Raw genomic sequence first — 72,089 nt, forward strand, 5'->3', positions numbered from 1 at the left:
GTTGCCATAGCCTCCAGGGCTACAGTTCAAGCACTGAAAAATGGGAATTGTGTAGTCAGATCTGTGTTGACTGGCATGGACACGATGGGCCAAATGGCCTCCTTCTGTGCTGTAGGTGTTAATGAGTCCATGAGTAAAACCCTGGCCATAGCATCTTCCAATGATTGCACAACAGAAGGGGACAATTCAGCCCCGTTGAGTCTGCACTGACGCTCTGCAAGAGAAACAAAACTTGTCTCGCTCCCCGCTCTACCCAGTAACCCTGCAAATTTTTTATCTTCAGGCGCTTATTCAATTTCCTTTTGAAAACCACAATTGAATCTGTCTCTGCCACGTGCTTAGGGCAGGATTTTGCCCATGGCAGGGGTGCTCATGTGGGGCGGACGGGAAGACAACCTCCACCCACGATCGGCTCCGCAGCGCGATTTTACACGGGCGGGACAATTAGGGCCCGCCCAGTGTGGAACGCGAGCGGCAACGCCAAGTGCTACCTGTGCGAGTGGGGGGGAGGAGAGCGAGAGGGCCTAGCGCACAATTCGCGCATGCGCAGGAAAGAGCGCTTCAGCCTCTCTGAGCCACAGAGCTGCCCCAGGGAGATGAACTGCTGTTTTAAAAAAAAAATAAAGGAAATAAGAACGTCATAAAATGTGTCCCCTCATGTGACTCTGACATGTTTTTAATTCAAGTGTTAAACATTTATTTTATTTTTATTTGCTTTAGGAAACCTCATCCTGCACGTGGATGAGGTTTCCTAAAAAATGCAAAGGCCGCTTGGCCTTTTCGCCTGCTCATCAACCGTTAGGTTGAATGGGCAATGAAAAATTCAGCACAATTGTTTCCTTAATGGCCTTAATAGGCCTTTTAATTGTCAGCGGGCGCACTTCCGGCTCCAGCGCTTGCCAGCCAACCTAACTATTGCGAGAGTGCGCGTTGACGTTGGCACGCCCAGCCTACATCAACGCGCTTTATTTTACGCTCTGGCCTGTCCGGCACGTGCCCACATACCAAGCGTAATTTCCTGCCTTTAGTGAATTCCACTCACTGATTTAAAACATTTTTCCTCATGTTGCCTTTGATTCTTTTGCCATTTACCTTAAATCCATGTCCTCTGGTTCACAAACCCTCTGCCAATGGTATTCTCTATCTACTCTGACTAGACCCCTCATGATTTTGAACATCTCTATCAAATTTCTACTTTTCTAAGAAGAACAAGCCCAACTTTTCCAATCTATCTAATTAACTGAAGTCCCTGGTCCCTGGAACCATTCTTATGGACCTTTTCTGCACCTACTCTGACATCTACATATCCTCCCTAAAGTGTCATGGACACAACACTCCAGTGGAGGCCAAACCAGAGATTTTTAAAGGTTCATTATAACTCCCTTGCTTTTGTACTCTTTGACTCTATTGTCATGAAAATATAATAATTCTCATAATATTATTGTAAAGATAGGTTAAAAGTGGGGTTTGGATAGTATGTGTGTGTGTGTGTGTGTGTGTGTGTGTGTATGTGTGTGGGATTTAATTGAATTGGAGACAGTTGGTCTGGAGGCTTTGAGTCATCAACAAGAAGCTCGGTTTGAAATGCTAAATATATAAACATGGCTGAAGTTTTAGAATGTGAGGTGAGGAAAATTTGCATTTTTGAATAAATTAGGTTAGTTTGAATTTCAAAGAGATGGTAAGATGTTACACCTAGCCAGAAGAAGCCGAGCCAAACAACGTGTTTATTTTCCCCATAAGTTACTGATAATGCGAACACCATGAGAAGGTTTACATTATGAGAAAGGTAAAGTTCCAAAGACATGTGGGAACAATGGAATTTATATTAAAAAGGGAGAAACATGTATAAAGGAGATGAGGCTGTGTGTCAGAGGAGAAGGCATTCTAAGATCTAACATGTGTGAAAAGCCTCTGTGCATCAAGTTGCTGTCTACAGGAACTGAAGCTGAGAAAACTGACTTTGAATTCTCCTATCCAGGGGCAGGATCTTTCAGTCGGCTTGTGAGGGCGGAGCCCACACATAGAATGATGTGCAATGATGTTGGGCGTGCGTCCGAACGTCATCGCGTGCAGTCCCGCGATATTTCGTTCGGCGGGCGTGCGCTGATATCCGCTGCTCGCCCACTGCTATATAAATGGCCTATTAAGGACATTAAGGAAGTAATTGTTGTCATTGGCAACACTGCCCGTCCAACTTTACAGTTGGCAGACGGGCAAAAAGGCCAAAGCGGAAGGCATGTTGTTTAGGAAACCTTATCCACGAGCGGGATGAGGTTTCCTAAAGCTTTTATTGAATAAATAAATAAAAATTAATAAAAGTGCATGGTGTAGTGGGTAACATTTTCGGATGGATAGAAGGTTGCCTGGCTGTCAGAAAGCAGACAGCATGCGTACATTGGTCTTTTTCAGATTGGCAGAGTGGTACTCTGCTTTTTTGTTCTTCCTGCCAAAGTGAACAACTTCACATTTTCCCACATTAAACTCCATTTTGCCAGATCTTTGCCCACTCACTCAACCTATCTATATCCATCTGCAGCCTCCTCATGTCCTCTTCACAACACACTTTCCTACCTATCCTTGTGTCACCTGCAAATTTAGCTATCATGACTTCACTCCCCTCATTTAAATCATTGATGTAAATCGTAAAAAATTGAGGCCCCAGTACAGACCCCCTGTGGGACACCACTTGTCATATCCTGCCAATCTGAAAAAGACCCATTTATGCATACTCTCTGCTTTCTGCCAGCCAGCCAATCCTCTATCCATGCTAATATGTTACCCACTACACCATGCACTTCTATTTTCCATAATAATCTTTGATGTGGCACCTTATCAAATGCCTTCTGAAAATCCACGTACAGTACGTCCACAGGTTCCCCTTCATCCACAGCACATGTTACTCCTTCAAAAAAACTCCACTAAATTGGTTAAACATAATTTTCTTTTCACAAAACCATGCTGACTCTTCCCAATTACCTTGAGCTTTTCTAAGTGCCCAGCTATAACCTCCTTAATGATTGATTCTACTAATTTACCCACAACAGACGTCAAGCTAACTGGCCTATAGTTTCCTGTTTTCTGCCTCCCTCCCTTCTTGAATAGAGGGGTTATATTTGATACTTTCCAATCTGATGGAACCTTTCCAGAATCTAGCGAATTTTGGAAAATTAACACCAGCACATCGACTACCTCATTAGCCATCTATTTTAAGGCCCTAGGATGTAGCCAATCAGGACCCGGAGACTTGCTAGCCTGCAGCTCCATCAATTTGCTCAGTACCATTTCCCTAGTGATTTCAGTTTCACCAAGTTCCTTTCCCTCGTTTCCTGTCCTGATTTGCAACTATTACTGGAATGTTTTTTGTATCCTCTATAGTGAACAAAGAAGCAAAACATTTGTTCATTTCTTTCCATCATTTCCTTATTACCTATTATTAACTCCCACTGTCACTCTCGAGAGGACCAACTTTATTTACTTTTTTCCTTTTTAAGTACAAGTAGAATCTCGAGCTATCTGTTTTTACATTTCTAGCTGGCTTCCACTCATACCCTAATTTCTTTCTCCCGATTAACCTTTTAGTCATTCTCTGCAGTTCTTTATATTCTGTCCAGTCACCTGTCCTGCCACTCATCTTTGCGGAGTTGTATGCTTTTTCTTTAAGTTTGATGCTTTCCTTAACATCTCTAGTTAACCACAGATGGTGAGTCCTCTCCTTAGAATTTTTCTTTATAGTAGGAATGTACTTATTCTGATTATGCTGAAATATTCTCTTAAATGTTTGCCACTGCTACTCTATTGATCTATCCTCTAGCCTAGTTTCCCAGTTCACTTCAGCTAGTTCAGCTTTCATTCCCACATAGAGGCCCTTATTTAAGTTTAAGATTCTATTCTTAGACCCACTCTTCTCCCTTTCAAATGCAATCATATTGTGGTCGCTGCAAGGGGTGCCTTTAATCTGAGGTCAGTAATTAATCCTGTCACGTTACACAGTACCAAATCTAATATAACCTGCTCTCTGGTTGGTTCCAGAACATGCTGCTCTAAGGAACTACCTTGAAAGCATTCTAAGAACTCCCCATCCAGGCTGTTATTGCCAATCTGATTTTTCCAGTTTATGTGTAGATTAAAATCACCCATGATTATTGCTGTCCCTTTATCACAAACACACAATATTTCCTCTTGAATACTTTGTCCTACACTGTGGATACTGTTAGGTGGCCTTGTAGACCACTCCCACTTTTTCCCCTACTATTTCTCATCTCCACCCAAACCGATTCTACACCCTGATCTCCTCAACCAAGATCATCTCTAACTATTGCACCAATGCCCTCTTTGATTAACAGTGCTATCCAACCATCTCTACCTAGCTTCCTATTCTTCTTGAATGTCATGTATCCTTCAATACTAAGGACCCAATCATTGTAATCCTGCAGCTATGACTCCATAATTGCTGTCAGATCATATTTATTTACTTCAATGTGGGCCATCAATTCATTTACTTTGTTATGAATGCTACGTGCATTCAGATAGATAGCCTTCAGTTTTGTCTTTTTGTTACCTTTGTAACATCTAGTCTTGACTGTTGATGTATTCTTCGGTTTTTTCTCTCTGACCCTCATTTCTCATATTACTATTTTGCTCTCCTGTCCTGACTCTAAACCTTGAATTGCTACCTCTACCCAAGCTTGATCCCTCACTCTCCTTGTTTAGTTTAAAGTCCTCTCTACTTCCCTAGTTATGTGATTTGTGAGGGCACTTGTCCCAGCACGATGCAGGTGTAAACCGTCCCAATGGTACAGCCCCCACTTTCCCCAGTACTGATGCCAGTGCCCCACAATCTGGAACCCACTTCTCCCACACCAGTCTTTTGAGCCATGCATTCATCTCTCTAACCTTATTTGCCCTATGCCAATTTGTACATGGCTCAGGTAATAATCCAGAGATTAATACCTTTGTGGTTCTGCTTTTTAATTTAGTACCTAGCTCCTCATAATGACTTTGCAGAACCTCTTTTCTAGTTCTACCGATGTCATTGGTACGACAACTGGATCCTTCCCCTCTCACTGCAAGTTCCTCTCCAGCCCTGAGCAGATGTCCTGAACCCTGGCACTAGGCAGGCCACATAGCCGTCTGGACTCTCACTCTTTGCTGCAGAGAATGGTGCCAATCCCCCTCACTATACTATCCTCTACTAACACTACATACCTTTTTGCTCCCCCCGCTTGAATGGCTTCCTAGATCACAGTGCCACAGCCGGCCAGCTCATCCAGACTTTGCTTTCATCCCCACAGGTTGTGAGCATCTCAAACCTGTTTGACAATTGTAAATCCTGAAGCTCCTCCCCTATTGTCTGCTCGGTCCCATTACCTGCGTCACTGATAGTCACATCCTCCTGTCCCTCACTGCTGATCAAAACAGATGTCCTTCTTCTAAGAGCTGTGACTGCCTTCTGGAACAAAGTATCCAGGTATTTCTCCCCCTCCCTTGTGTTGTGCAGTGTCTGCATTTCTGCTTCCAGATCAATAATCCTGATCCGGAATTCCTCAAGCTGCTTACACTTCCTGCAGATTTGTTTGTCATGGATCGCCTTGGTGTCCAAAAGCTCCCACATCTCACAGCTGCAACATAACACCTGTCCTCCCATTCTAACTTACGTTATTTAATTAATTTACTTTAATTACTTTATTCCTATGTAAGCTACAATTTACTGACATGTAAAGGTTATATGCTTCTTATCTACAAGGTATGTGTTTTAAATGTTTGTTTAAATTACTTTATTTTTATTGCTATTTTTATCTTTATTGTTTGATTTTAATTTTAAAAGTTTCCAAATTTTGGTTTCTTATTTTAAAGCTTTAGTTCTTTTTGTTCATAGATCAATCTGAATTTGCCTGTCACTAGTCACTACCTGCCACTCTGTAAAACTTTTCCTATTGTGTTTTTTGTGCCAGAAAGGAATGTATAACTGTTGCAATGCATACATTTGCTCTTTAAATATTAGCCATTGCCTATCCACCATCATGACTTTTAATGAAGTTCCCCAATTTTTCTTAGCCAACTCACACCTCATACCTTTGTAGTTTCCTTTGTTTAGATTTAGGACTCTAGTTTCCGTTCCAACTACTTCACTTTCCATCCTAATGAATAATTCTAGGGAACAGCCTATCCTACATTTGGTATTGTGCAATGAGAAGGGGTTAATTAATAATCTTTATATGTGGAGTCCTTTAGGGAACAGTGACCATAACTTTTTTTTTTTGCTTTGCCCAGTCCACATGTAGATTCAAGTCACCCATGATTACTGTAGTACCCTTGGTACATGCCTCTCTAATTTCTTGTTTAATGCTGTCTCCTACCGTATCACTATTGCTTGGAGGCCTATAGGCAACTTCCATTAATGTTTCCCACCCCTGGTTATTTCTTAGCTGCACCCCGGCTGATTCTACATCTAAATTTTCTGAGCCAATATCTTCTCTTCCTATTGCACTAATTTCATCCTTAACTAACAATGCCAAGCCACCTCCTTTCCCTTTTTGCCTGTCCTTCCTAAATATCAAGTACCCTTGGATATTCCGTTCCCAGCCTTGGCACCCTGCAGCCGTGTCTCCATAATCACAATTGTCTTGTACCCGTTTACATCTACTTGTGCTGTTAATTCATCTACCATATTGCGAATGCTCCGTGCATCCAGATACACTGCCTTTAGACTTGGGGTTTTAACATTTTTACACATTTTTTTTTGTATTATGGCACTATTTGCTGCTAGCCCTTGTTTCCTCTGTCTTCCACTTCTGCTCTCTACTCTTCTGTCTTTCAATCCTATCTTTTTTTTCCCTCTCTTGTGTCTCCCCAATCAGATTCCCTTCCGCCTGTCACATCTGTATAACCCCTCCCCCACAGTACTAGCGAATACACCTGCGGGGATATTAGTCCTAGCCCTGCTAGGGTGCAACTGATCCAGCCTGTACAGGTTAGAATCTCCCAGGCTCTGAGATTTATGAGGACCTGGACATATTGCTGCTTGCTTTGACTCCCACCTCTCTGATTCCCAAACTGAGTTAAAACTGACCATTTAAGACTAGATTTTAATGCACAGGCCCACTCGAAGCAGTGGGACCCAATAGCACGTGGAAATTCAGAAATGTATCCAGCGCATCTGTCAGTGACCTTTTAACACAGCCACTTAATTTACATCTGAGTTCCAGGCTTCCTATCTAATTAATGTCACTGGGTATCATGTTGAACCGAATGATGTGATTAGAACTCCAGTATTTAAAGGGATACTCCAAACATTCAAGCCGAAGTGTTAGAGTTGTCATAGAGAGAGAGAGGGAGAGACAGAGAGAGAGAGAGAGAGAGAGAGAGAGAAGTCTTGGAATGGAATCAAGACAGGCAAAGGCTGAATATACCACTTCACTGATTCTTCCCTGGATATTGGATTAATTGAAACATTGAAGCTGCAGATTTTATTACCCATCCTACAATCAGTGGGACAGTGTCTTACTCACACGGGTCAGGTGAGTGCATCACTTTCTTTAAATCTCCAGCCTCTATCTTCCCATAGTTATGGGGTTGCCTAGGCAACCATTCCCCACTGTACCCTAGCTGATGAGCAAAGGAAGGTATGATTGGTGGTTGTCAAGGAGGTCAGCAGCAGGGGTGTGGTGCCCGGCTCCTATCCAATACAGGAAGGGCTTCAATGATCTAAGCAAGGCAGGAAAGGGAAGGGCAATGGCCATTGCAGTACATTCTGATGAGCATATCACCACCTCACTCTGCCTTAACCTACACCAGCGGATAACTCCTCACCCATCTTACCTCGCAGGCGCAGACATCCTTCTCAATCTATGCACTTCTTCACATCACCAAATATCCATCCGCCACTGACACTCAACCCTCATCTTTATACAATGTCATGCTGCTCCCTCATAGTTGACCATCAACAAATGCTCTCCATCCATTCGTTGTGTGGATGTTATTCCTCTCACTCAAAGGCCTCTTCTTTCACTCCTCGCAAGAGAAGAATTTAGAACACCTTTTGCTTGCTTTAGAATCAGAGAATGACCCTGAGCATCCAAAGATCTGCAAACATTTAAAATGAGGAGATTTCTAATGCAATAAAACTGGTGGATACGTTAACAAGTTTCTTCCAGAACAACAGGCCATAGAATTGTAGATATTCCCAGGTAGTAAAGACAGCTTCCATCCTCTTTGACTTTGTGGTAAACGCCAGTCCAAATTTAGATGATGGGATCATTTTAAATTAAAAGATCAGACACCCAAACCACTAGCAACATGGTCACCTGCTCCCTCTGGAGCTGCTGTACTCCTCAGGACCCAATGTGGAAGGCCTTGTAATGTTGGCAGTCAGTATGTGAAATGTGGCAAATCATACCAGCCTCCACAAGGTCTTTGGTAGGTCTCACTTGCGGGGTTCAGTCCAGGCAAAATAAAATCAAAAATTTTATTTAAAAAATAAAAATAAACTAAGGTCATTTTCCCTTGGGGGGAAGTTTGGAGGTCGATGGAGGGGTGGGGAATAGTTGCCTAGGCAACCCCTTAACTGTGGGAAGATAGAGGCAGGAGTTTCAAACAAAGTGATGCACTCACCTGACCCGTGTGAGTATGATACTGTCCCAGTGATCGCAGGAACTCCAGCATTGGGACGGATAATAAAATCTGCAGCCTCAATGTCCCAATTAATTGAAATTCCATTGCGGTATTTCCAATCATTACCTGTAATTTTTTTATTCCTTCATGGGATATGGACGTTGCTGGCAAGGCTAGCATTTGTTGCCCATCCCCAATTACTGCAGCTGAGTGACTTATTAGGCCATTTCGAAGGGCATTTAAGAGTCGACAACGTTGCAGTGGGTCTGGGGTCACAGGTAGGCCAGACCAGGTAAGGACAGCATATTTCCTTCCCTATAGGGCATCAGTGAACCAATCCTTCCCTATTAGTGAACCAAGTTAGTTTTTATGACAGTCGATGGGAGTTTCATGGTCACCATTACTAAGGCTAGTTTTCTATTCCAGAATTGTTAATTTGTTTTTATTAATTGAATTCAAGTTCCTCCAGGTGCTGTAGTGGAATTTTAACTCATGTCCTCAGAGTATTAACCTGGGGCTCTGGATTACTAGTCCAGTGATATTACCACTATGAATGCATTGAAATGGAAATATTGCAGAATTTTTCATGAAGTGGGCTTTGTGGCTTAATGGGGAATAGTGCACTGATTTTATTTTTTATATTTCCCATTGCAGTTTTTAATCATCTACAGATCTGACTGTCAGGCCCACACATACACACAAAAAAAGAGGCAAAAGAAATGGCATTTTTAACACTACAATGTTCGCTATTCACATGAGTAAACAAGATTTAGATGGGTTTAGAATCTACACCACATGCTTATTAATGTCACAATGAAGCAGATGCAACCCATCAATAAAACATGTAGGCCCCAAATATCCTTGGAGCCTTTGGTGATGTCAGAATGTTGGGAAGGCATGACTACTGGCTGTCAGTGACGTGTGCTGCTAACCCTCTCAGACTTGTGAGGTCAACTGATTAGCATTATTACAGATTTAGTCACTTGATACTTGATCCACTTATCCCTTTATAGCTCTTATGCCCCCATGCCAAAGGAAGCCCTCCAAAACATCCCCTATGGCCCCTCATGCCACCCATGCACCAAGATAAGCCCCCACCAGCCCCCCTCAAGCCCTATGGCACCTCATGCCCCCAGAGGATCTGGATGCAGAAGACAGCTGGGCTGGATTGGATGAACCCCTGGGATCTTAAAGAAATCAGTTCTTTCCGGCAAAGCTGCTGGAACATATATTTAGAAATCCCTTAGCTAAGGTGGAAATGGAGACTGGAAAATGCAATATTCTTAGGGGAGATCTAAGGAACAGTTAGCCTCACAGAAACAAAAATAAGCTGGTGGAACATTTGGGCTGATTGAGCCTAATTGCTCAAAGAAGAGTCAGATCCCGCCATTTCAGATCAATTTTCTAATAAACTACAGCCAGCATCTTTGCACATCTCTGGTGTAGTTTCTCTGAAGCTTCAATATCCTTCCCATTATGTAGACCTCACTATTCCTCACAGTGCTCTAACTGAGGCCTTATTAAGGATATATGTCAGATCATTAATAACCTCTTGGCTTTTATAGTCTATATCACCCGTAATAAAACATTGAATTTCAGTACTTCATTTTTGTTTCTGCTTCTATCATCTGAGGTGCTACCTTTAATGTCTTGTGAACCTTACCCCTTCCCCCCCACCACCCCCGCTCTCCCCGGCTCCCTCACCCCATCCCCCACCAAATCCCTTAGTTTTTTCACATCACAAAGTCTGCTTCCATTCAGGGTACAATTAATATTGGTTTCTTTAGTCGTTTGGTATTACTGACCATACAAGCCCATGCATGCAAAACTCAGAAAATAATGTCTAATTTTAGATGTAATTTTGCAATTGGACAGCACTTGTTGAACAATCCCAAGTGTGCGAAGGATTACAGTAATAACCAATTTAAGATTATCAGTCAGGCTCACAATGTGGCTTGCTTACCCTTGCTAGAAGCTACATTTTTTTCATACACAAGGACCTGACCTCTGCAGGCAAAAGGAACACGCCCAGACATTGCGCATTTATTTGAATTAAACAAAAATGTGGGGCACGATAGGTCCCTGGTGCATTCTCCATGGCAATGCCTCAGGCAATCAGAGTCAACTTGCCAACCAACCAGCACCCTTTTTCTCATGCAGTATAATTCGTTGCTCCCTTTGAAATTTGGTATTCTTGCATCTGTCCTGATGAGCGCATGATGAGCAGCTTTGACAGCTTATCTCTTTCTTCAGCCGTATTGGTTCCTTTAACAAAATGCAAAACCCCACACCGACTGACAATGAGTTTGATCTACCACCTTTTAGCCCATTTTTCTATCTTAACAGCTCTTTGCAACTGAGCAATTCTGGGTTTGTGCCTGACTTGAGTATTGCCCCATTATTAAGATATTAATAGCATAATGGCAACCAAGCAGCCCATTTGATTGGCACTCAACCAGAAGCATTCATTTCCTCCACCACCAACCCATAGTAGCAGCAGTGTGTACCATCTACAAGATGCACTGCAGGAACTCACTGAGGCTCCTTAGACAGCACCTTCCAAACCCATGACCATACCATCTAGAAGGACAAGGGCAGCAGACAGATTGGAACACCACTACTTGGAAGTTCACCTCCAAACCACTCACCATCATGACATGGAAATATATTGCAGTTCCTTCACTGTCGCTGGGTCAAAATCCTGGAACTCACTTCCTAACAGCACTGTGGGTGTACCTACACCTCAAGGACTGCAGCAGCTCAAAAGGCAGATCACCACTGTCTCAAGGGCAATTAGGGATGGGCAATAAATGCTGGCCCAGCCAGTGATGCCCACATCCCATGAATGAATTTTTAAAAATGGAAAGCTAACCTACTGTAAGATCACATGACTTTCATGATTGGATTCTCTCTTGCAGCCTTGTTCAAGGATGCAGTCTCATTCTGGCTGTAGTTATTCTTTGCTATGGGCAAAGTTTTGCTTTTGTTGGGCAGGCTCGGAGGGCAGGGGGCGGTCGGAAGGTGACCCCCGCCCGTGAACGTGGCCGGAAGGCGATTTCATGCTGGGCGGGCCAACTAAGGCCTGCCCAGCGTGAAAGGCAAGCAACAGCGCTCAGCGCTACCTGTGCGGGCGGGAGGAGGAGGGCGAACGGGATGAGTATTAACTTCACACATGTGCACGAGTGTGCGCTTGAGAATCTCCCTATGGCACAGAGCTGCCTCAGGGAGATGAAGACATTTTAAAAAAAAATAAAGAAATGGAAAATGTAATAAAACGTGCCCCCTCATCTGACAATTAAAAGATCTGTTAAGGCCATTAACAAGGCCATCCAGGGGTGGGATGAGGTTTCCTAAAGCAAATAAAGATGAAATGTGACTTTGTCACATGAGCAGGGACATGTTATTAATTCAATTTTATTTGCTGGTTACACCAGCATTTATTGCCCATCCCTAATTTACTTGTTTAAGAGCATTAAAGAGTCAGCCACATTGCTGTTGGCCTGGAGTCACATGTAGGCCAGACCGGGTCAAGATAGCAGATTTCCTTCTCTAAAAGACATTAGTGAACCAGATGGGTTTTTACGACAACCAATTCATGGTCATCATTAGACTTTTAATTCCGGATTTGTATGGATGTCAAATTTCACCATTTGCTGAAGTGAGTTTTGAACCTAGGCCCATGGAGCATTACCCTGGGTCTCTGGGACACCAGCCCAGTGACCATACCCCTAGCACGGAGTCTACTTTACAGAAAAGAAAGAAAAACCCTCAAAGGTCAAAATCCAACATATTGAATATGTTAATGATTCAGAGGTGCTGTTTTTGGTGAGATTAAATGGTCAACAGGAAGTTGTTTGAGTGCTGAAATTCTAGTCGATGGACATTAAACGTGTTTTAAACCGGAGCTGCAGCTTTGGATCTTTCTGACGCTGAACTATGGTTCAGCAAGATCTTCATCAGCCATCAGGTGTGTTGTTCACTTTTAAGTAGAAGAGCTTGTACAGATTTACAATTGATTTAAAGAGCGGAGGAATCGGAAAACAAAGTGCAGCGTAAAGGTTTTAAAGCTGAATTTCCAGAACTGTTCAAAGGGCTTGGGAAGCTGAAAACAGTTTATCACATCCCCTTACGCCCTGAAGCAAAGCCAGTGCGTCTGATTCCACTGAGGAACGTTCCTCACCCAGTTCTGCAGCAGGTAAAGCAATGTTGACTCAGTGTTATGACAAGGAGTAATCTTGTGTGTAACAAGACCTACAAATTGGTGTTCGGGTGTGGTTCCAGACCAAAATCAGATGGATCACTGTGTAGAATAAAGCTGATGAATGGGAAATTCACCCAATATCGTCTGTGGATGAGAGCTTAAAGATGGGAAAGAGTTCGATTTTCACCAAATTAGACGTGAGTGGTGGCTTTTGGCAATTGCCCCTAGAAGAGGAATCCAAATTACTTATAACATTTATTATGCCATTTGGGAGATATTGCTTTAACAGATTACCTTTTTTGTTTCATGTCTGCACCTGAGGTTTTTCAGTGGACGATGACGCGTACCCTGGAAGGATTGGAGGGAGTAATTTGCCACATGGATGACATCCTAATCCATGGTTCCACTGCAGGCCAGCATGATGTCAGAGTGAGAGCTGTGCTACAACATCTGCAAGAAACAAGACTTACCTTAATAACAAATGTGAATTCTTGCAACCAATTATGAACTCCGAGGGTGTATTGTACATGTGCCAGGGTCAGGGCAGACCCTCAGACCCTCGAAATGTCACAGACCTCCAGTGATTTATGGAGATGATGAATCAAGTGGGGAAGGTCGTACCCAATTTAGCAAATGCGAATGAACCATCATGTCAGCTGCTAAGACAGGGTCAGGCTTGGTACTGGGAAGAAGACCAACAGATGTCATTTGAAAGGATCAAGGGAATGTTAATATCACCAGATATATTGGCTTATTATGATCCAGAACTGTTTACGATAGTTGCCCCAGATGCATCATCAACTGGGTTGGGAGCTGTTCTTTTCCATACTCAGAGAGATGGGAAATGTAGGCCAGTGTACTACACATCTTGATGATTGACTGAAACAGAACAAAGGTATGTAGTTATTGAAAAAGAAGCCTTAGCTAATATAGAGTAATGTGATAATGGATATGTTAATGAGACCATGATGATATGAATGATGTAACTGTGACATCAGTAGTCAGATGACCGAGAGGGTCCAAGACAGCTAGACACAGAACAGTCAGTGCCCTAGCTGAATACCTGCAGCCTTTGTAATAGTTCTTAATGAATTGTTTGAAATTAAACATACCAAATATCTCAAAGCTGTCAAAGGGAAGCAAAGCCTTATCAAGGTTCAGTTCCTGAACTGGAACTATATCACCTGACTGGGAAATATATCACCGTTCCTTCACTGTCGCTGGGTCAAAATCCTGGAACTCGCGTCCTAACAGCACTGTGGCTGTTCCTACAACACATGGACTGCACTGGTTCAAGAAAGCGGCTCACCACCACCATCTCAAGGGCAATTAGGGGTGGGCAATAAATGCTGGTCTAGCCAGTGAAGCCGGCATCCCATGAAGAAATAAATAAAAAGATTAGAAAGCATAGTATTAGTGAAACCTCACGGTTGGTCGGCGCCAAAGCAAAACAGCTGCTACCTGACTTGTGAGAAGTTTGCAGGCTATGCCCCTGGTCTTCAATCCACAATTCAGACTGACCACAAACCTCTGGCTACTCTGTTGAAATTGAAGGAATTAACAAAGATGCCATCAAAAGTGCAAAGATTTTGTATGAGGGTCGATGAGATTTGATGCTAAAACTGAGTATGTGCGAGGGAAGAAACAGACTACAGCAGATGTGTCATCACATATTCCTGTAGCAAAGCCAGGACGAGGGGATATAAATTTTGTTGAACATGTGGAGGTTTTTATTTCACTAATGACCAAATAACTCTACAGCATTATGATTAGAGGAGCTCAGGAATACACCAATGTCATACGAAGAATGTGCTCATATCTGTGAGTCCTGCATCCCCCCCCAGTGGATGGCCAGAATATACACCACAATATCTTATTCTGAGGCAATATTTTGAACAAAGAAGACACCTCAGCATTGTGGATGACTTGCTGATTTATGATGAGAGGCTAGTTATACCTAAAGTGCTACAACTTGATATACTACAGAGGTTACACCAAGGTTTCATTGGTATCACAAAGTGTGGTGCCAGAGCGAGAAATTCTGTCTGGAGGTCAGGGCTCTCCAGGTCATTAGAAGAGATGATACCAGTTGCACCGTGTGTGCTCTCCGTCGGTAGGCACCCTCATTTCCATCCAGACCATGGGAATGTCTCAGGATGGATCTTTTTGAGCTCAGAGAGAAAGCTCTTTTGATAGTGGTTGACTACCATTCGAGGTGGATAGAGGTAAAGCGTCCACATGGTCACACGCCCCCGAGGCTGTCGTTGCATCGTGGAAAGAAATTTTTGCCACACACGGGATTCCAAGCCTCATCATTTCAGACAATGGGCCGCAGTTTGCTAATGAATACTTCAGGGAGTTCACTGAGTCTTACTGGTTTGTCCACACAACTAGCTCGCTGAGATACCTGCAAGCTAATGGTGAGGCTGAAAGGGGAGTGCGAGTAGTAAAGGCTTTGTTAAAAAACGAACAATGACATTAACCCGGCACTGTTAAGTTATCGTTCGACCCCACTCCAGAATGGTCTGGCTCCGCACGAGCTTCTCATGGGCAGGAGACTGAGGACTCAACTTCCTGCTCATTCACACACACACACACATGCTGTGTCTGACAGCAGCAGATTGGGTCAAGCAGAGGGACAAGGAGGATGATACCATATAATCACCACAGAGTACACAAACTCCAGACTCTCCAGCCTGGAGAGTCAGTGTGGATCCGTTCTTGAGAAAACACCGCATCTGCGATCCTAACTTGTGAAGACAGAAAACGGCATAATGCGAAGGAACTGGAGTGCACTAGTTTCTACAAAGAGGCGACCTTCTACAAAATTGATCAGTTCTTCAAGAGACCTGGAAGATGGCCCGGACGGTGAACTGGTATCGTCTGAAAATTCTCATTCTGTCCAACAAAGTTCAAGGGAATTCGTGGAGGGTTTGAATTCTCAGCCTCCTCTGAGAGAGCTGAGAACATGTTTGGGTGAAACAGTCACATCAGTTGCCTCTGTGAGTCAAAGACGGGGCAAAATTTTTACCTCGGTGGGCGGGCACGCGCCTGACCCGCATGAGCATAAAATGAAAGGCGTTGACATCGGGCGAGTGTCCTGACGTCAACGCGCGGTTGCACGGTATTTCAGTTGGCGGGTGCGCGCGGGAATCAGCAGCACGCCCACCGGCAATTGAAAGACCTGTAAAGGCCATTGAAGTCTTAGTTAACTCACATTTTTCGCTGTCCATCCAACCTTACAGTTGGCGGGCAGGTGAAAAGGCCAAGCAGCCTTTGCTCGTTTTAGGAAACCTCATCCACGGGCGGGATAAGGTTTCCAAAAGCAAATAAAAAATAAAAATGTTAAAATTTAATTAATAACCTGTCCCTGATCATGTGACAGAGTCACATGAGGGGACATGTTTTATAACATTTTATGAGCCTTTATTTATTTTTCTGAAAACTCTTCATCTCCCTGAAGCAACTCTGTGCCTCAGGGAGATTTGCAAGTGTGCGCTCGCACGCATAAGCAGGGTTCATGCTCGCACTCCCTCCCCACCACCCCTCCACCCTGCCCGCACAGGCAGCACGCTTCACGCTGAGGCTTCCTGACTGCAGTTGCCAAGCCCGCCCGACAAGGGCTAAATTCTGCCCATGAAGCCAGAGACTTGGGGGAGATGTAGTATAAAGGGTTAATGTGAATATGTAAATGAGACTGTTCGCATCACCTTGGGGAAGCGATGTAAGATCACATGACTATCACGGTCGGCTTCTCTCTTGCAGCCCCGTGACAAGGCTGAAGTCTCATTCTAGATGTAGCTATTCTTTGTTATGTTTTGAATAAAATTTGAATAAATCTCAAACCCTACCTCAGAAGGCTCCAACAATAGTCATTGACAACATCTTGGACAGAAGAACCTGCCACCTCAGTTTGTTCATCCAACAACTGTTGAACACCCCAGTGGAGGAATGGCAAAGAAACCCAATGCAAGTGCCCTCCGTGGATCAATTCCAGATTGGAGGATATTGAGTCCAGGTCCTTGCATAATATTTCTGCAGGACCCCTCCCTCTGACCACCCATCAGTTATGAGAAAGAGTCAGGTCAAACAGGAGCACAGAAATATTTCCTGCTACTGAATTAGTTCCTAACACTAAGCCATTGTCTAGTTCTGCTGCAGGTCCAATACCTCCCATCGGGTAGTGAAGATTAAAAGGCCCAATCAGCAACAGTAAGGCTTTTTCTCAGGTCTAGGCCTCTCAGAATGACCTTTGACCCTCGGGCCTTGCTGGTGGCCATTGGTGCACACAAAACCAGGCTCCAATATCAGCAGCCAGGAGCACAACAGCATTGGCAGCCCTGATTTCCTGGGCATGGCCTGGACCAAGATAGGCCGTGTGCATGCCCCTCTGGCCTGACATCTAGTTGAAGACCTATTGAAACTCTCTGGCCTTTTCCAGTCTTGAAATTTCTGGGGTGAAATTTGGCAGTGGAGCAAAATAGAAGTCAATGGAAAATAAAAATGCTCCAGTTGCAAAATGGGCTGTCGATCCAATATCACCTGGCTTAGCACGACTGTCAAAGGGCACTTTGACCTCCCTCTATTTCTTCCTGTCACCCTCAAGTCCTCCCAGAAGAATTAACTGGTAACTGTTGCTGGAGTCTTTTTTTGCTGCAAGGGTTATTGTCGTGACTCTTTCTGTGCACTCAGATGTATTGTTTTCTAGGGCACCACATCAAAAGCTAACTCCTACTTGAAGCAGCTTTAAAAGGCTTGGCTTCAGAAGTTCCCAACGAGATTTCCATGTTAAAGCAAAAGGAAAAAGTGAGAAATAAAATAATAGCTAAGTCACTGAATAATTTAAAAAGTTACAATCGCTTATGGATTAGTTGTTAGTTGGCATGAAAACAAGAATGAGCAAAGAAAAAAAGTGAAACACTTTCCTCAAATAATGTAGAAGACAACAAAACAGGACAAGTACATTTTCTGTGTTTCTATGCTGCTGTGATTTCTGTGAGTTGTTATGACAGAACCCCAGAAATGCAATGCTCAGATCTTCTTATTTATTTCGGAGGGTGCAGACTGTAGGGTTAATGATGTACCTTTAAATGATCCTGAAGGAGAAAAGGTAGACTGTTAAATTTTCCCATTCCTGGTGAAGGTGAGGGGGCGGAGTTCTGATGAAAGGTCGTGACCTGCAATGTTAACCCTGTTCCTGTCTCCACGGGTGCTGCCAGACCTGCTAAGTGTTTCCAGCATTTTCTGTTTTCGTTCTCTGGGCACCATCTTTGTAACTCACGTGCTTTATTCAACAACCTGAGCCGGGGGTCCCGTGTCAATTACATGGAATTGGATAGATACGTGGCACCGAAGCAGTCCATGTGGCCCAACTAGTTGTGGTGGTGTTGATAGGCCACTAAAGTCTACTCCTAGTCTATCTACCTTGCAGTGTGTACCATCTACAAGATGCACTGCAGGAATTCACCAAGGCTCCTTAGACAGCACCTTCCAAATCCATGACCGCTATCATCTAGAAGGACAAGGGCAGCAGATAAATGGGAAAATCACCACCTGGAGGTCCCTCTCCAAGTAACTCACTGTCCTGACTTGGAAATATATCACCGTTCCTTCACTGTCACTGGGTCAAAACCCTGGAACTCTCTTCCTAACTGCAGCGGTTGAAGAAGGCAGCTCACCACCACCTTCTCAAGGGCAACTAGGGATGGACAATAAATGCTGGCCCAGCCAGTGACACCCACATCCCGTGAATGAATTTTTTAAAAAGCCTTTCAGCATATCTTTTTCTTTCTTTTACTGTCAAGTACTCTTCCAGTGTGAGGCCTTGTGGTGCGATGGGTAGTGTCCCTGCCTCTGAGCCAGAAGTGTTGGGTTCTACACCTACCCAGGACCTGGTCTCACTGAGTGCACAATAATACCACCCACTACACTCTCCAATATCCTTTTGAAAGTATCTAAGCTGTTTTCCTCAACCATGTTCTGTGGTCGTGAGTTCCACATACTAGCTGCTTTCTCGAGTCTCCTTATTTCCCTGTTAGACTTGTTCATGACTATCTTGTATTTGTGGCCCCTAGTTATGGATTCTTTGAGAAATATAAATGGTCTTTCCATGTCTACTCTGTCCAGCCTATTTTTCTTTATTCTTTTACTGGATGTGGGCACCGCTAGCTAGGTCTGCATTTACTGCCCATCCCTAATTACCCTTGAGAAGGGCGGTGGGACCGCTGCAGTCCATGTGGTGTAGGGTACACCCACAGTGCTGTTGGGTCTTCAGCTCCCCGAGGCAACTCTCTGCCTTCAGGGAGCTTTTCAGTCAGCTCTGGCCCACGCCCGCATTGACATCATTGTCTGCCCTCTTCCCGCCCCAGCAGCGCTGAACCTTTCAGTGCGCGTTTCACACTGACTGGCTAATTAACGGCCGGCAGTCTGTTTACAGGCCGACCTCTGGCCCGCCAAGCTGAAAATTCAGGCCATGGTCACCATTACTGGGACCAGTTTAATCCTCCAGATTTATTAGTTGCATTTAAATTCCAGCAGCTGTCTTGGTGGAATTTGAACCCATATCCCCAGTGCGTTAACCTGCATGTCTGGATTATTAGTTCAGTGGTATTACCGTACTACACCACCATCTCCCCCAGTTTCCTACTTTCCTAGCCTGGGTGCTGCCTTTAATAATTTATTCACCTCTATCCCTAGTTCCCTTTGCTCCTCTATCCCATTTAATTTCTTATTTTCTAAGTTACGGTGATGTTTCTTATTTTTTCTACCTTAGCACGTCACCTTGCATTTATCTGGGTGAAGTCCATTTGCCTCTTAACTGCCCAGTCTGCAAGTTTTCTCATGGTTTTTTTTGTATGATGTTGCACTTTTTCTCAAAGTTAGCCTTACACCCCTTATAAGGAGTAATCGTGGTCCCAGCACTGATCCGTGTGGAACACTCCTTTCTGCCTTTCTCCAATCTGAACCCTCCAATCATACTCATGCATCCTGCCGTCTCCGCTATCAGACGCAGCCATTCAGGTGAGACCATATTAACATGTGTTGGTCACCACATAGGTTCATAGGCAAATTTGCGGCAAGGGAATTAAAACACATCACCCTCTACTCTTCACTTTCCAATTTTTAGCCAATTTGCTCTCCAGTGACCAGGATGCCACACTGCCTAACCTTTGTCATGAGCCCACCATAAGTTACCTTATCGAAGTTCATTTGAACATGTAAGTACATGACATCTACTGCGTTACCCTTGTCTACTCTTTCTGTTACTTCTTCGAAGAATTATATCAGGTTGGTTAAACATGACCTAGTCTTTCAGAACCCGTGCTTTTTTTATTGGGCTGGATTTAATGCAGACTGCTGTGGCAGGAAACATGGCCACCGAGTCCATTTAATCACAGGAGAGGCCCGGGGTCAGTCTTCCAGTGCAAAGAATAAGTCCCTCCCGATTAAGATGGAGGGTAGAAGGGGCTGACGTGGGATTCCCAGCTGCTGCTGATGGGATATCAATTAGGCTAATTAACGAGCCAATTGACACCCGTTATTCCTGAGCCCACTGTAATTTGATGATGGCTCAGGGGTTAAAAGGAGGGTCGCACAGCTTTCTCTTGCCTCCTGAAAGCCGCCCAGAAAACCCTGCTGGTTTTGCCAGGGAACTTTCTGGGGGAGGGAGGGCTCCATCATTATCAGACGTTCAGTGTCTGACCAACGAACCAAGCATTAGGCAGGGGGATGGTAGTGCAATCGACCCCAGCTGCCCTTGCCTCTGGCCCCCTCTTCTGCAAACCCCCACCCTGAAATCTCCATCTCCTCCCCGCCCCCCCACCGCACTCAGCTTTGACCTGAGGCTCTTCAGGGCTTCTGGTGGGCGCATTGCCAGCAGCAGTCACCGCTCCTCAGTGCTGCCTGCAATGACGATCTTCCTGACGGGCAGGGCTTGTGCCGCCAGGGTCCTGAATCCTGGAGAAGGCCCAACGGTGGCCACTGAAGTGCCTGAGGGGCACTTAATTCCATTGGGTCTCCCCCATTTAACTGATGGGCGTTGCCTGATGGTTCTCAGTCTGGTGGGTGAAACCCCTGTCGGCACCATTAAATCCCAGCCACTACACTTCCTGTCTTCACATTTTCTTCCAGCACTCCTTCTAGTATAGGTTCCAACCACTGATGTTAAGCTGAACGCTCTATAGTTTGCAAGCTTTGTTCCATCTCCCTTATGAGTACAATCTCCCTGTAACCCCAAGACAGCATCTTTGTCCAAACTACCTTCTCTAATTCTGTTGCTGTCTTTTCTTCTGTTACTTGACCTCCATCTACGTGATTGGAGAGTGCCTGAAGTCTGTGAGCTGATGTAATCTCTCAGGCCCCTTCACAGGCTTCCTATTTCCAGCCACTTATATCCACCTCGATCCATTTGGCTTTCCGTGGATGCCGTTTATTTTTAGGAAAGTTTAAACACTTTCCACTGCAGGTGATGACCTGCGACCATCATTTCCGGATCCAAACGTTTCAGCTTTACCGCTTACTGACGTGAATGTTTCAGCCGGGTATCTGCTCAATTTATGAAAAAAGAAATTAATGTGCGTTAAAGGCCTGTCACCCGAACACCTTAACGAGGAATGAGAAATAATGTGTCTTTAAAGATAGGAAACGAATTCCCTGTGGTGACGACAGGAGATTTGCTGCTCCATAGTCAGCATTACTCATGAAAAATTGATGTGCTTTGATTCGTACAGTTACATTAACATTTTACAGATCGGTCTATTGAGCCACAACTGCATCAGGAGAGACATTTGTTGGTTAAGAAGGAAATCCCTATTTTCAGAAGAAGAGAAAAAAAAAACAGTGCTCCTACAAAATGGAGTGAGTAATTGTTGCATTTAATTATTTAAAAACATTAATTAAAATAATTTGAATTATAGATGAATGGCTTATTGAAATGACTTGGTTAAGATTGGTTAATGAGTAAGCATTCATCAGTGTCAAAAACCTTGCCGTGTAAGAGTGTTGTTTCGTTCTCAGAAGAATGCCCAAAAACCTACTCATATCTGACGTTTTGTATTGAGTGCAGACCATGCAGTGGGCCCCAGGAGGTTGCCAGCTGAGATCCAGTGGTAACACTCCACTTGACCTGAGGCAAGAGGCTGGAGATTCAAGTCCCATTGAACCCATAATCTAGCACTCCAGTGCTGCACTGAGGGACTGCTACACCATCGAAGGTACACACAGATGCCTACTTCCTTTGTAAAGACAGATGCAAAGTATTTGTTTAATGCTGACACTATTTCTCCTGCCCCACATGCAAGTCCCCTTTTTTTTAAATCTCTAATTGGCCCTACTCTTTCTTTTATCAGCTTTTCATTATTTATGTGCTTATAGAAGACCTTGGGATTCCCTTATGTCTTAGCTGCCAGTCTCTTTTCATGCTCTCTCCTTGCTTTTCTTGTTAGTTTTTTTCACTTCCCCTCTGGTCCTTCTATATTCAGCCTGATTCCCCATTGTATTTTCTACCTGACATCTGTCGTACGTGCACTTCTTCCTTTTCATCTTCACCTCTATCTCTCACATCGTCCAGGATGCTCTGGATTTATTTGTCCTACCTTTTCCCTTCGAGGGAATATACATTGCTTTCAATACTTTTTCTTTGAAGATGGCCCTTTGTTCAGCCACTGTCTTTTCTGCCAACATTTGATTCCAACTCACTTGACTCAGATGCATTCTCATCCCATCGAAGTTGGCTTTCCCCCAGTTAATTATCCCTGCTCTGGATTATTCCTTTTCCTTTTCCATGGTCAACCTAAACCTTATGATACAATACAAAAACAGAAAATGCTTGAAAAACTCAGCAGGTCTAGCAGCATCTGAGGAGTCAGAAACAGAGTTAACCTTTCAAGTCCGTATGACCCTTCTTCAGAGGTGAAGAATCTGTATGACGTATAATGTCTAGAGTCCGTATGACCCTTCTTCTTTTGCTTTTACCTTATGATACAATGGTCACTGTCCCCTAAATGATCTCCCACTGATATTTGATCCACTTAGGCCAACTCATTCCCCAGAACCAGGTCTAACAGTACCTGCCCTCTCATTGGACTTGAAACATACTGCTGCAGAAAATTATCTTCAACTCATTTCAGGAACTCTCACCCATCTTGTCTCTTTGCATTATTCCTATCCCAGTCTATATTTGGATAATTGAAGTCCCCCATTATAATTACTCTATAATTTTTGCAACTCTCTGTAATTTCTTTGCAAATCTGTTTCTCTACATCCCTTCCACTAGTTGGTGTTCTATAAACTACACCAATCAATGTTTTTGCACCTTTTTCATTCCTTACCTCTAGCCAGAGAGATTCCATCCTTGACCCCCCCCTGGAACATCCTCTCTTTCCAGTACTACAATGCCACCTTTAATCATTACTGCTGCTCATGCACCCCTCCTCCCCCTTTTCTTCCTTTCCTGTCTCTCTTAAACACCTTGTACCCAGGAATATTTAACTCCCAGTCCTGCCCTTCTTTGAGCCAGGTCTCTGTTATAGCAATAATATTATAATTCCATTTGTCAACCTGTGCCTGTAGTTCACCAATCTTATTAACCACACTCTGTATTTTCGCAGACATGCATATTAATCCTGATTTAGGCTTTTTTACTATTCCCCTTATACTGATCCTATCTAACGACTTACTACTGCCTACTGTAATTCTATCAAACTCACCAAGTATTCTATTTACCTTGATATTACTCTCTGATATATCCTCTATATCAGTTAATACTTCTCTACTTTCCACTGCCAGTTTTTCTCCTCCCCACTCTGAATTTCCCCTCAGGTTCCCATATGCCTGCCAATCTAGTTTAAACCCTCCCCAACAACACCAGCAAACCTCCCCACAAGGATATTAGTTCCAGTCTTGTTAGGGTGTAACCCATCCTTCTTGTACAGGTCCCACCTGCCCCATAACATGTCCCAATGCCTCAGAAATCTAAAGTACTCCCTCCAATCCACTTCTTGAGCCATGTGTTAAACTGCTCAATATTCCTATTCTTACATGTCCTACCATGTGGCACTGGGAGTAATCCTGAGATTGTTGCTCTTGAGGTCCTGCTTTTTTAATTCCCTTCCTAACTCGCTAAAATCTCCTTTCAGGATCAAACCCCTTTTTCCTACCCATGACATTGGTCCCAATGTGGACCATGACTTCTGGTTGTTCACCCTCCCCCAAAAGAATGTCCTGCAGCCACACTGTGACATCTTTGACCCTGGCACCAGGGAGGCAACATACCATCCTGGAGTCACATCTACAGCTGCAAAAAAGCCTGCCTGCTCCCCCAACTATGGAATCCCCTACCACTATAGCACTTCCACTCTTCCTCCTCCCCTCCTTTGCACTTTAGCCACCCGTGATGTCATGAACCTGGCTCTTGCTACAGTCCTCTGAGGAATAAATGCATTCACCAGTATCCAAAATGGAATAGAGAGTGAGATAGCCTCAGGGGATTCCTGCACTCTCACTGCTTTATGGGCTTTCCCTGTAGCAAAGTAAGAGCCAGCGACTAGAGGCTGAGGAAAGGTAGAAAATGAAAGGATCACCTCCTCCCCTCATCACCGAACTCCCTCACTCACCAAACTCTAACTTAATCACCCTAATACACACAAAACAGCGCTCCAGAGCAGACCTACTCAGTCATATGCTTGGAGGCCTGAGGTGAGGGACCTGATGCAAATGAACACAATGAGATGCACAAGTGTTTATCTCTGATGGCCAATTTACAGGAGTAATTACTAACCACTGCTACTGGAATAATCGCTCAGCGATCCAATATACAGCATAGTTGTCCAGACACCCACCTCTGGAGTTATTGCTCAGTGATCCACTGTAAGGGACAAAGCGGCACAGTGAAAGAATTAAAGGAAAGGTAGCCAGAGAGTATTGAAATTAAAAACAATGAAGTGAAAGGAGAGCAAAAGAAAAACAGAACTGAGAGGGCAGCTGGAGAGTGAGGGCAAGGTAGAAGAAAGGATAAATCAGAAGTGAAGGAGAAAAAGAGACAAGAGACTATTTTTTCAGTCTTGCCTACCTGTATCTCAAACCAGAGGGACACAAAAGGCTACATAAACATTATGGTAAAGCTCAAACAAGTCTATAAATCATCAATATAACCAATATGGCTTTGAAGTGCCCATATGCAGGCATCCATCTCCAATAAGTATTCTTCCAGTGTTGTTCAGGTCAAGACCAGCAGGTGGCAGAGACATGAGAACAGTTGCTGAAATTATGCAGATTCAGTGGGCGAGTAAAATAAAGTTGATGCTAAGGGAGGTTCACCCACTTTCCTGTTTTGCTGTTCATTAGTTACTTTTGGGGCAGAAATTTCCCCCCGTCAGGGGGGTTGTGCGGGGGTGGGCACGAACCCGATCGGCGCCCCCGACCTGTGCTGCGCTGCCATTTTATGTGGGCGGGCCAATTAAGGCCCGCCCAGCGTGACGTGCGCCCACAAGCGCTGGGCACTCCCTGTGGGGGCGGTGGGGGGAGGGATTATTCTCTGAGTGGTTCCCTGCGCTCTTTCATGCATGCGTATGAAAGAGCACAGAGATCTCCCTGAGGCACAGAGGTATCTCGGGGAGAGTTGTTTAAGTTATGGAAATTTGAATAAAGGTGGGAAAAAAGTTTAAGGGCATGTCCCCTCATGTGACACTGTCACATGAGCTGGGACATGTCCATTATTTATTTCAAAATTTTTAATTTAATTAATAAACCCTTCATGAAACATCACCCCGCCCGTGGATGAGGTTTCATGAAAAATGCGAAGGCCGCTTGGGCTCTTCGCCTGCCCCCCACCGCCAACCTTAAGGTTGGACGGGCAGCTCAGTTAATTACTTTAATTACTTTTTAACAGGCCTTAATAGGCCTTTGACAGTTCGGCGGGCGTGCAGCCGACTTGGCTGTGTACCTGCCGAACTGACAATCTAAATGACGCGCGGTGACGTCTGGACGCACGCCCGGCATCACCGCGCATCATTTTACATGTCATCGAATGGGCCCCGCTCCCCCCACTCGCTGACCTAAAAACTCTGCCCTTGATTGGTGGATCCCATGGGAGAGAGTATCAGATGGAGGAGGAAACAGCAAAAGATTAAAGGGACAGCATTCTGAGGTAAGGAGAGAAAGGGACTGAGTGCAAAGATCGAGAAAGATGAGAGAGAACAGTGGAAAAAAAGCGGTGAAATATTATAGCAACTATGGGGAGGAGCAAAACTATTGCAGAAGCTGACATGGTTGAAGAAACAGAAGAGGGACAGATGTGTTTGGTGATGAGGAAAGGGACGGAGATAGAACTTCTTGAAGAGATGAGAGAGAAAGAGAGCGAAAGGTACTTGGGAAGGAAGCAGAGAGATCATCATGAGCATCTGGTGGAAAGAGCAGAGAGGGATCCATCCAATTATTATGGCAGGAAGGAGATCTTTTAAACAGAGATGAAGAGAAAGGGAAGTTTGAATAGAGGAAGAAGAGAGGCACCCACACGGTAAATAACCCCATTTAAAAGATGAGGAATAAGAGGAAACAAGAGACTATTTAAGTGGAAGACTCCATTGAAAGGAAAGGACAGCATCATGTCCGAGGAGGTGAGAAGAAATAGGCAGCCCTATTCAGTCAAGGTTAAATTATCTATTTCATGTCACAATTGGCTGTGCTGGGAACAGGAGGCACAGATGTCAGAGCTTAGCAGACGCACATTATATTGCATTCTCTGAATTCACAGGAGCAGCAGCTTAGGAGGCCCACTAGTATTTTTTTTAATGAAAATTATATTTTGGAATGGGATCGCCTTGAGTTAATTTGAAGAAATAGCTTATTTTTAATGTTTGAATCAACATTATTTACCTTAATTTAACCATAGAAATGTATCTGTATGTTACAAAAATATGAAGCATCATGCTTTAAACATGCAGGTCCTTCTTTGATGTGGCCTAAAGCAATGGTTCTGGGAATCTGCCATTTGGTTGCCTAGAAACTTGCTACTTTCTATTCAGGGCTATGTTGTGACACAGCAAAATTTCAATCCAGCACTGAAATTCATTTATAAGTTGAAACTTAATTTTATGTCGAATGACCAGGGAGGAAATTAAAGGCCACACTATAAACAACCCCACAAGAGTCTTTCTCCCCAGCAATTTGTATTTAGAATGTGTTTTTGGAACATTGGTTGGAAAGCAGACAGCATGGATTTCAGTACTCCTGTGACATAGAGTAGATGAAGCTGATCTCATTGCGTTTAGGGATCAAGTTTATTTGCACAATGTAATAATTACATTATATAGATTTAGCAGAAGAGCAGGATGAGCTCTTTTATTATGACTAAAAGGGAGAGAAATATATGATGTGTCAATGTCACTGCAGATCCTTCCAACATTTTAATGAACTTCCCCCAAAGCAATGCAAGAGCAATTTCCGATCACCGAACGAAAATAACTTATGAAAGACTCCCTTTATTCTTGCCCCTTGGGCTGTAAATTAGTTTTTGTACTATATGACGTGTGATGTAAATGTGACTCAATGTGATTGTTAGAAATATAAAACAAGGCTGGCAGTTTCAGAATGTTATTGTCTATTGCGAGGGGAATTGAATACAAGAGCAGGGAGCTTATGCTTCAGTTATACAGGGCATTGCTGAGACCACATCTGCAGCACTGTGTACAATATTGGTCTCCTTACTTAAGTAAAGATGTAAATGCATTTGAAGCAGTGCAAAGAAGGTTTGCTAAACTAATGCCAGGAATGGGTGGGTTGTCTTATGAATAAAGGTTGGACAGGCTAGGCTTGTATCCACTGGAATTTAGAAGAGTAAGAGGCAGCTTGATTGACAGGGTGAATGTGGAGCGGATGTTTCCTCTTGTGGGAGAATCTAGAACTCTGGGTCACTGTTTCAAAATAAGGGGCCACCCATTTAGGACAGACATTAGGAAGTTTTTTTCTCTCAGATTGGTGTGAGACTTTGGAATTCTCTTCCTCAAAAGGTGGTCGAGGCAGAGTCCTTGAATATCTTTAAGGCAGAGGTGGATAGGTTCTTGATAAGCAAGGGGGTGAAAGGTTATCAGGTTTAGGCAGGAATGTGAGGTTAAACTCAGATCAGCCATGATCTTACTAAATGGTGGAGCAGGCTCGAGAGGCAGACTGGCCTACTCCTGCTCCTAATTTGTATGTTTTTATATGTACGTTCACTCCCATTTTGTCCTGAGGTTGTAATTTCCCGGCAATTGCACTCGCACTCAGGAATCTGCGTGGGATTTACAAACAATTCGAATTAAATATGCACCACACTGTGTATTTGTTTTGCATTTAATAATAAAGGACAAAAGAGTTGAAGATTTTGGGAAGTGTTTCACAAGAATGAAAGTTTTAAAAAGCCAACCCAGAGGCATGAAATGGAATTGATGAACAATTAATGCAAAAACTCTTAGCCATTATTTGATGGCTGGTGGACAGGGTATGATGTTGCATTCTTATTTGTAAAAGCTGGCTTGGCACCTCAGTGCATCCTTCCCAAAGAGCAGTGGTACACCATGCCTATAGGTGGAGGCCAGCATCATACAAGCGTACAAATTAGGAGCAGGAGTAGGCCATTTAGCCCCTCGAGCCTGCTCTGCCATTCAATAAGATTATGGCAATCTGATTGTGGCCTCAATGCCACTATCCTGCCTATCTCTGATTCCCTTTGATTCCCTTGTTAGTTAAGAATCTATCTACCTCTGCCTTAAAATGACTCAATGACCCTGCCTCTAACAATCTCTGAGGAAAAGGGTTCCACAGTGTCGCAACCATTGAGAGAAAAATATTTTCCTCTTCTCCATCTTAAGTGGAAGGCCCCTTAGTTTAAACTGTGTTACCTGGATCTGGTCTCTCCCACAAGGAGAATCACCCTTTCAGCATCCACTCTGTCAAGCCTCCTCAAGATCTTACATGATTCAATAAGATCACCTTCCATTCTTCTAAACTTCAATGGATATAAGCCCAACCTGTCCAATCCTTCCTCATAAAATAACTCCTTCATCCCAGGAATCAATCAAGTGAACCTTCTCTGAACTGCTTCCCATGCAATTATGTCCTTTCTTCAATAAGGAGACCAAACCTGTACACAGTACTCCAAATGTGGACTCATCAATGTCCTGTACAACTGTAGCAAAACATCCCATATTTTCCATCCCAATTCATTTGATTAAGTGTGGCATTTAGGAGCCTTAACAAAACTGAATTCAATGGGAATTAGGGAGGAAACTCTCCACTGGCTGGAGTCATACCAAACACAAAGGAAGATGGTTGTGGTTATTGGAGGTCATCATCTCAGTCCCAGGACATCACTGCAGGAGTTCCTCAGGACTGTATCCTAGGCCCAAACATCTTCAGCTGCTTCATAAATCCCTCCATCATAAGGTCAGAAGTGGGGCTGCTCACAGATGTTTGCACAATGTTCAGCACTATTCCAGACTACTCAGATACTGAAGCAGTCTATGACCACATGCAGAAAAACCTGGACAATATTCAGGCTTGGGCCAATAAGTGGCAAGTACCATTTGCACCACACAGGTGCCAGGCAATGGCCATCACCAACCAATCATCTAATCATTTCCTCTTGACATTCAATGGCATTACCATCGCTGAATCCCCCACTATCAACACCCTGGGGGTTACCATTTGACCAGAAACTGAACTGGACTAGCCATATAAATACTGTGGCTCCAAGAGCAAGTCAGAAGCTTGAAATTCCATAGAGAGTGACCCACGTCCTGACTCCCCAAAGCATGTCCACCATCTACAAGGCACAAGTCAGGAGTGCGATGGAATACTCCCCGCTTGCCTGGATGAGTGCAACTCCAATAACACCCAAGAAGCTGGAGGACAAAGGACCATCCAGGACAAAACAGCCCTCTTGATTGGCACCCCATCCACAAACAGTCACTCCCTCCACCACCGACAAACAGTGGCAGCAGTGTGTAGCATCTACAAGATGCACAGCAGGAGCTAAGGGAGGCTCCTTCGACAGCATCTTTAAACCCACAACCTCTACCACCTAATCATTTGCTGTACCTGCATAATATATATATATATATAACTCATTAAAAAAGATATTATACTATCATCCACAGTACTTGATGGATGTGAGAACATATATGGGAATATGCAGCACCTTTTAAAGAGTCTGGCAAATTAAGAATAACCAGCAGTCCCATGTAATAGGTAGATGGGCCAAGCTGACAAATGCCATAAGTTGGCTGCCAGAAAAGTTGTTCAATATTTACTACTTGTCCAAACCAAGTATCCACACAACCTTACAGTTCTGTTGTTGCATCTCATACAAACCCATACTTCAGCAGGGCACACATTCAAGAAGCAACATTCAATTGAAAGATTTGCAATGCCCAAATCTTCCAAATGTCACTGGGGGGGGCGGGGTTTGAGGCTTTAATGCGGAAACAGTGGCCCTACTTACCAGCCGGAAAGCTGGGAGCAGGCCGCCTCCGCTAGCCCTGGAAGCCATGTCTGGATTTTCTGGGCGTCAGGCCAGAAGTCATGGTTTCTATCACCATGAAAGAGGATGACCTTCCTTCAGCCCCAGCAACGCCACTGGGAGCAGTTGCCATTGCTGGGACTGTAACCAGTTCCTGACCAGGAGTAGGGATGGAGGCCAGAATACTAGGCGTGCACCAGCAAGGCAGGGGTTTGGGAGGGAGGGTAGGCGGGCGGGAGCCTGGCGATTGGGAGGCCATTGGAGTGTGCAAGAGTGGGCAGCTGTTTCGCTGGGTGGTGCCCTCCCTGTGACACAGAATGCCGGACAGGAAGGACACCCTCGCTACAGTCCACATGTGGTGTGGGCCCCCTTGCTGCTAGTAACATATCAGTGGTGGCAAGAGGAGGCCCCTAAGTAGTCATTAATTGGTCACTTAAGGGCCTCAATTGACCCAAGGGTGAGTAGGTTGTATAAAACTATCACTGTTGCTGGTAAAATACCAGCAAAGGGGGTAGGCAACGGGCATGTCAGCCCCTGCCATCTCATCTGATTTTATACATTCCCTCAACCATCGCCTGCCAGCCCACTCCTCGTGTCGGTGTACATTTTGACCGGATTTTCTGATACAAATCTGATTAGTTCTTATGAGTACTAAGAATTCATCAGCTTTTCTTAGTTGACATTCTCCGCCACATGAGTTGTTTGAATGTGGTGGAAACAGAGGTTATTCATTACCAAAACAATTTATTTCAGTTGGCATTCTGCATTCATTGAATAAACAGGCCATGACAAAGTTGATACTTTCTTAACAAAGTACATGTCCCAGCTTTTAACTAATCTGTGTTAGTTTTTCTTAAGCCTTCCTGTTGGCTCAGAAGTGCAACATTCTGAACAAAATGAATTTAAATACAATATTTTATTTTTTATTATTCTTTCACGGGATGTGTCATTAGCTAGGCCAGCATTTTTTGCCCATCCCTAATTGGCATTGAGAAGGTGGTGGTGAACCATCTTCTTGAACCACTGCTGTCGATGTGGTGTAGGTACACCCACAGTACCCTTAGGGAGGGAGTTCCAAGATTTTGACCCAGCAACAGTGAAGGAACGGCAATAAAGTTCCAAGTCAGGATGGTGCGCATAGCAACAGAGAGAGAACAATCTAAATAATCTAAACCTTACCAGCAATCATTGAACAAGCAGGCTCTTCCATCAGATTAGAAGGTGAAAATCAATAAATAAAAACTTGAGTACTGCTGAAAAAAGAGACATGTCGAAGCTTTTCATCTTGGACTCATCAGGACACCACAAGAATACAAATATAAAGAGAAAACAATATTTTATGCTATACATGAAGAGAGTGCTGATTGGCTGGCAAGTAGACTCTGATTGGTAGAGGCGTTGCCATGGAGAAAGCAGCAACTGATGGTGACTGGCAGTTAACTGCCAAGCAGTGTTGTAAATTTAAACCAGGCAGCTTGATCCTGATTGGTCAAGGCATTGCTCTTGAGAATGAGCCAGCAAATGGCTGCCACTTACTTTGTTTAGCTGAAACAGGTGCCCTGTGTGTACATGTTCTTTCTGCCTGTAAGAATGAATGAGCCTGCAGTACTGAACTAACAAACTAACAGCCTTTGTTCTTCACTGAACAACTGAAAGGTTGTTTAGGCTTTGGAATTCTCTTCCACAGAGAGCAATGGAGGTTGGATCGTTGAATATATTCCAGGTTGAGTTCAACAGATTTTTGATTGATAAGGGAGTCAAGGATTATGGAATACAGGCTGGAAAGTGGAGTTAAGGCAACAATCAGATCAGCTCTGAAGCTATGATCCTATTGAATGGCAGAGCAGGCTCGACAGGCCGAATGGCCTCTTACTGCTCCTATTATGTTGTTATGTACGTTCTTATCACTGTAGCAGCACATAGTGTTGCCGAAGAGTTCCTGTCCACATGCACGGGCCAATTTTAATTTCAGTTCTGCCTCAAAAGCATATATACAGCTGGGGCATAAAGAATCATTAAATTGCATGGCAGTCTGTCGGACTGGGTTGCTTCCTGTTTAGTGTCCCGTTTCCAAATTAACAGAAATTTTTGGTGGGTCTTAGGTAGGGCTATGGAAATTCCAACCCAAAATAGGCAAAAGCTCATAATATCAAAATAAAGAAGTTATGAGCGCGTATCGCTGGTGTTACTGAAATATGTGATTGAAGTAACTCTTGGCATTTACCCCTTAAATAGACAAGTTCTGCATCACAGTCGTATAAATTTTTCGGAAGGCCTTTCGGGTGCCGATCTGGGATGGGGGGGGGCATGTCTGCCCAAATCTACATCCCTCAGGTGCCAGGACAAGATTTAGCTACATTACTTTGCCAACGAATGAATGAGCCTGCACAACTAGACTAACAAATTAAAAAGGTTTTGAGTATTGTCTTCGTTATGCCTGTTTCATAACAGCACTCAAACACTCTTCAGTTTCTTGCTTCCAGGAAAGCAGCCTTTTACATTTTTCAACCCCTCCTTTCAGCCCTTCACAACTCCAGACATCAGGGATGTAACGCCAACCCTTGCACTCAGCTTTACTAGGGGGTTCATGACGGATGTACTTTGTATACTATGGTGTCATAACACGCCAGGTGATACCATGCTCCAGGAGAATTTTTGATGGGGGGAAGGATCGAGATGCAGATCCAGAAAGACTGGACCCCACAGCCTAAATGTTGCTCCCCCAGCTCACCAAGCAATGCTACACTTCCCTTCCCGAGATCTCGGGTTTCTTCGAATCTTGGTGGCGGATGTTCAGAGATGCGAGACTTTACATTAAAAGGACAGCACGCCTTCTGCAGACATGTTTTAGTTAAGACTAAAGCAAAATGCTGTGGGATGCTGGAAATCTGAAATAAAAACAGAAAGTGCTGGAAATACTCAGCAGAAGAGGCAGCATCTGTGGACAGAAAAACGATGTCAACATTTCAGGCGTGCGACCTATCATTAGAACAGGTTAGGGATATAAAAGGCTTCGAATAAGTAAAGAGAGGGAAAGTGGGACAAAGAATAAAAGGGAAAGTCTGTGATAGGGCAGAGGACAGGAAAGATTAAATGACAAAAGATTTTTTCGTATTTATGATCTTTTTTCTAATTCTTTGTGCGAAGGGTATTTCTAGGAGGGACCTTGGTGACTCATTTTGGACATTACCCGGCGCATGCAAACATGCATATGAGCAGACAAGTTAGGAGCAGGAGTAGGCCATTCAGCCCCTTGAGCAAGCTCCACCACTTGATAAGGTCATGCATGATCTGATTGTGGCCTCAACCCCACTTTCCTGTTTACCTCCTATAACCTTTGACTCGCATGTCAATCAAGAATCTGTCTAACTCTGCCTTAAACATATCCGATGACCCAGCCTCCACTGCTCTCTGGGAAAGAGAATTCCACAGAATAATGATCCTCTGAGAGAAAAAAACAATTCTCCTCATCTCCATCTTAAATGGGAGACCCTTTGTTTTTAAACTGTGCCCCCGAGTTTTAGATTCTCCTGTGAGGGGAAACATCCTCTCATCCTCCATCCTGTCAAGTCCCCTAAGGATCTTGTATGTTTCAATAAGATCACTTCTCATTCTTCTAAACTCCAATGGATACAAGCCCAACCTTTCCTCATAAGACAAGCCCTTCATTGCAGAAATCAGTTGAGTGAACCTTCCTGAACTTTTTCTAGTGCAATTATGCCCTTTCTTAAGTAAGGACGCCAAAACTGTAAACAGTACTCCAGATGTGGCCTCACCAAAGCCCTACAGAACTTGAGCAAATCTTCACTACATTTATATTCCGATCCCTTTGCAAAAAATGGCAACAATCCATTTGCCTTCCTACTCACTTGCTGTGCCTGTAACCTTTTGTGATTCATGTACCAGGACACCCAGAACCCTCTGTCCCTCAGAGCTCTGCAGTCTCTCTCCATTTAAATATTATATTAAATACTAATGTTAAATATTATATCACTTTTCTATTCCTCTTGCCAAAGTAGATAAGATCGCATTTTCCAATATTATACTCCATCTGCCAAATTTTCACTCACTTAACCTACCCATATCCCTTTGCAGACTCCTTTTGCCCTTTACACAACTTACTCTCCTACCTATCTTTGTGTCATCAGCAAATTTAGCCACCAGACATTCGGCCCCTTCATCCATGTCATTCATATAACTCCACAATGACACATTGTCAAGACAATTCCCTTTTATCTGTCTCCTCTGCATGAAGAGGAAGAGCAGCATCTTCTTTAATGACTGTCTCTGCTCACCCTGGAGCTGAATTCCACTGAGGTTCACCTGTGTATCCACTAAAACCAAAGTCAAAGAGCCATAGGAAGCACAGGAAAATATGGCATATGGTGTTGATGCTATTTCATGTGTTTCTGGTGCTCTTTGCAGTCAAGTGGGGATACCTCCCTTTCCCTCACCCCCTGCCAAGCTGTCAGAAAAGCAACATATACAAAAGACTAGGCTTCATGAAGGAAATAGTGACCTGAGTCATGCCGCATTCTGCAAGACAAACTGCAACCAACTTCCAGGCCAAACGTGGCACTGCCCATTAGCTGTAATGCTCAGTACAACCCTGAAGCACTTTGCCTCTTGCTCAGTTTAGGTTTTCAAAAGGCACATTGGGGGTATCAGTCAATTTGCGTTCATATATAGCAGGTAACTTACATTTTGACTAAGCAATATCGTCCATTTGATCAATGGAAAACCGCAAACAGCAATAGAGGATTTGGGTTTTGCCCAGATCACAGGGTTTTCCAAAGTCCAAGATACCTTAGATTGACCAAATGTAGCTCCTGTGTGCTCCTGCACCAGGGTATGGAGCCAAATTTTGAGGTGCAGGAGCTCTAAGAAAATGCGTTGGCCATATCATTACTAAATCTACTGTTATGTTTTTTCCTATATATTAATCATTGGAGTCCCCAAACATCAGTAAAACTGTGCTTTTTAAGTGATAAATATTGGTGCCAGTAAGCATCTTATTTTGAACCATATGGTATTTTGAATCATTAATCTTTAGCATAGCTAGAATTTCACTATGCAACAGTTTAATTATTTAATTCAAGCCTATTAAAAATATGAATTACAGAAAGCTTTACTTACTTCTGTCTGGGGGAATGGTATATAGAGGGCCAACTGCTTTTCTTGATTTATATTAATAGCCGAGACTTGGTTATGCAGGGCACAATTTCAAAATTTGCAGATGATGTAAGACTAGGAAGTATTGCGAACTGTGAGAAGGATAGTGATAGACCTCAGGAGGATATAGACAGGCTGGTAGAATGGGCGGACACGATGAAATTTAATGTACAGAAGTGTGAAGTGATTCTGTTTGGTCAGATGAATCAGAAGAGGTGACATAAAATAAAGGATACAACTCTGTAGGAAATGCAGGAACAGAGGGACGTGGGTGTATATGTGCATAAATCATTGAAGGTGGTAGGGCAGGTTGAGAAAGCAGTTAATAAGTTATACTGAATCCTGGGTTTTATAAATAGGGGCACAGGGTACAAAAGCAAGAAAGTTATGAACGTTCATAAAACACTGGTTCAACCTCAACAGGAAGGATGCAAAGGTTTTAGAGGGGGTACAAACAAGATTTACAAAAATGGTTCCAAGGATGAGGGACTTCAGTTATGTGGATAGAATGGTGAAGCTGAGGCTGTTCTCTTGGAGAAGAGGAGGTTGAGAGGAAATTTGTTAGACATGTTCAAAATCATGAGGGATAGAGTAAATGGGGAGAAACTGTTCCCATCAGCAGAAAGTTGAAACCCTAACAAAAGAATCAGAGGTGACATGAGGAAAAAACAAAAACAGAATTACCTGGAAAAACTCAGCAGGTCTGGCAGCATCGGTGGAGAAGAAAAGAGTCGACATTTCGAGTCCACATGACCCTTCAACAGAAGAAAAACTGCTTTATGCAACAAATGGTTTGGATCTGGAATGCGCTGCCTGGGCATGTGGTGGAGACAGATTCAATTATGGTTTTCAAAAAGGAACTGGATATTTATCAGAAGAGAAAAGGTTTTACAGGGCTACAGGGAAAAGGTGGAGGAGTGGGAGTGGCTGAGTTGCTGTTGCAGAGAACTGACAGTAAGAGACAATGTGCTGAATGGCCTTCTTCTGTGCTGTAACCATTCTATGTTTCTAGTATAGATACATTCAAGAAAATTGATAAACGCACAAGGAAGAAAGAAGCTGAAGGTTACCCTGATAGCATGATCAAGAAGGATGGGAGGAGGCTTGAGTGGAATATAAACACCAACATAGACGAGGTGGGCCAGATGGCCTGTTTCTGTGCTGTATATTCTATGAAAATCTGTTGTAGGGAATACAAAAACCGCACTGTGTTTCACATCCTCAGGCCATTACAACCAAGGAATTAATATTCAGTAGGTAAACGCAGCAGGGTGTTTGGGGATATCGATGCTGCTTTAGATCCCTGGAACCTTGAGCTTCAAAGACCCTGAAACTCCTTTCTTATGAGAAAGCTGTGTGCAGGGAGATGTAAGGTCTGTATTTTCTTACACTCAGGGAGGTGTACAGGAAGGTTAATGCTGTAGCTGCTGCTGCACATTGACTCAGAGACATTCAGCAGCACCAGCACGAAGCCCAGGTCCCAGGGCACAGCCTTCCCTCCGCCACCTCTTAACCTCCCCAAGACCTGGATTCACCGCCACTCGGCGAGCTCTAGACATTCCAGCCAACTCTTGCTGCCCGGCCTGAACTCAAACTCCAGGAACTAATGGCCAAACTTGCCTTTGAGCCCCACATAATATTGCAGGTAGAATTCACTCAACTCGGTCTCCACGCCGACCGCCTCTGTTTCACAGGTCATGCAGCCCCACACGGTGGGGCTCCCTCCAATCCTGACTGTCCTCATCAATGAGCCAACCCCCCCCCTGCATGTGTTACTCCTGGAAACAAGAAGTTTCAATATTGGAGGCAATGGGGATTAAAATCAACATCAATCATACAGATTGAAAATCCAGTCAATCAATGGAGCGGATTCCACTGAGAAAGCCCACGACCTCCCTGTCAACCTCAACCACCTTTCCCACCCATCCCCCATCCTCCCCAAAACCCCCACATTCTTTCCCCCCACAACATCCCCCAACCCCGTCTCCCCCCCTCCCTACTCCCAACCATCCCCCTCCCCACCCATATCCTCCCAATCTTGGGCCTAAAAATCTGTCTCCAAAAATCCATTTCCTACATTTACAACAACAGTGACTATACTCTAAAATACCTTAATTGGCTGTTGAGTACAATGGGACACCCTGAGATTGTGAATGGTGCTAATAGAAATGCCCTTTTCTTTTGTATAAAGGAAAACATTCGAAATGCCATAAAACAGAGGGAAGGAGAGCCTTGCCAAAATCCAGCCCCAGTCAGACTCGGTCACAACGCTCTCACTCATGAAATGTTTGAAAACACGGAGATCAGTTCAGTCTAACACAACAGGCAGGTTTTAGCATTTCTCACCATGATTCTGCAGAGGGCGACAGGGAAGAAACTCTGAAGGGAGAAAGGGGCGAGTTTACCGAATGGCGACAGAGGGTGTGAGCGAGGAAGAGCCTGCCCCAGAAAAGCAGCAAAAGCTGGACCAACAGATTTCCCAGCGAGTGACCTGGATAAACCCTGAGCTTTGTCTGTGCCCCCCCTCTCCCGAGCCCTGCCTGAAGGTGGCGGAGCGGCGCTCCGGTGTTGCTCTGACACCCTTGTCCTAAGTCCTATGTTTCTATGTACAAGAGCTGCCATTTCGGTATCCCACCGGTCTATGACCATTTACCATTTTCTGGCGTGAGAATGCATTGAGGTGGCCGCAAATGACTTCCAAAGGAGAGTCGTATTGGACTGGAAATGTTAATTCTGTTTCTCCTTCCACGGACACTGCCAGACCCGCTGAATTTTTTTCCAGCACTTTCTGTTTTTATTTCGGATCTCCATGCAGCACCCACGGTATTTTGCTTTTATTTTATGGGCCTGAATGATGCTGCTGCCTCGCTGGAAGGCGACGTACCTGCACTTTTCAGTCTGCCCCTTCCGCATGGCTCAGAATGCATTCAGCCTGCAGCTCCAGCCATTCTGAGAGCAGGCGGAGGAGGCACCTAGACTAGGGCTGCAGGACCCACCGAGGGAGATTCCGCGGCCCAGCCAAAAGCCCATTGACTTTCAGTGGATCCAGACAATTCCAGCGGAGGGCGGGGCTGGAAAATCCTGCCCTGGCTGGAAAATCCTGCCCTCCGTCGCAGAGTGCGACCGCTCTATCTGTTATCGCTCTTGTTAATACAAAGATCTCATTCTGTCCATGTTTGACAGCTGTATGTGTAAATCACACACGTGTAGTAACACAGACCTGCAGTGGGCAGGCTTGGCCTGCAAGGAGATGACCTTGGACTATGCTCGCAGGATCAACTAATTGGGGTACAATGGTATTATCGAATAAAATCATCATACATAGTACCAAATCAAATATCAATTAATATCTACTTACATTAATGAACTTGATTTTTTTTACATATATTTCTCATTTATACTGGAGATAAGGTTTGGAATATTATTTCTAGCCATACAGACTCAAAACGTTAACTCTGTCTTTCTCTCCACATCCAGTACCTGGATCTGCACCTAAAGCGCTGTAAGCTGCAGGGCTATGGGCCGAGTGCAGGAAGGTGGGATTAGAAAGAGCACCTGGGTGTCCTCAGGCTGGTATGGACAAGATGGGCCGAATGGCCTCCTTCTGTGCTGTAACTTTTCTATGGTTCTATGGTCCTGTGCTGCCAGGCCTGCTGAGTTTTTCCAGCACTTTTTGTTTTTGTGTTAGAAATATTATTCCTCGCTTAGGTAGCAATGCAGCTTTGAAATAACAATTAACTAAAGAAGGTCACATTCCTTCCTTCTTAATGCCCCTTCCCTCTTTGCCCATATTGATCATTTCACTGTCGTCAATGTTCTTATTCACTTTCACGATGAACCCGTTAAAGATAGAGTGTCCTGAGGACAAGAGACTATTATATTCTATAATTATCGTAATAAAGGCGCTGCTGGTCCAGTGACTTGAAGCTTAATTGTGGTCCTTTGACAGTTTTTAATCAGAAAAAAAATTAAAGTTCTGCTGGTCCTTCAGGCAGAAAAGGTGGATTTTTTTGCAAATCAAATTTATGCATTGTGATTGGTTTCAGTAGATTGTTACACTTGCACTTCAATAATATAATTCACCACTCCACATACTTTGTGGTGTTTTAAAATGATTCTGAATTATTAGGAGAGCAACCCATTTCTTAGGAAGAGATTACAAGTTTTACTAAATATAAAAATAGTCGTTTTTAGCCTTCTCTCTTGAAATCTTAAAAAGTCATTTTTAGTGCAACATGTACACATTTTGGAAACTGCGTAATTTTTATTCTTGGAATATTCAATCCATTTACTCTTGAGTTGACCTGACTAGTCCCCACAGCTCCCCCTCCGACTACTCCCCAACCCAACCTGACTAGCCCCTACCACCTGACTATCCTCCGACCCTCAGGCTCTCCCCTTGACCCCCACTCAACTACCCCCTAACTCAACCTGACAAGACCCCACCACCCGACTGCCCCCAACCACCTGAGTCCTCCGACCATACCTCACCTCCCTACCCACCTACCACCCTATACACCTTCCACCCTAGCCCCTTCTTACTTGCCTCACCCGCCCTAACCTCTTACCCAGCCTACCCCCTTACCTTACCCACGCTACCCCCTTACTTCACCCACCCTACCCAATAACCACTCTAACCCTTACCCACCTACCTTCTCTCTGTAGCTTTTCAAAGAAGCCCGGGGACATTTAAATTCTTACTTATCAGAATATCGCAGCTGGTGCTATAAACTTGGGGTGTGGTTTCTGTGCAGATTCCCTTTGCTGGTGTCTCCCAGATTTCTTGCGCTGAGTCAGTTTGGAAGATTGCCCAAAAAATCAGAGGAAGCTAAGTATGTATTTTTTTGCCTGATCAGGGTTGGAAATAGGTTCCGACTCTGAATGGAAGATTTAGGCCATTAGGTTAGTCATTGGCAGAGTACTGCATGCAGTTCTGGTCACTGCACTATGTGATTACACTAGAGAAGGCGCAGAGGAGATTTACGAGGATGTTGCTTATATGGAAGAATTTTAGATACGAGGAAATATTGGATAGAGTGTTTTCTTTGGAACAGAGAAGGCTGAGGGGAAACCTAATTGAAGTGTATAAAATTTTGAGGAGTCCAGATAGAGTGGATAGGGAGGCTCTATTCCCTTGGCTGCAGGGTCCATAACAAGGGGGCACGGATTTAGGATAAGAGGTAGGAGTTTTGGAGGGGATTTAAGGGGAAATTATTTCATGCTGATGGTGTTGGGGATCTGGAGCACACTGCCTGAAAAGGTGCCAGAGGCAGGAATCTTCATAACATTTAAAAAGTGCTTGTATATGCACTTGAAGTGCCTTAACCTACAAGGCTGTGGACCAAGAGTTAGGGGGATGAGTTAGGCTGGTTAGACTTGACAGCCAGCACAGGCACGATGAGCTGTGTCCTCCTCTGTGCTATGTGTTTCTATGATTCTATGAAATTGCAGAGCCAGAGGATACGTGCAAACATAGTTGATATGATGCAATGAAGAGCAAATGATCCTATTGCTGCTGACTTTGGAATCCAATTGGTTAGCACTGAATTGCTTTGAGTCCGTCCTCAGGATTTGGGCGCAACATTTATTCACTATCCCCTAGTTGACCCCTGAAGGTGATGGTGGGCTTTCTTCTTGAACTGCTGAGTGGTTTGATATAGCTCATTCACTTGCTGGGCTATTTCAGGGGGCAGTTAAGAGTTAACCACATTAGACTGGAGACCAGGTAAAGGACAGTGGGTTTCCTTCCCTGAAGGAGATTACGGAATCAGTTAGGTTGTTTTTTTTTCCCAATAATCCAGCTATTTCATGGTCCCATTTACTGATATCAACTTTTTATTTCCTGATTTTTTTTAAAGTGACTTCAAATTCTCAAACTGCCCTTGGTAAACTCACTTGCATTGGGTTAGCAGTGTAGACACCTGGACTACTGGTCCAGTAACATAGCCATTACTCTACCGCACCCATTTCTACTGGCTGTAATAGTGGACAGATATCCTGAATTGCAAACAATTACATTTGGGTTGCAGGCTGAAATATTTGTTTTCTGCCTTCCTCGAGGAAGTTAGATTAATTTCCTAATCGATGAAAGTAGACATTGTAGGTGGTCTGTTTAAAAAAAAAACAAATTGACCAGTTTGTCCTTTATTTATATGTTCCTGCTTGTAACTGGATCTAAAGCCAGATAGTGAACTATGAAATCAAGAGAACATCCTTTTCTTGACAGTTCCTTTATTTACAGAATACAGCATTAAATATGTCTGTCTTCTATCTACTCACCAACCCAATGTCCCAACTGCCCCTCTTTATAAATGCTCAAGTTACATAATCAATCTATACTCTCCACCTGTTTATCCTTAACCTTAACAACCCAATTAACATAGCGTTAACACTTATGGCCTTTTTCTATGAATTACTTCATACAATCATTTTTACTAGCTTTAGTTTTAATAATTTTTTTTAAGAAGGCCTGACTTCAGGAATTTAGAACAAAAATCTGAAGAAAAAAATAGTTTCCAGTTGTTTTACAATGTGGCAATTAGTGTTCACTGTGAGAGCTGCTAGACCCATCATCATTCAGATCCTATGCTCACCAGCTCATCCAGTACGAGGGGGAATTGAAATCATCTCCATCTCAATAGCAATCTGTTAATTTGAAGTCATCCTGTACAAAATTGCAGAGAATTTTTTACCCACTGTTATTCATCTCATTTCATTGTTGAATCATGTGTATTATTAATATATGTTTTTGCTTCCTGGTTCATAATTCAATATTAAGGTACTTAAATGGTGGTCTAAGCTGAGACTGTCCTATTCTCAAATGGATTATGAACACTTACTTTTTTCCTGTACATCATTTTTTATAAATGACTAAATCTCATTATGTATGTTCCATATGTGCCACAATTCCCAGTGATTTATTCTTTGTTAGTCAGGACTTACCACTATGACGATTCTGCCCATCTGTTGCTCCACAAGAAAGCCTGTAATAATGATAAACATAACGACAAATAATGACTAATATTTTTTATTAACATCAGCAAGCCAGAATTTAAAGGTATCTTTAAAGTCATGCCTTTAAGGTTGTCTTCCTGGCCATTCTGCTTAATTAGTCGGTACAGGAAGAGGCAACAATGGAAAAGCATTGGATAGAGAAGGTTGGATTGATGTTTTGTGTGAGATCCTTTGTCAGACCGAGGAAATGTTAGCCTGCCCTTTTACTGTCGGATGCTGCATTTCAAGGAATCTCCATTTTTATTTCAGGTGTTATAACTTTTGATTTTATTTTGTCTCTTTTCATCACTTGCAAATAGCCATTTTATCTTTGGCACAATTTTATTTTTCTGATTCAGTAGAATTTCATTCAAATTCCTCCCCTATTTGCAGCGAGATCCTAATGCTCCAGTGTATTCAATCAGATATCACAGGTCGCTGCAAGTGTATTTTTTACATTTTATCCCAGAAAAAGGGGACCAAAAAAAAAAATGTTTGTTAACAGTAAAGGAACTATTTGAATTAAGTTGAAATTTGAGCAAGAGGAGTGATGTACTGGCAGCAACATTTTTCTCCAAAATCTTTATTTTTAGAATGATCTGATTTGAAACCAAATGCATAATTTATTTTAATTTCTGACATTAAAAATGATTAAAGCCAAATATGAGGTAGATCACTAAATTATTCTTGCCTATTTTTATCTTTTCTCATCATTCTCTTCTTAAGCAAATATATGTGAATCATAGTCCTCGCCCCCATAGCAAAAATTTTGCCAGCCAACAGCAGCCCACAGAATGTACATCTTTTCTCGAACATTACAGTAAAGCGGAGGCTCAGTCAGTTCTCACTTCTAAAACGCATTACTGACAGCGTGATAAACTGGACCTCAAACCACCCTTGCCAAAAATGGTTATTGGAGTTCAATGACCACTTCTGCTTAGTAGTCTGTTATCACCATATATCTTATTTTGGAATCATAGGATAGTCACAGCACAGCAGGAAGCCGTTTGACCCATCGTGCCTGCACTCTGCAAGAGCACCCTCAGCTAATCACACTTGCCATCTTTTCCCCATAGCCCTGTAAACCTTTTCTATTCAGGCAATTATCCAGTATTCTTTTGAAATTCAAGACTGAACCAGCCTCCACCTCAGGCAGTGCGTTCCAGATTCTAACCACACGCTACGTAAAGCAGTTTTTCCTCATGCCGTCTTTGGTTCTTTTGTCAATCACCTTAAACTCTTGTCCTCTGGTTCTTGACTCTTCTGCCAGTGTGGCCAGTTTTGCCCTTCATACTCAGTCCCAACCCCTCATGATTTTGAACACCTCATTCAAGCCCCCTCTCCATGTTCTCTTCCCAAATGGGATACCCCCAGCTTCCCCAATCTACCCTTGTAACTGAAGTCCCTCATCTGTTGAACCATTCTTGTAAATCTTTTCTGCACTCTTGCTGATGCCTTCACATCCTTCCAAAAATTTGGTGGCCAGAACCCGTGTTTTATAATGGTTCATCATAATCTCCTTGCTTTTGTACTTGCTGCTCCTATTTATCAAGCCCAGGATCCTGTATGATTTATCAACCTCTTTCTTATCCTGCCCTGCCACCTTCCATGGTTTGTGCACATATACTTGCAGGTCCCTCTGCTCCCTCACCCACTTTTAGAATGTATTTTTTCTTGTTTCTCATTGTTCTTCCTACCAAAATGTGCCACTTCATGCTTCTCTGCATTAAATTTCATCTGCCATGTGTCTGATCATTCCCCCAGACTGTCTATGTCCTCTTGAAATCCAACACTATCCTTCTCATAATTCACAACATTTCCAAGTTTTGTGTCATCCGCAAATTATGAGATTGTGCCCTGCACACCCAAATCTAGGTCACTGCTTCACACTCCTCAGATACTGAAGCAGCCCATGTCCAAATGCAGCAAAACCTGGACAATATCCAGACTTGGGCTGACAAGTGGCAAGTAACATTCACGCTACACAAGTGCCAGGCAATGACCATCTCCAACAAGAGAGAATCTAACCATCACCCTTTGACATTCAATGGCATTACCTTCACTGAATCTCCCATTATCAACATCCTGGGGGTTACCATTGATCAGAAACTGAACTGGACTAGCCATATAAATACTGTGGCTGCAAGAGCAGGTTAGAAGCTCGGAATCCTGCGGTGAGTAACTGACCTCCTGACTCCCCAAAGTCTGTCCACCATCTAGAAGGCACAAGTCAGGAGCATGATGGAATATTCTCACTTGCCTGGATGAATGCAGATCCAACAGCACTCAAGAAGGTCAGCACCATCCAGGACAAAGCAGCCAGCTTGACGGCACCCCAAGCACAAACATTCACTCCCTCCATCACCGATGCACAGTGGCAGCAGTGTGTACCATCTACAAGGTGCATTGCAGGAACTTACTAAGCCTCCTTAGATAGCACATTCCAAACCCACGACCGCTACCACCTAGAAGCACAAGAGCATCAGACACATTGGAACACCACCATCTCGAAGTTCCCCTCCAAGCCACTCACCATCCTGACCCGGAAATACATCGCCGTTCCTTCACTGTTATTGCGTCAAAACCCTTGACTCCCTCCCTAAAAGCACTGTGGGTGTGCCTGGACCATATGGACCACAGCAGCTCAAGAAGGCAGCTCACCACCACCTAATCAATGGCAATTAGGGATGGGCAATCAATGCTGGCCAAGCCAGTGATGTCCAGATCCCATGAATGATTTTTTAAAAAATAGATTGAGAAACGTTATGGTCCTGAGGAACCAGTCCCTGAGGAACACCACAAAATACTTTCCTTGAGTCCATAAAACAACCACTCACCAGTACTCTGTTTTCTGTCACTCAGCCAGCTTCATATCCATGCTACCCCTGACCCTTTTATTCCATGGGTTTTAACTTTGCTGCCAAGCCTGCAAATTTATAGCCATTTAGCAGCGAGACAGCCAGCATTATTTCTGCAATTGACACTTTATCAAACGCTTCTTATAAGTCCATATACACCACATCAACAGCATTACCCTCATCAATCCTCCTTGTAATCTCATCAGAAATTCCATCAAGTTAGGTAAACATGATTTGGCCTTAACAAGTTTGTGATGGCTTTCCTTAATTTCATCTTCCATGTGCCTGCCCATTCCCCCAGACTCTCTATGTCCTCTTGAAATCCAACACTATCCTCCTCATAATTCACAACACTTCCAAGGTTTGTGCCATCTGCAAATTATGAGATTGTGCCCTGTTAATTTTGTCCCAGGTTACCATCTCTAAAAGCTTTCCCACCACTGAGGTTAAACTGACTGACCTGTAGTTGACGGGCTTATTCTTACACCCCTTTCTGAAGAAAGGTGTAACGTTTGCAATTCTCCAGTCCTCTGCACCATCTCTGTGCCTAAGGAGGATTGCAAGATTATGGCCAGTGCCTCAGCAACTTTCACCCTTACTCCCCTCATGTGTATCTACCTCTGATGCATCAGATCTGTTTCTGATGACTTCTCACCTCTGTTACATTCTCTTTGATACTACATGAATATTACTATCTGACGTCGGATACATTATTTGAAAAATATTTGCAAATCTTTTTCAGGCAGCATTCGGCCGACTTTCCTTCCATTAGACTGCTGGTGAGTTTAGGATTGATGGGGATACATGAGAATGAATGAGATCTAAGGAGAATTAGAAGTTTTGATATGTTTGATAGCATCCATCTCATTAGGAACTATGACGAAGTGTCTGGTTCCTGCTATCTTTGAGATTTTATAAAGCTGATACAGTGACGTGCTCTAATGAGGAGTGATTTTGACCTTGCTCACTGACTGTTAGTCAGAGTTGCTGTGGCCAGAGTAAATATCTGAACTATAGAAGTTGAACACAGTTGTTTTCTCAATTGCTGTTTTTTAGTGCATAACTCCTGTAAGCCTAACGCTCCAAATCTGCTCTTAACTCCTCACGTTGGTTTTACAATGTTTGCTTATCAAATCTAAATCCCTGAGTACCATGTGAATCGGAGTGATCAATAAAACAAACAAGATGCTGCCTCAGTTCCACAACCTGAACATGGGATGCAACCAATACCGACACTATCATTCTAAATTTAGCTTGTCCTTATCAGCAACAGTCATGTGTATTCTGTGATTATGCTTCCCAGAGGCACATAAACAATGACCCAGAACATTGACGCATCACATTGCCCTTTGTTGGAAGACATTGCCATTTTAAAGCCTAATTCATGGATCTTTTATTTACAAATGAGCTCCTTGCCTGTGTAAACAAATATATAGCACGCACACCAGCATATCAAAATGTGTCGCAGGTCCCATTATGCCAGCCAGTCAAGTAAAATTCCACTACCACTGCGGAATTGAATCAAGAGCAACTGTTCCGAATACTAATCTTAACATCACATTCCACATACAGAAGTATTCAAAATCATGAGGGGCCTGGACAAAGTAGACAGGGGGAAACTGTTCCTGCTCATGAAAAGATTGAGAACGAGAGGACGCCGATCTAAAATAATTGGCAAAAGAAGCAAAAGCAATATGAGAAAAAACTTCTTCATGCAGCGGGTGGTTAGAGTCTGGAATGCATGCCTGAGTATGTGGTGGAGGCAAGTTCAATCAAGGCATTCAAGAAGGAATTAGATGATTATTTAAAAATAAATGATGCGTAGGGTCGCAGGGAGAAGGCAGGAGGATGGCACTAGGTGAAGTGTTGACTCAGAGAGCTGGTGCAAACATGACGGGCTGAATGGCCTCCTTCTGTGCCATAATCATTCTGTGATTCTGCGATTCTAAATTATTTTTTAGGCTTGATGTAACACTTTTCAGTTATCATGGCAATGGTTAAGTTTTGCTGTTTTTTGTAAAATCCATATACATATTTATTACCTAATTTCCAATCTAAATAAGTGGTATTTCACACAAGTAGCACAAATTAAATATTCCAACTCCAGCATCCTCGAGATTATGGATCTTTTTCTCTGCTCTAGCCTCTCACAGAAGTGATTTGATGTCATTTTGTATTGCTGCAATTATCTAGAGTGTCAACATGGAGCACCAATATAAAATCAATTTCACCGATCCATGGAGTGGGAAACTGATGCCCATTTTGAACCCCACCTGATTTTACTGTCTATTCACTTCAATGATGTGTAACATCAGCACGGATGTAAAACAAGCAGGCAACTCATCCTGTTAGTTTCCCACTGGATGTGTTAGGTGACGAATTACCCTTGGCCTCCCTGACACATGAACATCTTCTGATCTGTTTTGTGGTGTTACAATTCTTGGCCAGACCCCGGGACATGGTGTGGGGTGGGCGGGGGTGGGGGGAGGTGGTGGGGGTGGGGGTGGGGGGGGAGGGGGGGTGGGGGGGTGGAGGGGGGGGTGGTTGATCTGGTTTAAGCAGGTAAAGATTGAGATTCAAGACACCTGCTTTTGAAGTAAAGCCACAAGATTCCACGGGCTTTGAACAAACAAAAGCAAACTTTACTGTACAAGTTCAGAAAGATAAAAAAACAATTTACAATATGTATCTTATATTCTAATGTTCAGGTACATGTGAACTAACAGACCGAGCTGTGGTTGAACACATCACACTACAGAGTAAATTACAAATGCATCTAAGACAGAGTCCATGGGTTTCTCAAATATCCACCCAGATATCAGTAAACACCAAGTCAAACAATCTTGTTGAAGCTCTGTCTCACAAGGGATTCCCAGCTTCACCTTCGAAAATCTCTCCTTGGAATTCTCTTCAAAAGTCGCTCCCACTCGGATGGCTTTAACAATGGCCCACTTCGCAGGGTTTCAATCTCACCTTCAAAGATTTCTTCTCTCTGGAATCTAGAATACACTCAAACACTAACTCACAAGTACACTTTTAGATCTATGGCCATGTCAAGCAGAACACCACTGCTCCAAAGGGGTACCTTTGCCCCAGCGGCCCACAGTACAGAACCAGTCTGCAAACTGCAGCTCTTTCTTTAACTTGGAGCCTATTTCTTTACTCCCTTCTTTTAACTTCCTTAACGGGATTTATTCCTGACCCTGTATATGACACTTCTGGCTAGCAGACCGCCTCAAACTGAATGCCTCAATAAAATCAGTTCACTGACCCTTGAACCGATCTGGGGACCTATCAAAACACTTCCAAGAGGGTCCCACCCTTGTTACTAGGCAGGAACCAATGTAATCAGCATTGGTTACAATCTCCTCAGACTATTAATTTAGCACACGGGGACCCAAAGATCAATGGATTTCATGACAATGGGAACTGAACAAATTAATCTCCAGTAATACGAATGTTTAAGATACCTAAATAGAGGAAAATGTAACAATATACTGTAACGTAGAATATCAAAATGCAATCAGAATTTCAAATTTTATTGGTAAGTCTTAGGTATCATTCATATTAGCCAGAGTTTATTAGTGAAATGAAAACTTATTAATAAACACAGTGGTCAAAGAAATGGTCAAACATTAAAAATGAGTGTGGCTATCAGAGGTGCAGAGCTATGCCCAGTTCTGTTCTCCATATTTTAAAACAAATGTTGGGGCTCTGGAGGAGGTGCAGAAAAGACTCACATGGATGATATCAGACCTGAGAGGGTATAGTTATCGGGAAAGGCTGAACAGGTTGGTGGCTTTTTCTCTGGAGGGTGAGGGGTAACCTGGTAGATTTGTTTAAGATTGTGAAAGGGGCTGACAGAATTGACATGAAGTTTTCACTTTTGGGAAAGCCCAAAATATAAGATAATCACAGTCACAGGGAAGTCAGGAGAATCTGGCTTTGCCCTAAATATTGACAAGAATGTGAAATGCGCTACCACAAGGAGGAGTTGAGACAAATAGCATTGATGCTGTTAAGGGGAAACTAGGTAAATGGGAAAAGGAATACATGGGCATGCTGGTAAGGTACTGATAAAAGCAAAAAACTGAAAATCCAAAACAAAAACAAAAATACCTTGAAAAACTCAGCAGGTCTGGCAGCATCTGCGGAGAGGAACACAGTTAACATTTCGAGTCCGAAAGACCCTTCAACAGAACTAAGTAAAAATAGAAGAGAGGTGAAATATAAACTGGTTTAAGGGGGATAGGACAAGTAGAGCTGGATAGAGGGCCAGTGATAGGTGGAGATAACCTAAAGATGTCACAGACAAAGGAACAAAGAGGTGTTGAAAGTGGTGATATTATCTAAGGAATGTGCTAATTAAGGGTAGAAAGCAGGACAAGCAAGGTACAGATAGCCCTAGTGGGGGTGGGGTGGGGGGAAGGAATCGAAAAAGGCTAAAAGGTAGAGATAAAACAAGGTTTTTTCCAAGGTTTGTGCCATCTGTTGTGTTCATTGTGTTCCTCTCCGCAGGTGCTGCCAGAACTGCTAAGGTACTGATAAAGTTGTGTAGCGTGATGCTTGTGCAGAGAACAACATAGATTAGTTGGGCTGCATAACCTGACTCTGGGCTGTATACGGGGAATAACTCCATATAACTTTAAGAGTTACAACAAGACAAAGGTCAATACAAGAAGGACTTCACTATAATCCTGGAAACAGGATTACGTCCACGTAAAATGGCAGCGTGGACCCGATCAGGGGAGCCGATCGGTTCCCGTGCCTGCCCACCCCCCCACATTCTCCCCTTAAGATATTTGAATTGTTCTGAGAGTGGACTGTTGATTGTTTCAAACATTCCCATTAAATGACCCCTAGGTCATATTATTTAGCGTCCTTACAGAAAACCGTCATTCTAATTTCCTGCAAACGCCATAAAAAACATGTTCCCAATTTGCTTTAATTACAGCATATTGTTGCCTTTTACTGAATTATGATTCAAAATATTCTACACGATGATCTCAAATTAATGGCTTAGCATGAATCACCTTGTCTACAAAATCAGAAGAATTCAAAGTCTTAACTTTGAAATAAAATAATAGTTTTCATCAGCCTAACAAGTGTATTTTGACATTCTAGGATTAGGTAAAAGCAACAAAAAAATGTGAAGATTGTTGTATCTTATTATTTCTTATAAATGCACTTTGCTTATACTATGGCAGGTAATGAGATTGTTATAATGTTGTGAGTAAGCTCCTTTCATTAATTCAATAATAGTGTTCTTCCAGCTTTTAAAATTTGTTTACCTAAACTTACATTAATCAGTCGGCATTTATTTTTACTCACCATTAATGAAACTGAACATTTTCAATTGAAGAGATGTGGGGTAGATTTTCACTTAACCATCCAGGCATATATCTGCTCTTATGGGTCTGCAATCCATATGGAGACCATAAGGTTTTCATTTCCATTCACTTGCACTGATTTCTGTTGATGACCGAAGCACAATGCATGGGACATTTTCCCTGTATCCACCCCACCGCACCCCCGCCACCCCTGTGTCCTGCTACCTGGGACACTTACAAGATAATGGCTTTCTGTATCAGGCCACCTGAGCTGCCTCCTCGCACCATGTTCTCTTTTCCCTTCTGCACAGGTGAACAGGGCCGGTCTCCGGCCTGAAAGGTGTAAAAAGAAAAACCCCAAACTGCACATTTGCGGCTATGTCCCCAACCACCCAACCAGCGCTTGCGCTTGGAGCCTGAGGTTCATTGAGAACCGGAGTTCCTGACCTGAGGACTAAAGAAGGTGAGTGTTCGAGTTTCCTCACGAAATACAGATAGAAATGTTGTGGTTGCAATAAATTAAATGCCTTGCAAAACTCTCAGGGCAGAATTTTTCCCTTGGTGTGCGGGATCGGCAGGGTGACGGGGTGGGGGGTTGGCGGTGGGGGCAATAGGGTGGCAGGGCAGGTGGCGGGGGCAGTAGGGTGGCAAGTCGGGTGGCGGGGAAGTAGGGTGGCAGGGGGATGGCGGGGGCAGTAGGGGGACAGGGCAGGTGGCGAGGGCAGTAGGATGGCAGGGTGGTGAGGGCAGTAGGGTGGCAGGGCAGGTGGCGGGGCTGTAGGGGGACAGGGCGGGTGGCGAGGGCAGTAGGATGGCAGGGTGGGTGATGGGGGCAGTAGGATGGCAGGGGGTGGCAGGGGCAGTAGGGTGGCAGGGGGGTGGTGGGGCAGTAGGGTGGCAGGGGGTGGTGGGGGCAGGAGGGTGCCAGGGCGGGTGGCGGGGGCAGGAGGGTGGCAGGGTGGGTGGCGGGGGCAGTAGGGTGGCAGGGTGGGTGGCGGGGGCAGTAGGGTGGCGGGGGTGGCGGGGGCAGTATGGAAGCTGACCGCCGCCCGCGATCAGCAGCGCACCACGATTTTACACTGGTAGGCCCATTGAGGCCTACCCAGCGTGAAACGCGGGCTTGTGAATGAGCAAGGAGGGGCGAGCGGGGGCGTGATGTCCGCCCTGACCAATGGCGGCCCAGCAGCCGATTCAAAAGTGGCCTTGGCAGCCCCCTGGAAGGCTGCCACGGAAGGAGACTGAGGTCTGCACAATGGAATCGGTTGTGGGTGGACACGGCAGGGGGGAGGGCAGGTCAGCGGGGAAGTCGGTCCAGCGTTTCTCGGGTGAGCGCCTCTGGAGGAGGTGGCAGCCAGGAGAGAAACTCTTGTCCCCAGAGACGGGAGGGGAAGTCCCCCCCACCCGCCCCCCCACCCCCCTACCCCCACCTCACCAAAAAAGGCCTGAGAGGAGGTGGCATCCAGTGTCAGCAGCCGAGACGTGGTGAGGTGCACATGGGTGCAGTGCCGGAAGCGCTTTAACAATCTCCTGCGATCGGGAAGGGTGAATGCCATGTTGGCATGGGTCACTCTCCAGAGCAGTTAAGAGGCGCCGGTCCCCCCGTGCACCTCAGAGGGGTTACAATGCGAGTGGCAAATGTCAATGAAGCAGGATCTGGCCAAGGGGGTGAGTCCTGGCTGCTTGGACTGAGTGCCTTGCGGTTCCAGGTCATGAATGGGCTGAGCCCTGCGAGGTGTTCCTCAGGTGAGGTTGGCCAGGCCTCAATGGCGCTGCAGGTAGAGGGTGGACTAATCAATGCTCCTCTATCCTTTCAGGACAAAACATCCCATAACAATGCTGAGAGGTCGCGGACTGGCAGAGGGACCCCCACACCTCCTAATCCTCAGTCGATTCGAGCAGGAGGCCCTGGTGCTGGAGAGGCACCATGCACCTCAGTCAAGCAGTCACGGTGAGGTTAGGATGCCAGAGGGAGGTAAGAGTGCAGGGCACTGAGGTGAGAATGTCCATTATTGCAACCATTGCAGTGTAATCTGTATATTGATGTAAGCGATAAACCTGTTAATCCCCATTGATAATCGGGAGACGAGGGCACCATGATGCATATCTCAGTCTCATCCTGATGCCTGGCATGCACACTGACAGTCTAATGAGTTAAACTACTGACTTATCCTTCTTTTCCCTTTTAGGCTCACCAGCAGCCCCTCATTGCGGGGAGCCTGAAGGCCCACCCCTGACCCCTGAGGACCACCATGCTCACCACGCACCTGCATCTCACCCTCTCTGTCAAGCAGGCACCAGCGCAGATACCAGTACCTCGGTGGGCATAACATCGCCGTCTAGAATCTCAGTGCACAGTGGCGAGGGCACTTCACACTCGCTTGAGGAGCAGGACGAGGCAGAGAGTGCCCAGGGTGCTGACAGTCTGAGTACTGTTGGGGACCAGGACAATGCTCAGTCGATGGCTGATGATGGGCCTCTGGAGTTGCCCATGAGGCAGCAGATGCTGGATGTCCAGCAGGGTGTGCGGGAGGATCTGGCTGAGATACATGAGGGAATCCGTGCTATGGTGTCCATTGTGGAGGAGTCCCTGCGAAGCAAAAGCACTGCGTTGACCCTCATGGCTGAGCACAATGCCTCCTCCATGGAGAGAATGGTGACTCTGACAGAGAGGCTCCTCCAGCGACTCAATCAGGGGTTCCTGGGGGTGCGCTCGGACGTGCAAAGCCCTGACACTGGCATTGACCTCAGCTGGTCAGTGTCAGTGTGGGAGATGGATTGGGCACCCAGTATCCCAGCTAGGTGCCCGTCCATCAATGGTGAGCAGGAAGGTCCAGAGCAACCTCACGTTGGCGCATGAGCTGCCTGTTGTTTCTGCGGGCTCCTCTCAGGGCACCCCGGATGACGGCAGCAGATCCTCCAACCCTCTGCCAGTGACCGTGGCATCTGATGAGGCTGCAGTGACTGGGGAGAAGCCAGTTGTGGCACTGGCCACTCCCTGCCAGCCGGGGCCAGCACAGGCTCAACGGGCCAGAGGACGCCCACCAAGACCAACAAGACAGCAGAGTCAGCAGGATGTCTCCAATGCCGGTGTCAGCGATGGTGGAGCAGCTAGACGTAGCACCCGCAAAAGAAAACTTAAAGCGCCTTAGGCACAATATGGCCTTATCACTGATGATATTTTGTTTCCCCATTTTTCTTTACATTTTTTCATGGTCTGATAGAAAACACTGGTTAATGTTAATTTCAGCAATGTTTGACATTCACAAGTAAATGAGATGTTATTTTGTGCAATTGGCTTCTGGTATGCTTCTTTTATTCTGCAGGTGCAGGGTAGGCCATGATGTTATGATGGACGTGTGTCTCCTGAAACTTTATTGCAAGGGCGGAGAGTGTATGTTGTTGACCAAGGAAATGGTCCTGTCAGGGATCGATGTGGAGCCTGCAGCCCTGGCATGTGGTGATGGTTCTTATTTGGTAGGCTAACTGAAGGAACGTTGGATTAAAGGATCCCGGGTGTCCCTGCCTCCCTGGAGGTTACCCAGGTCAGGGTACATGCCCTCTGCATTCTCCTCACCGTGTTCACCCTCGGACTCACTACTGGACTCATCACCTGTTGTCTTTGGAGCTGCATCAAGATCGTCTTCCTCCAGTGGGTCCCCCCTTGCCAGTACCAGATTGTGGAGAGCGCAGCATGCAACCACTATCAGTGACACATGATCTGTAGGGTATTGGAGTGCACCCCCTGAACAGTCCAGGCATCGGAAGTGGCTGTACAGCTCACAATGAATGTAGGCATTGCATAATAGTTGTATTAGAATTGTATTGAAGCACCTCAGAGTGCAACATGATGTATGTTGATAACTCCAATACCATTGTCTGACTGTCTGTAATGACCATATTGAAATGATTGTAATATTCATTGATTGTATTGATGCACCTCGTGATCCATGTGTAAAAGCTGAATCTGATTGTACTTTTGTGATGGTGGTTTTGAAATGTTTGTAATGTTCTTCCAGATATTTTATGAATAAAGTATATTTTTCAAAAGAAAAATCAGAAGCGCATCTTGAGAAGACCTATGGTTCTCTCTATCATCGCCCTTGTGGAGACGTGGCTCCTATTATACAGCTGCTCTGCCTCTGTCCCTGGGTGGCAGAGTGGTATCATGAGCCACCTTTTGAGCGGATAGCCCTTGTCACCTAGCAGCCATCCATCCAATCGGGCTGGAGCACTGAAGAGCCTCGGCACCTGGGAGTGTCTCAGGGTGTAAGCGTCATGGGAGCTGCCAGGGAACCTCGCACAGACTTACAAAATCTGCATCCTGTGATCACACACTGTCTGCACATTCATGGAGTGGAAGCCCTTCCTGTTGATGAAGGCACCGGGCTCACCTGCTGGCACCTTGATGGCCACATGTGTACAGTCTATTGCACCCTGGACGCGGGGGAAGTTAGCAATGGCCGCGAAGCCTCTGGTTCACTGTGCCTGGCTGGCCTGGTCCATATGGTAATGAATGAAGTCAATGCACACCTGAACAGAGCTTCTGTCACTAGTTTGATGCAACTATGGTCAGCAGATTGGAAGACTCCACACAGATCCCCCAGTGAGCCTTGGAAAGAGCCAGGGGCATAGAAGTTGAGGGCCACTGTGACCTTCAGAGCCACTGGCATCAGGTGTCCACCCACACTGTTGGAGCTGATCTCATGGTCGATCCTCTGACAAATAGAGGTCACGGTCTCCCTGGAGAGGCGGAGCCTCCTTTGGCACTGAACCTCAGACATATTGAGGTAGCTGTATCGCCGCCTGTAAACCCTGGCAGCAGGATAGTGGCGTCTTCTGTGGCCCCTTCCACCTTGGGCTACCTGCTGGCCCTGTGCCCCTTGTGTCTGCGCCTCTCCTCCCACAGGTCGCTCCCCTGGAAGCTGCATTGGGACACCTGACCTCCTCTCCCTTCTGCCCCTCTCTTCCTCCTCAGAGGAGGTGCCTCCAGGGGAGACCACAATCCCCATTCCCAGGGGAAGGGAAGGCTGTCTGATACCTGGAAGGCCCCAAGTGATATGAATCCTCCGAGGGCCTGGAAAACAACACTGAGTCCTGAACCGAAGCCTGGAAATTCTCTGAATGCAGCTCTGAAGCGAGATGAAGCTGTCCTGTTCACAGAAGCATCCAGCAGCAAGTGATATTCTAACCTCTTCACAATCGCTTTGACATGGCAACTGACCCCTCTTATCCTGCTCGCAGATGAGGTTTTGCAAATTGTGGCCTGCCCGTTTTGCCCGTGCAATGGCCTAAAAATCGCACAGACTATGTAAAGTTGGAGACAATTGGTCTCTCAAGGGCCTTAACTGGCCACTTAATTAATGGCGGGCGCGCCTCCGTCTGCATCTCACGCCCGCCGAGCGAAATATCGCGAGAGTGCGCGTTGATGTCGGCACCCTCGGCTGACGTCAACAGGGCTTTATTTAACGCTCGAGCAGGACATGCGCGTGCCCGCCCACCCAGCTAAAAATTCTGCCCTAAAAGCAGCAAGTATTCATTGTAAAACAATGGTTTTATGCAACAAGGAAGTGTTCAGTTTGAAAATAATGGGTTGTCAACTAAAAACTAACTGGTCAGATAAAATAATACCGGGAGACTTGTGTTGGAATCATTATACTGATATATCGTCTATATCTTCTTGAAAATTGGCAGCATTGCCAAGCAAGTCAAGAAAGAACATAGAGCAATATGATTCATAACAGGATTGTTTGAACAAATATTTTGCACGTGATTTGAATTTTCTCCAGGTGACCAAGTTCTTTCTCTTGAACTCTTCTCTCCATAAGAGCGAGTGCTTCAAATCGGTTAGAATTATAGAGCAGAATTTAATGGAGGCCACAGGGATCTTGCCTGCGAAGATAAAAGCAAAATACTACGGATGCTGGGAATCTGAAACAAAAAAACAGAAAATGCTGGAAAAACTCAGCAGGTCTAACAGCGCCTGTGGAGAGAAAAAAAAATAGAGTTAACATTTGGAGTCCTTATGACTCTCCTTCAGAGCTAAAGAGAAGTAAAATGTAACAAAATTTATATTGTTTAAGGTGGAGTGGGTGAAGCTGGATAGAAGGTCAGTGATAGGTGGAGGCAAAGGAGAGATTGCCAGAGATGTCATGGGCAAAAGGACAAGGGGGTGTTAATGGTAGTGGCCACTCCACCCCCCCTTAAACAGTATAAATTTCATCACATTTTACTTCTCTTTAGCTCTGAAGAAGAGTCATATAAACTAGAAACATTAAGTCTTTTTTTTTCTCCACAGATACTGTTGGACCTGCTGAGTTTTTCCAGCATTTTCTGTTTTTGTTGGGATCTTGCCTGTGCCCTGTAACGCCTCTTTTAGGGAAGACCGCCCAAATTAAGTGCCGCTCTGGTGGGGCAGGGGGGCAGTGGTCCCGCCCACAAAGACCGGCTGGCCAATCAAAGACCAGAAGCTCTCAGTGCTCATTAGCACCAAGGAGGTATCATGGCTGGTGCCCTGGAGAAGCCCAGGATCAGTGTTGGATCCCAGGTCACCAAGTAAATGAGAGCGGGGTGGGGGTTTTGGGGAGGGGTTTGTTGGCTGGGGGGTCAGTGGCTGGCAAAAAGGGGAGAGGATGGTTCTCCACAGGTGCCTTCCCCAGCCCCAGCCCCCGACCTTCCCCCCTTAAATGGGCAACCCCTTATTTTTAAACAGTGACCCCTAGATTCTTCCACAAGATGAAACATCCTTTCCACATCTGTCTTGTCAAGACCCCTCAGGATCTTATACATTTCAATCAAGTTGCCTCTTACTCGCCTAAACCTCAGCAGATACAAACCTAGCCTGTTCAGCCTTTCCTCATAAAGCAACCCACTGATTCAAGATGTTAGTCTAATAAACTTCTCTGAACTTCTTCCAACACATTTACATTGTTCTATAAATAAGGAGACCAATACTGTACACAGTATTCCAATTGAGGCCTCACCAATACCCTGTACAACTGAAGCATAACCTCCCTACTTTTGTATTCAATTCTCCTTGCAATAAACAATAACATTCTATTAAGCTTTGCTAATTGCTTGCTGTATCTGCATACCAACCTTTTGTGATTCATGCACTAGGACACCCAGATCCCTCTGCAACTCAGAGCTCTGCAATCTCTCACTATTTAGATATGATTCTCTTTTATTCTTCCTACCAAAATGGACAATTTCACATTTTCCCACATTGTACTCCATTTGCCAGATCTCTGCCCACTCACTTAGCCTGTCCATACCCCTTTGTAGCCTCCTTATGTCCTCTTCTCAACTTACTTTCCTACCTATCTTTGTGTCATCAGCAAATTTAGCAACCATACCTCCAGTTCCTTCATCCAAGGTATTTATATACATTGTAAGAAGTTGAGGCCCAGTACTGATTCTTGTGACACACCACTTGTTACATCCTGCTAGCCAGAAAAAGGCCCATTTATGCCAACTATCTGCTTCCTGTTAGCTAGCCAATCTTCTGTCCACGCCAATATGTTACCCCCTACACCATGAGCTTTCATTTTCTGCTATAACCTTAGATGTGGCACTTTATTAAATGCCTTCTGGAAATATAAGTACAGTACATCCATCAGTTCCCCTTTCTCCACAGCACATGTTACTCCTTCAAAGAACTCCAATAAATTGGTTAACATGATTTCCTTCTCAGAAAACCATTTTGACTCTGTCTGGTTACCTTGAATTTATCTAAGTGCCCTGCTATAAAGTCTTTAATAATAGCTTTAATATTTTCCCTATGGCAGATGTTAAGCTAACTAGCCTGTAGTTTCCTGTTTTCTGTCTCCCTCCCTTTTTGAATAAAGGAGTTACATTCACTACTTGTCAATCTAATGGGACTTGCCCCAACTGTAGCAAATTTTGGAAAATTAAAACCAACGCATCAACTATCTCACTGGCCAGTTCTTTGACACCCTAGGTTGAAGTCCACCAGGACCTGGGGACTTGTCAGCCCACAGCTCCAACAATTTGCTCAGTACAACTTCCTTGGTGATTGTAATTTTCCTGAGTTCCTCCTCCCTTCCATATCCTGATTTACAGCTATTTCTGGGATGTTACTCGTGTCCTCTATAGTGAGGACCGAAGCAAAATATCTGTTCAATTCATCTGCCATCTCCTCATTTTCTATTATTAATTCCCCAGACTCACTTTCTATAGGACCAACATTCACTTTGTTAATTCTTTTCTTTTTTAAATAGTGATAGAAACTCTTACTATCTGCTTTCATATTTCTAGCAAGCTTTCTCTCATACTCTAATTTTTCCCTCCTTATTAATCTTTTAATCATTCTTTGCTTTTTTTAATATATTCTGTCCAATCTTCTGACCTGCCACCCATTTTTCAACAATTAAATGTTTTTTTCTTTAAGTTTGATTCTATCTTTAACTTTTTTAGTTAACCATGGATGGTGGGTCCACCCCTTAAAATTTTTCTTTCTCGTTGGAATTCTGTGTAATCTGAAATATCCCCTGAAATGTTGGCCACTGCATCTCTATTGATCTATTTCTTAACCTAGTTTGCCTGTTCACTTTAGCTAGCTCTGTTTTTGTGCCCTCATAATTGCCCTTATTTAAGTTTAAAATATTAGTCTTAGATCCACTCTTTTCTCCCTCAAACATGACCCAAGTTCCTTTGGCTTTTGGACAGTTTTAATGCTTTATTCCGGGGCTCCCAGGGAAGTCTGCTGTCAACATCCAGCCTGTCAACACCAAAGCAGGATTCCAGGCTGACAACAAAGTCTACCTCAAGTCTAAGCCTCTTCGAAGCCTGGTTCTCCGGAAGATTCCTGCCCTTGCCCATACAGAGGACCATGTCTCTGTATACGAACCTCATCTTGCTGCACCATCACCAACTTTAAAGGAATTCCGCTTTAAAGGAATTCTGATCTCAGCTAGCTGAACCTGCCTGAACGCTAACCACTTTATGAAGAAACCCTCACTGGACTCTGACAGTCACATGAATCAATGTGCATATCTTTGTTTTTTTAAAAATTTATTCCTAGTTGTAAAATTCTTGTATTTCTTATTTCCTTCTTGTGTCTAGTGTGTGTGTGTATGTAGTTGCGACAACTATCCCCCAGCTTTGAATGTGTGAATAAACAATATTTCTGATTTAACCCTAAAGGGAGTTTGCTGTGAGTCGCTTTAAAAATGACTTCACAAACAGAGGGTTTGGAGAAACACGCCACTGATTACTTCAAAAATTAAAACACCTCTGCTTATAGACAGACTGCGAGAAAGATAAAAGAGTTCAGATTGCCTCTCTCCCCTGTCCATAACGGAACTGATAAACTAATCAACCACCTCTTAAAGTGACATTGTAACAAAAAAACAAATCTTTAGGGGAAACTTGTCAAAAATAAATTAAAAAGCATTTCTGAGGCTGGTGGTACACTCCAGTCTCTGCAGCTCCCAGTGATCATAGAAGGACGTGGGTGTATATCTGCACAAATCATCGAAGGTGACCGGGCAGGTTGAGAAAGCGGTTAATATGGGATGCTGAGCTTCATAAAGAAAGGCATAGAGTACAAAAGCAAGGACAATATGTTAAACCTGTATAAAGCCCTGGTTCAGCCTTAGCTGGGGTATTACGTCCAATTCTGGGCATCACACTTTAGGAAGCGTGGCAGCAAAGTAGAGCAGGACCTCAGCGATGAGCTTCTGGCTTCAGAGACGGGCCAGATTCCGGACCCTTCGCACTGTGGGGCATTCTCTGGGGGGCACTCGGTCTTTGCCAGCAGAGGTCATTAGCCCGGGAGGACGCCAGGCAGGGAACTTGGTCGGCCCTGTGGGCCCCGCTCAGGGGGAGAAAGGATGTCTTCAGCAGGCTTGGGGCAGAGTCTGCAGCCCACAGCACAGGCTGAAGAAGCTGGGTGGCCAGAAGCCTGAGAGAGAGAGAGAGAGAGAGAGGGAGGAGAGCCAGGCAACAGCAAGGAGGAGGTGCAGAAGTCCAAGGCTGGTGAATCTCAGCATTGTTGCACCCAGTTCATGAACAGGGCAGACTGAAGCCTCTGACGGTGGCTGGAGAACTGGGAAGCGGCAGCAGAGCGGGAAAACAGCTGTGGAAGACCTAAGCAGACTGCCTGGGCATTATCCCTGAGTACAAGAGGCCATGAGGAGAGGGAGGCCCATTTGAGTCTGGGAGGCATGGTAATCTGCATCACGTGGGGCCATGGGAAGTTAGCAATAGGATCTCCACCAATTGAACTCTGCTACCCAGATGTTTGAAGATCGGGGGCAGAATTTTATGTTTAGCAGGCAGGCGCGTGCCTGACCCGATGAGGCGTAAGATCGTGCGCGATGACATCGGGTGAGCGTCCCCGACATCATCGTGCACACGCGCGATATCCTGCTCAGCAGTTGCTTACCCATTAATTGGCCAGCCAGCATGAAATCGCGGCCGGGGGGTTGATGGCGATCAGGGGCTTGTTTCCTGACCGCTCCCCGGCCCACCGATCGCACGCGCCTGACGAGGGAATAATTCAGGCCCAGGAGCTAAGATTTCAATGGACCTGCAGCATCAGACGTGAATACCCATTGTAAATAGTCTGTTACTCTAAGTTAAGCTTTTCTATTAATGTTTATAAAGGTTTGATGCCAGTGGAATAAAGGATCCCTGTTTTATAATCTCCGTGCAGTCCATGTACTTGAATCACAAGTTATATCTCGGTGTCTGGACTGTGATTCCACAGCACTGGTATCAAGTCATGGTGGACAAGGTGGAGAGGTGCCTGGCCAGGATGGAGCAGATGGTGGAAGAACTGGAACTGGCTCTGTCAGCGAGGGAGGCTGAAGTAGCTGCAGCTCCACTGGAGGCACATTCTTCACAGGATGGAGCTGAGAGTTGGGGTTCACGACCAGGATGGGGCTTCCAGACTGCCCTCCCCACAGAGGGTGGATGGAATATCCTGTCACAGATATTCGACCTGCCAGTGGGTAGGAAGCCGGACAGGTTTGGGGGAAGACCGGGGACGTCCAACAACCGGATGGCCCAGGATTTGATCGAGGCTGGTCAGCTGGTCCTGGCATCCAGGGTCCTCACCCAGAGCGAGCAGGCAGCATTCGAGATGGATATCTGTGGGAAAGCCTGACAGGAAACACTGGGGGAGAGGCACGGATGTAGAAAAAAATTCCGTGGTGGATCTTTGAGGTCCTGGCGCGGCTGTCTGGGGACAGCGTTAACCTGTCACAGCTGCAGCAGAGGTTTTATGAGCACAAGTAAACTGAAGGAGAGGACCTGGTCTCTGTATCCCTGGAGCTGGTGAAGATGTTTGATCATATTGTTCTCCAGGATCATCCTCCTTCAAGCCAACCAGGGACATGCAGCTGAAACATTCCCTAGCTAAAGTGGTGATGCAGATATTCTAGTTAAAGAGGGGGGATTATTAGGTACGATAAGCACAGTGAAAGAGGAAGTTCTGGAGGGATAAATCACCAGGGCCGGATGGATTGTATCCCAGGCTGTTGAAGGAAGCCAGGGAGGAAATAATCTCTGAGGATCATTTTTCAATCCTCACCATATACAGATGAGGCCCCAGAGGATTAGAGCTCTACGAATGTTGTACCATTATTTAAAAAGGGTGTGAGATATAGCCCATAAAATTATAGGCCAGTCAGTCTGACTCCAGTGTTGGGAAGATTATTGGAAACAATTGTAACAGACCAGATAAACTATCGCTTAGAAAGGCACAGATTAATCAGGGATAGTCAGCATGGTTTTGTTAGGGGAAGATCGTGTCTTACTAACTTAATAGAATTTTTTTGAGGAAGTAGCAAGGAGGATTGATGAGGGTAGTGTAGTGGATGTTGTCTACATGGATTTCAGTAAGGCAGTAAGGCAGCCTTAAGCATGCGGTCTTGCATCGTGTACATATACTTGGGGCAATCTAAAATTGTCTAAGCCAGGCTTCTTAAATGTTGCAGATTCGGAGTAAGTTTTGGATTCTGAGTGAAAACTTCAAGGTGAGCTAGGTTGTAGATTTTAACATGGATCGTAGATTTTAGGTCATAAAAGTAACATAAAAAGCCTTGCTTTTTTTCCAGTGAGTCGATGCAGAATGAGATTCTGTCATGCAGTGATAATAGTGATTTTCCTTCCATGATAATATCATCGAAGTTTATGTTCATCTCCCTAACCTGTGACAGCGGTGATGATTTATAATTACTGAGGCTTAAAGGCGAGCTGCCACTGCCTTCAGAATGAACTGTAGTAGCCCATATGTCCACCATAAACAGCCTAAGGAAGGTACCATAGGGCAAATGTCCACCATAAGTATCTTTCCAAGAAATTTCCATTTCCCTAAAAAAACTAGCAATGTAACTCCAAACAAATAAGCAGCGGCCATATCCTAATTGGCCACTATTTACATTACATTACACAAAACAGTATTAACTTCCCCTGCCATACATCACTCTCCCTGAACACTCTGCTCATCTGACTTTGGTTCCTTGCCCATTCCTCCCATCTTGGTCCCTCCATTGCCTTCACCTCCTAGGAGCCATTCTCTTGGATTCCCTCCCTAAATCTCTCCGCTTCTTCAATTCCCTCTTCTCTCCTAAGATTCTACTTAAAACCCACAGCGGAATCGTCCCAGATTTGCACTAAATACGGTAGCGGGCGGGTAAAATGATGTTTTACTCGTTGGCTGTAATGGCAGGTTTTCACACCGTGTCGTCCGAAACTCACCAAATTGGTTATGCATTCCTCATGATGCCAGGCACCATATTTGAAGTCCAGCCGCACGCACACATCTCAGTGCTTCCAGCCCAGGACTACTGCAGCGAAGATGTCCACGAAAGGCAAAAGGACTGCAGCCCCCAGGTTTAATGACGCGTCACTGGAATGCCTTTTGGATGCCATGGAGGCCCAGTGTGATGTCCTCTACCCCTGCTCTGGCTGCAGGATGGGCAGTGGTATCACCAATCCAGCATGGCAGGCAGTGGCAGAGGTGGTCAGGGCCAATGCCCTGAAAAAGAGGACAGCCACCCAGTGCCACTACAGGATGAATTGTCTAATCCTGTCCACCAGGGTGAGTCACTCTTCTCATCACTTTCAACTCACACACTCATAAACCTATCACACATCCACAGGGATCACACACCTCAAGGGACAACACCACTAACTCTCACACACACCCTCACATCTCCATTAGGCTCATACCCCCTTGAGCCCATGTCCTCATCCCGTCCATGGCTCCATACAAACCACACAAACATCCCACGCAGCACCATGTGTCCTGCGCACACTCTCGCAATCTGTTTCCCTGCAGGAGAAGTTGGCTCCCATCAGCAGGAAGAGGTCCCAGACCAGGGGTGGAGTGGCCCACATTAGGCCCCTCTCTCACTTTGAGGAGCGTGCCATGAATTGGCTGGTGAGAACATGGACCCTGCCTGCAGCGACAGTGAGATTGGCGGCAAACACCTACGTGAGAATCCTGCACATATCATCCATCCTTCAACGCCACTGTGAGTTCTCTCTCTCCTACATTTTACTCTGCTGACATGCACTATTATCTCTACTTTGGTTCACAGGGAACTCTGCCAATGGACCAACACCCTCAGCCAGCCAGTCCCTCAGATCCATCCAGGTCCTCACTTCCAGCCAAGAGGACACATCCTCCATTGAAGAGCTAGAAATAAGCAGCCTGGAAGACTCATCACAGCGCTTACCCACACCTTCCACCAGTGCAGAGACTCACACCTCATTGGGACCCAGATCTAGGGCAGACTCGGGTTCATAATCTGGTGGTGACCACACGGACGTAGCCGTAGCAGGAGGAAGCAGGTTCAGACGAGCTCCCCAGCACTTAGAGGACTGCTGGGGAGGAGGTCCAAGGTCCTAGTCAGATGACTTCTGGATTCGGCCTTCCAACTCAGCAGAAGCGGGGGAACATCACGCAGAGTTGTTGGAAGCCCTCAACACAGTGGCACGCGAATTGGAGGAGTGCGTCTGTCTGCTGCCTGATGCAGTGGTGCCCGCATATATGTATATGGGGGTCTCCATGGGGGCGATGGTGGAAGCCACGGAGACCCTGTTCCAGAAGAAAGTAGAGATATGTGCAGACCTGAACTCCATCATGGGAACCATGAATGAGTCCCTGCAGTGGTAACACGAGAGGGAAACAGGGGCACCTCAATGACCCTCCAGGTGCCCCTTCCCCTCAACGAGTCAGGCCGGGGCCCTCAGGCACCCGAAGGGAGGAGGAGTGGCAACTGGACACCCCTGGGTCATCCACTGAGGAATCTCAGAGGCTGTCCCCTCCCTCCAACTTCCCTTTCCTTGTGACCACTGCCCACACCCCCCACCCCTAATCAACTCAACCTCATCATCTGTCACCACAGAGGGAGCAGCCGGCCCATGAGTTATTCTGGTGGGAGAAGTATGTGTGTGGCAGGGCCTTTCGGCGCCTCATGCAAGCACTCTCCCACTCATGTGGATCCTTCACGTATCACACTCACCTCAGTGTCCTGAGCATTTTCAATGCTGCCTGCTGGGGTTCGCTGTCAGTTGTCCATCTGAGCTGACCTGCATCTCTGCCCACCCACTGATCACACTCCCATGGAGCTCCTGATCTTGCCTACCATGACTGCCGTTTTACTTTCAATGTAGACAGCATGGTCTTGATTCGCTTTTTCATAAGTTCCCCCAACTTTTCCCCTCCCCCAGTCACCCATTTCCTTTCCCCCATCACAGTTGACCCCTCCCGGCATCACCTTCCACCTCCTCTCTCTGACCTACCAGCCACAACCCTTTTCCTTCGGGGATGTCCAGGTGAACGTGCACGTTCCCTTCCTTCCTGAAAATCCCACCCCACCCACACTTACCTCCCCAACCTCCTCCTTCCCACCTACTCCCTCCCTGCTCTCCAGCCCCATCCCCCCAAAGCCTTCATTCCCTCTTCCCAACCTCACCCCCTCCGACACCTTCATTCCCCCCAACCTCACCCCCCCAACAACATCATTCCCCCCTCCCAACCTCACCCCCTCCGACACCTTCATTCCCCCCAACCTCACCCCCCCAACAACATCATTCCCCCCTCCCAACCTCACCACCCCCACCCCCGACACCTTCATTTCCCCCAAACTCACCCCCCGACATCTTCATTCCCCCCTCCTAACCTCACCTCCCGATACCTCTTCCTCTCCCAGACGATCCTGGACATTCCTCTCCCAGCCCCTCGACCATCATCCATTGTGAGCATCAGAAGTCACTTTCCAACGTCCGTGCCCTGCTTCGCAGCAGAGCCATGTCCTTGAGAATCCACCCAGCATTGCCATGGATGTTCCTCCAGTGTGCCGTTGCTGTCAAGGTCCAGCATCTTCTGCTCCTCAGCTCTCCGCGATGTGAGCAAGACCCTGGCAGGCAAGTCTTGACCTCTGCATGTCACACTTATCAAGACGTGTTCTACACCGGCGTGTTTTCCTGCTGACGTGGACGGATGATCCATTGTGAGGGTTGGGGATTATTCTGGCGGGCTGGCCTTACCATGATATACTGATGTATTACAATCAGTTTCCCGACGTCCAATGGCGGAGAATGTGGCCCGCCATCGGTGGGCTGAGTGGATGATTGCAAAATTGTTTCATGCCCCCTCGTGAAGCCGATGGCATCATATTGTCCGCTCATGCCACTGAACACACCCAACGCCAGCGGGTATGGGAAAATCCCGGCCCCAAACTTTGACAAAGCCTTCGGTCACCCCATCTAATGTCACTTTCTTGGGCTCAGCGTCCATTTATTTTATCAAACCTTGATATTACACCTTACCTCAGGATGTTGTTCTACTTTAAAGGCATTCATTAAAATAAAATTGCTGTTAATATTTTTTTTCAAACTATAGTTAATTGGATAGCTCTTACAAACAGCTGGCACAGCCATGATGGGCTGAATGGCCCCTTCAGTCCTGTACAATTCTATGATTTCAGTCACTTGGTAGTACAGAAACTAAATATTGCTGAAAAGAGAGACAAGTTGCCAAAGATTTTCATCTTGCACTCATTAGGACAAATGCAAGAATACCAAATTTCAAACAATCACCACAGTTTATACTACAGGAGAAAAGGGTGCTGACTGGTTGAATTTTGGGCCCCGTATCTCAGGGAGGATGTTCTGGCCCTGGAGAGGGTCCAGAGGAGGTTCACGAGAATGATCCCAGGAATGAAAGGCTTAACATATGAGGAACGTTTGAGGACTCTGGGTCTATACTTGATGGAGTTTAGAAGGATGAGGGGCGGATCTGATTGAAACTTACAGAATACTGAAAGGCCTGGATAGAGTGGATGTGGGGAAGATGTTTCCATTAGTAGGAGAGACTAGGACCCGAGGGCACAGCCTCAGAATAAAGGGAGGACCTTTTAGAACAGAGATGAGGAGAAACTTCTTTAGCCAGAGAGTGGTGAATCTATGGAATTCATTGCCACAGAAGGCTATGGAGGCCAGGTCATTGAGTGCATTTAAGACTGAGATAGATAGGTTCTTGATTGGTAAGGGGATCAAAGGTTAAAGGGAGAAGGCGGGAGAATGGGGTTGAGAAACTTATCATCCGTGATTGAATGGCAGAGCAGACTCAATGGGCCAAATAGCCTAATTTCTGCTCCTATGTCTTATGGTCTCAGTTTCCCATTGCCTTCTCCCTGATGGCACCTTGGCCAATCAAGCCTTTTTTGAATCACCCGGGAGCAGGGGGAGCCTATAGTTCCCCCATTGTTTTGTCCTGTTTTATAAATAAACCATCTCCCCCACAGTCGTACCTAGTGCCGTGTGGAAGTTGGGCGGCGATACAAATGGGCTTGGAATTGATTGGCAGCTTGATTCTCACTATATGGTGTAAGAAATGGATCCTGGGTGAAATGCTGGGAGATGAGTACTCCCTTCAAAACCTTACCATACCACTGTTAGTTATTGCTGACAGCAAAGGAGGCATAAAAGGAGAAACAAATAAAGTTCTGTATTTTGTTAATTTCCTGTTATTAAAATCATAACTCAAACATTCTAAAGATTTGGAATATGCTTCTATGATACCAACGTCAAAAAATAAAATAATGTACAATATAATGGATGGATTGAACTTATTGCAAGAAGCATATTTGTACGAAGGTGATCAGTTAATGCCATGCATTGTGAGACAAATTTCACAGTTCATTTTCATCTGAACCCCGAGACGACATTCACATTGTAATCAATGCCTCCCACTCATAATTCTTTTAATATGCTTTTAGCAGTGTTATTTAGAATAAAATAAATACACTTGCCTTGTGTGCTTCTGTTTATGGCCAGGCAGCAGAACGCTCATATATATTTGATGGTTGAAAAGAATAGTTCCTTTTCACTATGTGGTGTGAGGGATGTTTTGTTATAATACTCAATATTAGCATATTAAATAGGGGAGGCGGTATAAATAGTGGTACTGTTACTGGCCCTAGTATTCCAGAAATCCAGGGCACTGCTCTGGGATCCTGAGTTCGAATCCCACCATGGTAGATGGTGAAATTTGAATTCAATGCAAATTTGGAATTAAAAGTCTGATGATGACCATGAAACCATTGCCGATTGTTGTAAAAACTCACCTTTAGGGGAGGAAACCTGTTGCCCTCACCTGGTCTGGCCTACATGTGATTCCAGACCCACAGCAATGTCTGAACAAGGGCAATTAGGGATGGGCAGTAAATTCTGGCCTAGCCATTGATACCCACATCCCATGAAGGAATAAAAAAAACACAATAAAATAGTTTTGTTAGAACTATTAAGTAGAATATACTTAGGCTGGAATTTTCCATCCCCATTGGTGTCAGGTGTTATGGCGGGCGTGAGCAGGCAAGTAGGCCAAAATTTGGTTTTATGAAGCTGTGAAACCAGTTTGCGACCGTCCGCTCCACCTGTCCATGTCGGGCCACCTTTTCTGCCATCCAACGTCAGGAATCTAATTTCAATGTATTTGCATCTCATCATCTGGCCTGCCCACCAGAATCATTCCCCCCATGCTGGATCAGCTGGACACCAAACACGCCGATGTATTTCACAACTGAACATAAGCGATGTGCACCAGGCTTCACTCGGGACTTTGAGGTTTGTTTGCTGTTTGTCTATCTTGCTTCGGGCAGCACTCGCAGTCATCAATGCTAAGCTTCGCAGGCATCACCACATCACTTTTAGGGGGGGTGCTCACAGGCAGGTCTCTACTTCCCAGACCAGCCATAAGGCGGGGTTGACTTTTCAATGGTTACAGGGCTAGAGCTGGCCTCAAGATGGTGGGGGCTGAGAAGGCAGTCTCCAGAGGAGATGAGGCCAGATGGAGACTTGAGGGTGTGTGTGAGAGAGAGTGAGTGGCGATGTCCCTTGAGCTGGCAGTGAGTGAGATGCCAGTGAATGTGTGATTGCCTCACCCTGGCATTACGGATGAGGTCATTCTGTAAAGTGAACCTTTTCTGTGCAACATTGGCACTGACCACCACTGCCACCACCTACAAAACTGGAATGGTGAGACTGATGGGCCTCCTGCGGCCAGAGGAGGGGTAGAGGATATCGCGGCAGCTCCCAACGGCGCCCAAAAGGCATCCGAGGGAAGCATCAGAAAAATAGCGGGCTGCAGTGTTCTTTCCTCTTGGGGCCATGTCTTCTGTGCAGCAGTCCTGGGCAGCAAGCATTGAGAGCTGTGTGCGTGGCTGCAGTTCAAATATGGCGCCAGGCATGAGGAAGCAGCATGGTGGCAGCGCGGCGGGTGAATCAGAGGAAGCCCACCAGGGAAACGGTGCATTTCTTGTGACTGCAAAAATAATGAGGTAGGAAAGGGACAAAACGGTGCAAAAACCCACCATTGTGGCCAGCGGGAAAAACATGATTTCTCACACCCGTTACTGCACTTAGCGCGATTCGGGGATAATTCTGCCCATAGAATCTTGTTGAAAATAGAGACATGTTGCTGAAGCTTTTCGTCTGGCACTTATCAGGACAAATGCAAGAATGCCAAATTTCAAACAAACACGATTTATACGACAGGTGTTATGACTGGGATGGGAGGAGTGCCCAGATTCTCCTGACCCACTATTTCACATGTCGCACCATAAGTGTAAATGTTTAATTCACTCACCAAAATGACCAATTGTTTACTTTAATTACTGCTAGACCAAGAACAAAAGAAAGTTTAACCAGGCTTCTTTCAATAAACTCAGGATAATTGCTTTATTGTGGAACAAAATTTTTAAGTTGCAAAACTGGTTAATATACACTTTGCAGTATAACAATTTACCCCTTTTAAAATCCCAACACACACACAAACACACACACAAAAATCAAAAGGACAAGACAAATAAAGTCTCTGCAGAGGTTAGCATGAGGGGACACTTTATGAAAAAGGATAAAGTTTGAAAAGGTCTTGACGCTGTTGATTAGGCGTTCTTGCATGTGAAGACAGAGTGCTGGTCACAGTAGGTGTCTGAAATTCTCTTCCAAAGGATCTTCAGTGAAACATTGCCTTAATTAACTCTTGTTTGTTGCAGCTTCGCAGGCTTTCAAACACTGACATGTTGTGCTGAGATGAGAAATTTCTGGCTGAAGGTGAACACCCACTCAGGACTGCAAGCAATAACAGGGAGAGAGAGAGAGAGAGAGAGGGAGAGAGAGAGAGATAAAGAGAGAGAGAGGGGGAGAGAAGTCTTCCTTCACAGTTTGCTCCCAAGGTACCCACTGAGTTCAAAAAAACATGTTCAGACAGAACTTCTCCGGGGTGGTTTTTAGTCAATCAGCAGGAGCCCACAGCCTGGCAGCAACAGTTTTCAAAAAAACTTTAAATCAAGTAAATAAATAAATCTTATCTTCCCCAGTGTCTTGCTGGTCATTTAGTCAAGTGATTTCTTGAAAAACCAGCTTGGTCACAGGCCAAATTTATCTTGTAATGTTTTTTTAAAAATCAGGAAAGTGTCCAAATAATTCAATGTCCTTCCTTTTTTTTAAAAAAAAGCATGTAGTTCTTGCAGATATAGATTCCAACACAGGAGAAGCCAATGGGGAATCAATAGTCTCCTCAAGGTCCTGGGTACTTGAAAACAGGCACAAGGCTACTTTTGTTTGCAGAGAATGGGTCCCTGTGTATGAATGTATCTGACTTCTAGCAAGTATAAATGAGCCTCAACCAAGCCCTAAAAGTGGCTCATTTATGCTTGCAGAAGCCACATACGTTCATACACAGGGACCCGTTCTCTACAAACAAAAGGAATATGTTCAAGCCTTGCACCTGTTTTGAATTACCCAGAAGCTTGGGCAGCCAATTGTTTGTCCATCGCTTTCTCCACTGCAACACCTCGGTGAATCAGAGTCGGTTATGCCATAAGACCATAAGACAGAGGAGCAGAAATTAGGCCATTCGGCCCATCGAGTCTGCCCCACCATTCAATCGTGGCTGATAAGTTTCTTCTACCATTGAACCACCAATGCATTATCTAGGTACAAAGGATATGCATAAGTTTGTAGATATCAATATTTAGCTGAATTTGGATGGGACAGGGGGATGGGATCCCACTAACTTGGCAGGGGGATGGGATCCTGAAAAGTAGTTCAGAGGGAAGAGAAGCTGAGATGGAATTAGAAGTTAAAATGCCAGTAAGTGAGTCTGGAAGGGAGAGGAAACGTAGCCTAGATGAGAAAGAAGTGAGTTTAGCAAGCCTAAATGGAATATATTTTAATGCAAGGAGCTTGGGGAATAAGACAGGGCATAGATAGGCACGTGAGAGTGTGATGTCATAGCTATGACTGAGACTTGGCTAAAAAGGCAGGATTGGCAGCTCAACATTCTTAGTAAGAGGGTATTCAGATGAGATAGAGGGGGATAGAAGATGGTGGGGGGGTTGCAATAATGATCAAGGAATCAGTTACAGCAGTGAGGAGGGATGATATCTTGGAAGGATCATCAAATGCAGTCATATGAGTAGAAGTAAAAAACACAAAAGGGTAAACACGCTGTTGGGTGTGTACTATAGGCCCCCAAACAGTCAGGGAGAGATAGAGGATCAAATGTGTAATCAAATTTCAGAGAAGTGTAAGAATAATAGGGCAGTAATAGTAAGGGATTTTAACTACCCAATTATTAACTGGGATAGTTTTAGTGTGCAAGGTAGGGAGGGAGCAAAATTCTTAAGTTGTGTCCAGGAGAACTTTTTTAGCCAGTACATAGAAAGCCCAACAAGGGAGGGGGCACTTCTGGACCTAACACTCAGACATGAGCCCGGGCAGGTGGAAGGCGTATCAGTAGGGGAGCATTTTGGAGATAGTGACCATAACTCAGTTAAATTTAGGATAGTTATGGAAAAGGATAAGGTTGGGCTGGGAATAAAAGTTCTAAACTGGAGAAAGGCTAATTTTACTAAGATGAGATGTGACTTGGCCCAAGTGGACCAGGA

This window comes from Cetorhinus maximus, chromosome 9, assembly GCF_964194155.1.
Source record: "Cetorhinus maximus chromosome 9, sCetMax3.hap1.1, whole genome shotgun sequence".
Lineage (NCBI taxonomy): Eukaryota > Metazoa > Chordata > Chondrichthyes > Lamniformes > Cetorhinidae > Cetorhinus > Cetorhinus maximus.